The sequence below is a fragment of the Arachis ipaensis genome, chromosome B6, assembly GCF_059453495.1.
Source record: "Arachis ipaensis isolate K30076 ecotype BB chromosome B6, ASM5945349v1, whole genome shotgun sequence".
NCBI classification, from domain to species: domain Eukaryota; kingdom Viridiplantae; phylum Streptophyta; class Magnoliopsida; order Fabales; family Fabaceae; genus Arachis; species Arachis ipaensis.
The window spans coordinates 24,745,693-24,804,574 of NC_142441.1; the positions used below are offsets into that span (position 1 = coordinate 24,745,693).

The window sequence follows — 58,882 nt, forward strand, 5'->3', positions numbered from 1 at the left end:
GGCCACGGTGATGAGGACGGTGGCTTTGTTCCACTCATAGATTAACGATGATAGTTATTTTAATAACTGATAGAGTTATGATTAATTAAGATTATGATTAAGATTGAATCAATTTGATTAGAGGCTTATGATGAATTTGAGAATGATAGTAATTTGGGTTGATAGTGATTATTTATAATGAATTTGATGATGATAGTGAGTTCGGTTGAGAGTGATTATTGATCAACAAGGTCGTGAATTTTGTCTCTCTTGCATTATTGATGTTGTGGGCATGGTAGTTTGTCCCGCTCACGAGATGATGAGATTGACTCTTTTGATAAACGAATGGGGTTAATATATATTATAACTTAGGAAATTGATTAAGTTAGTGATATGACTAAGACTAAATGTGATATGAAAATTGAATTGGCAAGGTCGTGGGTTTTGTCCCACTTGCGTGGTTTATGAGATGCCTGCACCTAGTAGATGCAATGATTGTGATTTTGTTCCACTTGCTCAGTGTTGCAGTATAATTGTGGGGATGGTGGTGTTGTCCCAACTACAGTGAGGAAGGTGGTTTTATCCCACTCACGACTTAAGTATGATTATAGATATGTTTGATTGTAATTATGACTATGATAATGATAATGACTATTGACTGATAAGGACGGAAGTTTTGTCCCGCTTGCGTGGTTATTATTGAGAACCATCTCGTAAAGATGGCGATACGTAACGCTTACTCGAGATATTGTGCATAAGGCTCAGTGGGGATGTTGATACGTAACGCCCACTTGAGACCTAAAGAAGAGTTTCTGGTGAGGATTGTGATACATAACACTCATGGAGGGAACGAATTTCGAGGTGAGAATGGCGATACATAACGCTCACTTGAGACCAGAATGATGACTCCCGATGAGGACGACGATACGTAACGCTCATAGAGGGAGTGTTTTCTGAGATAGGGATGGCAATACATAACGCCTATCTCAGGAATGTTGCCAAGTGTGGGCAACCAACTGATACATGAGCTCATGGCCTGTTTAGGAATAGACATACATCATGTGCATTTATTTGCCATTGTTTGAGTATGCATATTTATTCTGGTTTGCCTAACTGATTATTCTGTTTAACTATTAGCTGTACTACTTGTTCTAATTGTGTTAAATTGTGATTGCCTTGCATATGCCTTGTGCTTGTGATTGATCTTGCTGAATTGAGTATATGATTGAGAAGAGATAATGATGTACTGAAAATGATTGAAACTAGAGATAGTTACAGAGCTGAGAATTTAGCAAATTTAATCCTGTGTGGATTAGTGAAAACTTTAGGCTTGAAATTCTATGAAGTTGGAGATTAGGATTGCCTAGTGAGTTTATGTTTCTTTATATAGTCTTTATTTGGAATTATTACCCTACTAAGAACCTTCGGGTTCTCACCTGTTGTGGATTTTTTGTTTTTCATATGCAGGGACTGATGCACCTCGCTAAGTGTGCTGGATTTCTATTTGGCAAAGCGAAGAAGACTCTTCTTTTGGGATTTATTTTGGCTCTAGAATTTTCTCCACTTTTGAAAGCTTTATTGTATAATTTCTCTTAGATATTTTTGTTTTGAGAAACAGAATTTCTATTTTGTATACTTTTCTGGTTTTGTAATATTCTAGCCGGCCTTTTCTTCGTGGGTTGAGACTAGTAACTACTATGTATCCTATTCCCGAACTTTTGTGTGTGTGTGTGTGTGTGTATATATATATATTGCTTATGTATACGATTTTTACTTGCGTTAGCATTTTATGTGTATGATTACGGCTATCAATGTTTACCTTTCTTCACATACTCCTAGTTATATCATTATTCTTCAAGTATTATGTATGAATCACCACCTCTGATTTATGACTATAGCGTAAGACTTTGTGCGATAGGGTGCTACAAGTCGACCCTGAAATCTCTACCCCTATTTTCAATACTCAAGAAAGGATGCCAATTCGAGTGGACTTAGGAATGTGAGCTAGTTTTTCAAGACTTCAAGAACTTCCTGAGTCAGCCTCCCATCCTCACCCGACCTAAAAAAGGAGACGAGTTCATACTGTACTTGCCAGTTGCAAGCAAGGCCATAGCCTCCACTCTCGTCCGAGAAGACAAGAATGGACAACAACCAGTTTACTTTACTAGCAAGGCCTTACAGGAGGCAGAACTAAACTATTAAAAAATAGAAAAAAATTGCGTATGCCTTTATCCTCACCTCAAGAAGGCTCTGATCTTATTTACAAGCTCACACCATAAAGGTCCAAACTAACCAACCCGTGAAGCACATCCTCCAGAAGACGAATATTACGGGTCGAACGCTACAATGGGCCATGGAGCTGTTCGAGTTCGACTTGAAATACAAAACTCGGACAACAATCAAATTTCAATACCTGGCCGACTTCTTAGCCGAGTATACAGGGGCCCAAGGAGATCCTACAGCTTGGCATCTATACGTAGATGGATCATCAAACAAAGTCAGAAGCGGGGTAGGAATCATTCTTGAGAATGAAGAAGGAACTGGATAGAACTTTCAATGAAATTCAAGTTTCTAGCCTCATATAATCAAGTAGAGTATGAGGTCATGCTTGTTGCCTTAAGGCTAGCCAAAGAAGTCGAGGCAGGAAAATTAATAGTATTTAGAAGAAGTAACCGACTTTGTCAAAATATGCCAGCCTTGCCAAAAACATGCTATATTCCATGTAGCACCACCAGAAGAGCTCATCAGTATCATCTCACCTTGGCCATTCGCAAAATGGGACTTGGACCTTCTCGGACCATTTTCTCAAGCACTAGAAAGGTAAAATACCTCATAGTCGGGATTGACTACTTCACTAAGTGGATCGAGGCAAAACTCCTAGCAACCATCACAGCCCAAAGAAGTCAGAAATTCCTTTACAAGAGCATTGTTACCCGATTTGGAGTCCCATACTCCATTACTATAGATAATAGAACTTAGTTTACCAACTCAATATTCAGAAGTCTGGTGGCAAGCCTCAAGATCAAGCATCAGTTTACATCAGTAGAGCACCCTCAAGCCAGTGGACAAGTGAAAGCCACGAATAAAGTCATACTGGCTGGGCTCAAACACTGATTATAAGATGCAGTGTTATTAAAACCGGACCAGACCAGCCAGTTCAACTGGAAAATCATGAACTGGACCCTCTACCGGTTCGGTCCGATGTTTGGACCGAATGAGGTATAAAACCACTGCGAACCGGTTAAACCCGGTACAAACCGGTAAAAACTGATCGAACTCGGTAAAGTTCAGTCCAACCGAACCGGTTAGGAGTTAAATTTTAACAAAATGTTACATATGGGGTTCGAACCCCTCCCCTCTGGAGAAGTGACGCTATTCACGACTGTGATGATTTTTATTAAAATTCATGCAAATTATAATATATATATATATACATATCTTTTATCAAATAATTTGCTTTTATCTAATTTATTTTAAATTTAGTTATAAATTCACTTATTCTTAAATTAATTATATTTTTATTTAACAATAATTATAAACTCATTTATTTTTTTATAATTATATAATATTTATTAATATTATTTTTTAATAAATATTTGTAGTATATAATAATATAATAGATATAAACTAATTAATAGATTATTGAAATTTAAAAATAATAGTTATTTTAATATAAAAATAAAATAAAAATATTTATGATAGAGTAAAAATAACAAAATACTTATTATTTTTTGTCCATATTATTTTAAAATAGCTTAATATTCTTAAAATATTAGTAAAAATATGTATTTTAAATTATAATTTTAAATTTTTGACTATTTTTATTTTTTATTTACATAGTACCGAGTCGGTGTTCAACTAGTGACCCAGTGACCCAGTAACCTGATTAGTTCGATCACCGGTTCGGTTTTGACAACTATGACAAGATGCAAAGAGTGTATGAGGCGAAGAGCTCTCCCAAGTCTTGTGGACATATCAGACAACTTCCCATTCAAACACTGAAAATTTCTCATTCTGACTTGCTTATGGCATAGAAGCCATGATTCCAATAGAGGTCAATGGAGAAAGCCTAAGGGTAAGATTCTACAACAAAGTGGGAAACATCCGAGCTCAAATGAAAGAACTTGATCTCCTTCCAGAAGTCCGAGAATAAGCTTGGATAATGGAGGAAGCAGTGAAGCAAAGAATGACCAAGATGTACAACAAGAAAGTCATTAGCAGAAACTTCGCCACGAATAACCTCATATTGATCCGAAATGACATCGGCGTACAGAGGTCGGGCGAAGAAAAGTTGGCTGTAAATTGAAAAAGACCTTACAAGATCATTGAAGTCTTGGGACAATGTTATTTTAAAGTCTTGGAAATGAACTCCCAAGGTCATGGCATACATATAATATAAAGGGATACTACAGCTAAGAAGCAAACCTTGTTCCCTGATATACTCTTTTTCTCGACTTCATAGCTTTTTTCCGACAAGGGTTTTCCTAGAGGCGAGGCATCACAACAAGGGCTAGGAGTTACAATAAAAAAAACTCTTAGTAGTCAAATAGCATTTGTAAATTATTCTTTCGGTAATGATAATTCATTATTTATCCCATTGATTATCCTACTAATACGCACTAATTTAAGCTAAAAAAAGCACAAAAATCATTGTTCGACCTAAGATGGTCGGCAAGATAAATCAACGAGGTCCAAATTAGTGTAAGAAATTATATATGTAGATCGTGGCGAAAACTCGAGAAACCACTCGTACAAAACAAGTCGGTAAAAGAAGTGGCCCAAAACAAATCGCAAAAATAACTTAATAAATGCGACTGACCTCGAAAGGTCGGCACTAAGTCTTCCTATAGGGAATAAAGAATTATCATAACCTCCTAAAGGAGGAATTCCAGGAGTTATTTGATCTTACAAAAACTCACTTAGCATGAGTTAAGGCAAAGGTCAATAACTTAGAAAATCATTCACAAACTCAAAGGTGAATGTTATTTTGCAAAATAATTTGTCAACATGCAAGTCAGAACTATGAAGACACTTATAAGTAATAAAAAACATAGCCAAATCTATAAAGTTTCAAAAAGCCCTCAAAGGGGTAGAAACTATCAATAAAGAGTGTTTAAAAAAGTATCTAGACTAAACTATTACAAAATAAGTGTTCACAAGACCCACAGACCGGGCCATCAAAATCATGAAATTAAAAACTAAAGGGAGGATCCTGTTCACCAAAGGTCATGTTGGAAGCATCTTTAGGCTAGGCCGAGGAGGTAGGAAAGTCTCTTCAGGTTGGGTCGGAGAGAAGGAGGTTTCTTCGTCTATCTGAGTTGGAAAGCTTTGGGAAGCTCCCTCAACTTGGGCACCCAATGTCTTGAGATTCTCATAAAGAGTGTCATCATCAGGGGGAAGAAAGATTTTTCCATCAACTACAATCATTTCGGGATCAATGAGAGAGAGATCCGCCTCGAGAGCAACAACCCAAAATTAAGCCTTTAAGTTCTCAGTCATTTCGTCCATCCCTTGGAAAATTGATTCCTCCATATTTGCGTACCCCTCCTTCAATTTGGAGACCTTATCCATAAAATCCACTTTCTTCCCAAATACTCGAGTATAACTCTCTTCGACCTTCTTCTTTAGACCTTCCATCATGACACGGGCAGTTTCAGCATGCTTCACCCTCTCCCAAAACTTTAAAAGGTTGGTAATGAAAGTTTCCTTCTCCTTCTCCAACTCCTGTTTAGACTCTCGCAAATATGCCACCTCAGCCTAAAGGTCGGTCAAAGTTTGCTGAGTGGCACCTAGGGGAGTCTCCTCAAGCTATCTTAATAAAGCTGAACAAACACCTGCCATCCTTATCCCACCTCGAGCCAATACTTAAAGATGGTTTTTTATAGAAATATTATCCATACTTATGAATCTATTGGGAAGGATGTGTTTCTCACAAAAGGCCATGGCATCAAAATCTTGTTCGTACACACTGCTGGATTAAGAAATTTTGCACATTTTTGGATTCGGCTTAGAGAATGGAGGAACAGGGGGAACAGTTTTAACATTGGATCCAGCAAGATGAGTAAAAAGAGGAGGAGAAGGATCAGGAAGAACCTTAACTGATGAGGAAGGACTCGAGTCTGACTTGGAAGGGGAGGAGAGGTCACCCGACTTACCAGCCTCTTTTAATTCAATAGCCCGGGCAACAGCATTCTTCTTGGATTTGCGGAGACTTTTCAAAGCGTTGATCCGCTGATCATCTTTGCTGCAAAATCAAACATCAAAATTAGGTTATAAAAGCATAACAAATACCAACAAAAGGTATCTACAAAATACAAAGAAAGCACTACCTAGCTCGGTACGCACGTAACTTGACTTCCCTACCAGAAATTTCTTGGTATCAAGGTTAGGAGCTTGGCCCCAACACTCTTGGAACAAGACAACTACACACTCCTTTACCTTATCTAAATCCTCAAGATTGTATTTTACAATTGTGAGAAACTCCTTCCAGTACAAGCTAAAAAAGGCTCTATCCCTCTCATTCAGGAAGAAAGGTTGGACACTCTCAACAGATCAAATTTTAAAAAATAATTTTTGAAATAATGAAAAGAATCGCTAAAAATAACAAAGAATTTCCTTCCTTGAATAGCTCGGAAGAAAATTCAGCCCTGTTTCTTGGATCTGAATGGTTTGGTGAGTTGAAAGAGATAAAAGAAAAGTTTAGAGGATAAGAGAATATCGAGCTCTAGACATACTAGCTGATAAATTTTCAAAAACCCCAAGAGTTAGGATGGAGTTAAGAAGGGAAAACTTTGCAAAGACGGAGAATTTTAGATATAAACTCAGAAAAAGGGAGACTGACCCAGAGCCTAGTGAAAAAGCACTCATACATGTAAATAAAATAACGTTCCGGCTTATCATGTCGGGAAAAATAGATTCTCTCATCGGGATCAGCAACTACAATCTGATACTTATCCCCATCTCCTTGATCTCTACACAACTTATGTTGTCTACGAAAAGTCTCAGCATATTCATTATCGATTACAGGAACAGCAGAAAGCACGGTAATATCTACCTAGTCTAGGTCAGACAGAACCTTAGAAAACATGTTGAGTATTACTGAATGAGACATAAAACTATACCTACAACACACCAAAAGTAAATCATCATAACAAGTCAGAAAATTGGGTACAACAATGCAAACATTCAGACAAACCCGCAAGAGGTCGGGCCTTCTTTAACAAAGGAGCTTCTTAGTTCTTAAAACCTCTTATCCAGCAAGCAAACCACATTACAAAAGCTTGAAATAGTGCTATCTTCAAGAAACAAAATGATATCATTTGGGGGCAACACAGAGCAAAATTCCACATTAACATACTAATTTACAGCAAAGGAATAAATTTCTCAAAGAAAGAAAAAGAACGCAGAATTACCAAACAACTATGAAGGAATATCAACAAAAAACCATTACCATTTCTTTACACAAACATAAAAAAATAATAGTACCAGAAGCACATTACCCAGCAAAATACAAGGGTGCAAAAAATAAAATGAAAGAGGGAAGACCAACCTTAATTGAAAGTAAAATAAAGGAGTGTACGTAACAGCAAACACATAAACGTTCCAAAACTTCCCAAGAAAAAGCGAGCGAAGATTCAAAGCAAAATGAAAAAATGAAAAAATCTTGAAAGTAAAAGGGATTACAACGAAGAAAATAAAAAGCTTTAAAAGAGAATGAAGCAAAACATTTTAGAAGAAGCAAAAAGAAGAAAGGAAAAAGGAGTTGACTATTTATAAGATCCAAGGGGTAAAATGGTCAATTCACTCCCTTATTTTATGACGTGCACGGTTACTAAAGTAACCAAAAAGAAACGTGCAAATAATTACGAAAAGATGCAACGTTTCAGATTCTTTAAATCACGTCGAGTTCCCGACCTGATCCTTTGAAAGGTGGGTTACCTTATGTGATAAGCCGACACTAGGAAAATATCACCAAGACTTACAATGCTTAAGACCAACCTAATAAAAGCTCGATCTCAAGCAGGGGCACTGTTCATATCCTGACCCACTATTTAGCCAAGCCCAAAATAAGTAAAGCCCAATAAACAGATAGTGGCTGGATCAATACCTACTCGACCTCACAGAGGTCAGACGCGACGGCATTATCCTAGCCCTCCTTGTCTGAATCAGTAACTAACTCCTACAATCTCTCCTATTCATCTAGAAAGGATATCTCAATAACTTCCCTAACAAAAGAAAACGGTTATCCACCACTAAAGATAGAACTACTCTAAAAAGTAGTTATCGACTCTACTATAAGTACACTGACATCCTCAAGTATATTTCGAACCTAATCTACTAAAAACCTATGTAAACCTTTGCTAACTTAAGTGTCGGAGTCCCTTGCAGGTACCACGCTCCATTCTTCACAAGGAACTCGGACGGCGGCACCTCATCATTAGAAGACGTCGGATGCTACCCCAAAAGGAGTCTGGACCTCACGTTCAAACCCAAAGCCACCCAGTTTCAGGTAACCTTTGGAACAGGTATTTTGGATGCTATTTATGTTTTTAGGTCATGTTAAATATTTCGTTTACAGTATAAACCAGACATGATTTTACTTGGCTGTATCTCATTTGCAAACGAGATATATGGAGTTTAAAAAAAATACACATATCTCCTTTATAGTATAAATGAGATACATTTATAATTATCTCGTTTACACTGTAAGTGAGATATGTGTATTTTTTCAAAAAATTATCTCTTCCTATTTTTTTATTTTATTTAAAAACGAAATATGAATATTTATAAGTATAAAAATATAAGTTAAAAAAATAAATTAATAATTTAATTTGGACTAGTTTAAAAATATAAATTAATATATTTTATTATTATTTAGATTGAACAGAATATTAATAAATATTTTAATTAGATGATTAAATTAAAAAATTTAAATACAGAAAGCGGTTACAAAAATCATGTTTGGTTTGTTTAAGTCAAAATTCTCTCCCATGTCACTCTCTTTGCTTTCAAAGTTATAAAATAAAAATAATAAAAAATAAAAATAAGCATAAACATGTATGCTTTTTCATATTGAGGCCTGCTACATATACAAGTCTTTTTGGCTTATAAGTCTTACAAGTTGGCACAAGCCCAACAAAATACACGCGCATTACACTCCCACATTCAAGAGTAAATACACGCACGTTATTCAACCACTTTCTGTTTCCAAAGCGCGCTACTCACCATGCATTATGAATGACTCTTCTTCTTCTTCCTCCATGAAAACGAGTTTCTTGCCAAATTTGTTCGATCTCCTTCGTACGTTCTCTCTTCGTCTTTTCATTAATTGTTTCACCTGCGTTTATCACCAGTATTCTTGCTTCGTTTTTTTTTTTTTTTCGATTTTCATGGTTTCTGAAATCAAGTTTTGAAATCATTTTGAAGATAATGGAACTTCAAAAATACATCCAAACGATTACAGAAATACACCCAAACAGTTACAGAAATTCACCCAAACGATTACAAAAATACACCCAAAGGATTAGAAATACACCCAAGGGGTTTAAGAAATACACCCAAAGGATTTAAGAAATACACCAAAAATTCGTTGAAGTATACCTTATGCATAATTCAGAACTCTTCCTCTTTCTCCTCCTCATCTTCTGCTGCTTCTTCTTCTTCATTTTCTTATTTCATATTCTCATAATTTTTTTTGGGAGAAAAAAATCAAACAAAGAAGAAAAAAATACATAATGTTGCAAAATCAAAAGAAGAACGAGAAGAAACACGACGATGAAGATGAAACACTTCAAAAACGATTTCAGAGCTTGATGTCAAAAAAACAATAGAAATCGAGAATAATGAAGAAAGAGAACAGAGAAAAAAGCACGTAAATAAAGAAGGAGAAAGAGAAGGCAAGAAATTCGAAAAAGGAAACAGAATCCTTTCAAAAATTAAAAATCTGTTAGAGGTGTGTTTGAGCGTAATATCAATTAAAGGACTTGTAAGACTTGTATAACATAATCACTTGTACGTAGATAGGGGTGGCAACATGTACCCTACCCGCAAGTACCCAACCCGATCCCACTCGGTCGGGTAGGTTGCCAACCCGATCCGCAGCGGGTAGGGTAGGGTGCGGGTAGGGTTCTCGTGCGGGTCGGGTAGGGTAGGGTTCTCGTGCGGGTCGGGTAGGGTGCGGGTTGAGCCTCAACCCTACCCGACCAACCCGCACTCTATATATGCATATGTTATATACTTATATAAAAATATGTTTTAAGTGGATGTTGAACCAAAGACTTCTCATTAAATGCAAAAAATCCTTAGTCATTAAAAGAAGATCATTAATTGATAATTTAATAAACTTTTTTTTACATAAAAGTCAGTTCTATTTTAAATTATCATCAAGTTATATAATAATGTTGTTTCTTTTTTTGTAACCCGCGAGTAAAGTCGGATACTCGCGGATTAAGAGCAGGTAGGGTTAGGATTGAGATATTCTCAACCCACGGATAGAATAAGATTGAGTTTATATAAAAATCTCAACCTACAAATAGAATTAGGGTTGGCTCCAAACCCTACCCTACCCTACCCATTGCCACCCCTATACGTAGAGATTAATCCTTCCACATTTGAAGGTTCTCACTACTTGCGTCAATTAACTCTTAGCACTATATTTAAGCAACCAACTTTTTTTTCTTACAATCCATTCAAATTTTTACACACTATCTTCCTATTTTTATTTATTTTTATTATTTAATTTTCAAATTTCAAAAGATTACTCTCGCTATATTCTTCTTCGTTATTATCGCACATTATGTTCATAGACTATATTTACGTTCTCGATTTTTATTGTTTAAATCGATCCAAATTAAGTTATTAATATTTTTATTATTTTAAAAAATTATATTTTTATATTTATACATATCTATATTTTATTTATAATGTATACAAATTGTCACAAAAAAAAAATAATGTATACAAATTAATTATAAATATATTTCATTTATATTATAAATGAGATATGTGAAATAGGTCAATTTTTATGTATCAATATGTATTTAAAAATTTGTGGCTTATCTTATTTATACTTTACTGTATATATAAAATATATTTTTAATTAACTCGTTTAAATTATAAATAAGATAAATAATAGAATATAAAAACATAAATTATTGTCTAAATTATCTATATTAATAAATAAAATATTTAAAATGTTTATTTAAAAAAAAAAAATCCCTCCTATAAAATGACATTTAATTTCCTTGGTCCCTCCTCTCAAGTTGTTTATGGTTTGGTCTTCCCCCTCTCAAATAATTAACTTTAAAGGAGTCTTAACTCTTAAATGCCTAGGGATAGAACTGGTCCAGTGAATAACGCTTCTTACAGGTAACTTATTATAGGAATTGGCAACTGCTCTAAGCCTCTAACAAAAGCACACGTTAAGGGAATGAAAAAAAATTTCCAAGATTAATTATAAATTTATTATTTTCTTATTATTTATATTAGAATTTAGCTAATATGTCTTAAAATTTGTAATAGAAAGTTTGTATTAAAAAATTAGAAAAAAATTTTTAATTTAGAATTAATTTAATTTAATTTTATAAATTTATTATGTTAACACTCAATTAAAACTATCAAGTATGTGTTGTGTATCATTTAATGTGTTATATATATTAACAAACGAAAAAATTATAATATGACCAATTTAAAATTTTTAAAAAATAAGCAATCTACAAATTTGACCATTTACTAAAAAATCTGTTAGAAAACCCGTTTATATTAATTAATATTGATATTGATATCAATATCTTTTTTCTTCCAAAACCTCAACTCTCAAACGCATCTTAGACCTTAGCCATAGAGTATCTGAAAATATGAACAAGAAACCATGACTATTAATGTATTATTTTAGTTGTTATAAATTATGCGGATCACATGTTTGAGAAATTGTTTGAAACATTATTATGTGGTGGATGAGGATGGACTTTGGACCTTGCATCAACATAGAATACATAGATATTAATTAGAATAATTCTTCGCGTGCAAGCGTTTTTTTATACAAGTCTTTACAAGTCATTTATATTAATGCGCTTTGAATCGTACTGCACGTTTTCACTGCACATTCTTCTTCTTCTTGCTGCACTGTTCTTCTTCCTCTTTCTCTTCTTCTTCTTTTCTTTCGTTTCTTGCCTTCTCTTTCTCCTTATTCATTTTCGTGCTTTTTTTCTTTGTTTTCTTTCTTCGTTATTTTTTATTTTCATTGTTTTTTGACATCAAGCTTTAAAATCATTTTTGAAGAAGAAGAACCAGCAGAAGATGAAGAGGAGAAAGAAAAAGAATTCTAAATTATGCATAAGGTGTACTTCAACGAATTTTGGGTGTATTTCTTAAATCCTTTGGGTGTAGTTTTGTAATCCTTTAGGTGTATTTCTGTAATCCTTTGGGTGTATTTCTATAATCGTTTGGGTGAATTCCTATAACCGTTTGGGTGTATTTTTGTAATCGTTTGGGTGTATTTCTGAAGTTCCATTATCTTTAAATTTGGCAAGAAACTCGTTTTCATGAAGGAAGAAGAAGAAGAATTTTCATAATACATGGTGAGTAGTGCGCTTTAGAAACAGAAAGTGGTTGAATAAACGTGCGTTTATTTACTATTAAATGTGAAAGTATAATACGTGTGTTTTGTTAGACTTATGCCAACTTATAAGACTTGTAAATCAAAAAGACGTGTAGCAGCCTCTATTAATTATATGTATGATTCAATCTCTATATCTAAATATTAAAAAAAGACAATACTTGTAGAAATTTATTGCAATCCTGATTGGCGTACTCCATAATTGAACGATTGTCTTGTTCCATAATCACTGCCAGTAAAAAGCAGTACTTTGTAACCGTTTAAGTCAGAGAGAGATAATGGAAGATGGAAAGAATTGTCACCCTCTTCTGAGAGGAGGTAACAGAAGAGAGAAAGGTTACAGCCATGGCCTATCTTCCTCTCAGATGCAAGTTATGGCTTCCTTCTGTGAGGCCCTATTGCCTTCTCTCCCATTAAACAAGGAACAAAATCATGCACTTTCAGCTTTTTACAGTGTTTCTGGTTCTCAGGCTCCATTTCCTGATGAGGTGAATTTTGTTTTATTCATGTGAATCTTGCATGTGCTGTTTTTCTTCATGATCATCACAAGCTTAGCCAATTTGATTAAATTATTGTACTTGAATCTTCAGTGTTAGTGTGTTACAATTGAACAGTAGAGAGGAATTTGTGAATTGAATACAATTTGTTTTATGTTTATTTCTGAACCAATTCAAATTGAAAATTCAGACTGCAGAGATCATGTTCAAGAGGGTAATGCCACAAGCATGGTCCTTGGTTAGCTGGGTTCTGTGGATTCTTTCATTCAGGTTTGGGACACTGTTGCTTTGTGGAAAGGATTGCTTGGAATGGAAGTGGCCTTTCTTCCACAAATTCTCTGAGATTCCATTGAACAAGACAGAAGAAATTCTCAGGAAATGGTCAAGGGAGAACCATTGGAGACCTCTGAGGATAGTGTTTGTGCTCATCAAACTTGTCTCCTTCTACAATTTCTTCACAAGGGTAATTATTTGAAATGTATACCACATATTTGATTATTTGACTAAGAGAAATACCATGTCACATAGTTGTCTTGTTAATCCCTTTTCTTGCTAACTAAGTAACTAACTAATTGTTGTTTGTAACTACTAAGGTTTTTGTTCCCTTTTGTTTAAGTTTTGCTACTTTTCTCCAATTGCTGTAGACTGATGGAAATGGGCATAATCCAGCATGGGAAGCAATGGGGTACAAAGTGGACACCAGACAGAAGTTAACACATAAGGAGAGGCCTCTACAGAAGGGGATAGTAGAGACTATGTATGAAAATGATTCTACTTTAATCCAGTCTCTCACCGAAAAGGGCCTTGAAGTCACTGAAGATCCAGAGCACAATTCATACAATATCAAATGTGATGTTGTCATTGTTGGCTCCGGCTGTGGTGGAGGAGTTGCAGCTGCAATTCTCGCAAACTCGGGTCTGAAAGTGGTTGTCCTAGAGAAAGGAGAGTATTTTGTTTCCGAAGATTATTCTTCCCTTGAAGGTCCATCCATGAATGAGCTTTATGAATCAGGTGGAATCATGTCAAGTGTCGATGGGAAGATGATGATCTTGGCTGGTTCAACAGTTGGTGGAGGCTCGGCTATAAACTGGTCTGCATGCATCAGAACACCTGATCCTGTTCTGAAGGAATGGTCTGAAAGATATAAAATCCCACTTTTTGGGAGCTCTAATTATCAATCTGCAATGGATACGGTATGCAAAAGGATTGGTGTGACACCACTATGTGCAAAAGAAAGCTTTCAAAATCAAATTTTCAGAGAAGGATGCAAGAAAGTTGGCTTAGAAGTTGAGTCAGTTGCAATAAACGCTTCAGCAGATCACTATTGTGGCTCATGCTGTTATGGTTGTAGAACTGGAGATAAGAAGGGCACTCACTCTACTTGGTTAGTTGATGCTGTGGCGAATGGTGCAGTGATCGTCGCCGGATGTAAAGCCGAGAAGTTCATATTGGAAGATGGAAAGAATGGACTGAAGAAAAAGAAATGCATAGGAGTAATTGCTGCAGCCACTTGGAGGAGTAAGGTCACAAAGAAACTCCGAATCGTATCCAAGGTATCTATTTCATCATGTGGCTCTCTCTCCACACCTCCTCTATTGATTTCAAGTGGCCTGCAAAATCCATACATTGGGAAGAACCTCCGTCTGCACCCGGTCCAGTTAGCTTGGGGCTACTTCCCGGAAGACATGACAAACTTCGGTGGTACTAACTATGAGGGAGGAATCATAACTGCAATCCACAAAGAATTTGCAGAGGATTCCACCCCAAAATTCATTATAGAAGCACCTGCTCTAGGACCGGGATCATTTTCAACATTGGTTCCATGGGTCTCAGGGCTCGATGCGAAAGACAGGTTGGCGAAGTATGCAAGAACTGCTAACCTTTTTGCATTGGTAAGAGACAAAGGGTCAGGAGAAGTAAAGGCTGAAGGCAGAGTTTCTTACAGACTTGACCAAGTGGACAAGGAAAGCCTTAGAATTGGATTGAGGAAGGCCTTGAGGATCTTGGTTGCGGCCGGAGCTGTAGAAGTCGGCACTTACAGGAGTGATGGCCAAAGAATCAAATGCAAAGGGATCAAGGAGGAAGATTTTGAGGAGTTTCTGGACACAGTCACAGTGCCCGGTGGTCCCAGCTCAAGGAATGAACTTTGGACTATTTTCACTACTGCACATCAGATGGCAAGTTGTAGGATGGGCGCCACCGAAGATGACGGCGCACTCGATGAAAATGGCGAGAGTTGGGAAGCAGAAGGGTTGTATGTGTGTGATGCAAGTGTGTTTCCCAATGCTGTTGGTGTCAACCCCATGATAACAATTCAGTCCACAGCATATTGTATTGCCACTAAGATTGCAGAATCACTGATGAAAGAAATGTAGAACATGAACAGCTAAGTTTGTACCATTCTAGTTTAAGAGTTTCATTTTTAATTTATCTTTTGCCTTCCATGTTGAAATCCAATAATTTATCCATGATTTATATATATTGTTAGCAATGACATAATGAACTTTATTTGCTTGAAGACTAATAGTATCAAAGAACATAATGTTACCATGTCTGATGTTCATATACCATGTAAAAGTAAAACAAGAAGCGAAATAGCAATTATGTGCATTAATCGAAATGAACTAAAACGTGAGAAAGAAGCAAATTCGTTACTGAAAGTTTTCTTAACCTCTAGCTTCTTTGGTAAGAATTTCTCTTGATTCAATTCCTTCGTTATCAATCTGAATTCAGCAGATGAAAAGAACAATTTCTGTAACTAAATTGACTTGTAAAAATTTGAAGACAAGCGATTCTATTATACGATACCACATATATTCACCAAAATAGCCTTTCAATCTGTCGTCAGAAGACAATATTTTTAATGTTTCAACCACCTATTTACATTGAGTAGGTCTTTGATGATGGATTTGTGATATTTTACCATTTCAAAAGTGTCTAACTACTTTAATTAATTGTGTATAATAAAATATAAATTTTAGATTATTTGCACTTTTTGCGGAATAATAAAAGTTGTCCTGCCAATTTTCGGTGACAGTAACCAAAAGCTAAAGCGAAAGTTGTAGCAGATGTTTATTTAGATTTTCAAGGCAAAGGATTTCAGAGTAACGTTTGGACAACTTTCGACAATAAAATATATTTTTAAAATTTTTTAATAATTATTAAATAATTTTTATTTAATTTTAATTATAAATTTTATCTTTTATTTTATAAATTATTATTTTATTATTCATCTATCATATTTATTAAAAGAAACAAAAACAATAACAAAATAGATTTTTTATTAATCGTGACCTCCATAAATATTTTGGATTAATTGTGACCTCCATAAATATTTTGGGAGTGCGAATCAACGAATTTTTTATCTATTGATCCCTTGCATCCGTAAAAGCTAGAGAAATAATATTTGTTGGTAATTCAATCGATTGGAAATACAACCAATTGATTGAATTTCGACAATATGGGTTTTTCCAAACTTCAATCAATTGGAAGTGTAACACAATCGATTGAATTTCGCACGACAATATGGATTTTTTCAAAATTCAATTGATTGAAAATATTATACAATCGATTGAATTATGCTATTCAATGAGTTTTTTCTTATCAATCGATTAGTAGTGTAACATAGATTAAATTTGCAACAGCAATATGAGTTTTTTCAAAATTCAATCGATTAGAAGTATTACACAATCGATTGAATTGCATAAATTTTAGGTAAAATAATTCTAAAAATGTAAAAAATAAAAAATATTTTTAATGTTGTTGAGAAATGTCCCAAGGAAAAAAAGAGTGATAGTCTTTCCAATGAGATTGTAAATAAAAAAGGCAAAGATTTTCTTTACAACAACTAATAGCGTAAAAATGATAGGAATTAAACATAAAAGCATGAAAACAACTCTATTGATGTTGTATAATATGAATGGAACGAGGAGAGCCTCTAAGAGTTTTAATCATATTGCCAAAAAAAGAAAGACTATGGTATAGCGCAATTCAATTGATTGTGTAACACCTTCAATTGATTGAATTTTGAAAAAATTTATATTGGCGTGCGAAATTCAGTCGATTGTGTTGCATTTCTAATCTATTGAATTTTGGAAAAATCCATATTGTCATGCGAAATTCTATCGATTAGTAACAAACATGATTTTCCTAACTTCTACGGATGTAACGGATCAAGGGATAAAAAACTCATTGATTCCGATTGTCAAAATATTTATGGAGGTCACAATGAATGTGAGATGTATAATTATTTAGGCATATATTAAAGTCAGTCATTATGTATTTGTCTATAAATATATATATATTATTTTATTTATTTTCAATGTGTATTTATATTTTGATATATATTTTATACTAATTGCAGATAGTATTTTAAGTCTAATCGAAAAACAAAAACGAAAAAAAAAGGGGATTCTTTTTATAAATAAATAATTTAATTATTTTATTTACTGAAATATGTAATTTGTAGCGTATTTACTCATTTATATCACATTGATTTATCTCGTATTCTGGTTTACAGTGTAAACGAGATAATTATGAATGTATCTTGTTTAATGTATCTCGAGATATATAGAATTTGAAACAGGGCTGCTACACGTCCATATAATCATATAACCAAGTTGGCCCAAGCCCAGATAGAATCAGGCGCATTAAATGGCGAGTGAAAACACGCGCCAGACGAAAGAAACCCCTCTTTTTTCATTCGCGCTTCATTAGGGGTGGCAACGGGGCGGGTAGGGGCGGGTTTTTGCTCTACCCGACCCCGCCCCGCCCTACAGAAAATCCGCATCAAACCCGCCCCGCCCTACCCGCGGGTTGTAAAATGTTAAACCCTAACCCGCCCCTGCGGGTACCCGCCCCGCCCCTACCCACCCCTATAATTATTAAATCCAACAAATAAAATTAAATTTTAAAAATTATATAACCACTATTTACATACATAATATAAATTAAAGTAAAAATTTATATATGATATAATATTATTAATCATTTTACTAATTATTTTATATATGTTATGTATATTATATATTAAAAATATATATATTTACATATATATTATATATACCGGGGCGGGTAGGGGCGGGTTCAACCTAAACCCGACCCCGCCCCGCCCCGCACAAGAACCCGCCCCGTTAAAACCCGCCCCGGTGCGGGGCGGGTAATTACCCGCCCCGAGCGGGTAGGGGCAGGGTGGGTACCCGCGGGGTTCGGGTAGTGTTGCCACCCCTACGCTTCATTATGAAAAAACGTTACATCTTCTTCAACACGAAACCAATACACGAAACCACTCATTCTCTTCGAATCTCTCTCAACATCACTCAAACTTCAATCACATTCTCTGCGGAAACCACTACTGGAAAGAAATCGGAAGAAGATTTCGCAAGCAACAACCAGAAATGAACAAAAACAACAACAAAGACTACCAAAGGTATGAGAAAACTACTGTTCATTTGAAATCTTGCAATGTCGCGTTTCTCCTAGTTGCATTTTAGTTTTACTGGATTGATTTGCTTTGTTTAGTAGATGGAACTATTGTGAATGATTTTTACAGTATAACTAGGGCTTGGAATGAAATTTGTTGTTATTTTCATTTAATTCAGTGGATAGTGTAACTAGGGTTTTAAGATATACATGTTGTTCTTACTGGTGTGGATAGTTTAGCTAGAGCTTTGAAATTGGTTATTACTATCTTCAGTACTTTTGCATGGAAGAATACTATTCTTTTTTTATTGAAAGTCGATCATCATTTATTAACCACATGAACGTTTTTCGGTTCGGTGGCCTTTGTGATTTTGGTTCTGTGCATGAATGAGTTTTGGTTTGGTGGCTTGTGGCATTTTAATTGACTTGATTAAGATATACATGCTTGTATTTGTTTGTGTATTGAATGAAGTATTGACTAAAATTTTTTATTACAGCAAAACAGAACAAGACAATATCTCCCTTTCTACAAATTTTTTAAGCATGAGTTACACTTGTCACCAATTTCAGCAGAAAAATTGACAATATCTCGAGACTTGATGTAAATGAGTTTTGTTTAGGACAATTGACATTAGAGACAACTCTTTCACTTTGATAAGCCATACTACTGTAAAATTGTCTCATTATATTAGATAGATTTCAGCATGAATGGTAGTTAACCTTGATACTTAAAGAAAGATATCAAGTTTCAGTAAGAGTGTTTAAAGAAGCCAATTTGCAAATGTCATTTTGAAAGAACACCTAATTCATGAAATTTGAAAAACTTTTCTTTTGGAAGATGTTGATTTGATTAAGATATACGTGCTTGTTCTTATTTGTGTGGATAGTTTAACTAGAGCTTTGAAATTGATTGTTACTATCTTCAGTACTTCTTTTGCATGGAGGAATACTATTCTTGTTGACTGAAAGTTGATCATCATTTATTAACCACATGAATGTTTTTCGGCTCGGTGGCCTTTGTAATTTTGGTTCTGTGCATGAATGAGTTTTGGTTCGGTGGCCTTTGTGATTTTGGTTCTATGCATGAATGAGTTTCGGTTCGGTGGCTTGTGACATTTCAATTGACTTGATTAAGATATACATGCTTGTGCTTGTTGATGTATTAAATGAAGTATTGACTAAAATTTTTCATTACAGCAAGACAGAACAAGACAATGGCATCAATGAAGGAGAAGCCGCACTATAACGTAAGCAGATTAAATATATTTATCTGCTTTCATTAGAATAATATCTATTTTGTATTATAAATATATCCTCACATTCTGTTTCAAAACTTGCAGAAAACTCATTATTGCAAATGCCAAACAAAGGCAATAGCAACAGTGTACAGGGATATGAGTCAAGAAAAGAAAGATATAGTGGAAGAAATGAGATTTGGTATCCTGGCAAATGTCCCAGAAATGAATGTCTCTAATACCCTGTTGAAAGAATTGCTTGATCGCTTTGATGAAGAGAAAGGATGCCTGAAAACTCTCTAGGGTAAAATATACATAACTCCTCGGAAAGTAGCAACTGCATTGGGCATAACCAACGGAGGTAATACACTTTGCACTTACTGCTTATTTTCAGTTCATTGGTGTCCAGAAAATTAAACTGACCGTTTTTGACTGATTTTTTCTATTAAAATATTGTAGGGAATCGTTTTCCTAATAAGGTTGATTACAACAACCTGAATCCAGCAGACAAGGAATGTGCTGGATATGAGTGTGGAAGGGGAGGAGAACCGGAAAAAATTCAAGAGAACTTTTGTTGTCTTCATACAAAAGTGCTTCTTGCTTCCCACAACGGTAACTGTGGCCTTCCCAATCCATAAGCCACCGATCTTTCATGTGGACAACAATCGGGGATGGGATTCGGCAAAATATGTGCTCAACTTCTTGATGAAAGGAGTTGAAAACAAGAGAAAGGAGAAAGAAACAGTCTGTTGATGGCTATATTTTTGTGTTAATGTTGATATACTTCCACGAAACCAAGTTCCCCCGCCCGTTTGCACCTAATGCTCCCCCTGCACAGTGGGTGGCTGGTACGCGGAATCGTGATTACACTTTAATTTTGTAAAATTCATTGCTCTTTCTTTCCCTGGAAATGGCGCCAAAAACATGATGCCAAGGCCATGGTTCACAACTCCGTGTAACTAACCAGCAAGTGCACTGGGTCGTCCAAGTAATACCTTACGTAAGTAAGGGTCGAATCCCACGGAGATTGTTGGTATGAAGCAAGCTATGGTCACCTTGCAAACCTCAGTCAGGTGGATATCAAACAGTAATGGGTTTTCGAAAATAAATAATAGAATAGGGATAGAGATACTTATGTAATTCATTGGTGAGAATTTCAGATAAGCGAATGGAGATGCTTTCGTTCCTCTGAACCTCTGCTTTCCTGCTATCTTCATCCAATCAGTCTTACTCCTTTCCATGGTTGGCTTTATGTGATACATCACCACTGTCAATGGCTACTTTCGGTCATCTCTCGGGAAAATGATCCAATGCCCTGTCACGGCACGGCTAATCGTCTGGAGGCATCACCCTTGTCAATGGCTTCATCTTATCCTCTCAGTGAAAATGGTCAACGCACCCTGTCACGGCACGGCTATTCATCTGTCGGTTCTCGATCATGCTGGAATAGGATTTACTATCCTTTTGCGTCTGTCACTAACGCCCCGCAATCGCGAGTTTGGAGCTCGTCACAGTCATTCATTCATTGAATCCTACTCGGAATACCACAGACAAGGTTTAGACCTTCCGGATTCTCTTGAATGCCGCCATCATTCTAGCTTACACCACGAAGATTCTGGTTAGGAGATCTAAGAGATACTCATTCAGTTGAAGATAGAACGGAAGTGGTTGTCAGGCACGCGTTCATAGGGAATGATGATGATTGTCACGTTCATCACATTCAGGTTGAAGAGCGAATGAATATCTTAGAAGCGAAATAAGATGAATTGAATAGAAAACAATAGTACTTTGCATTAATCTTTGAGGAACAGCAGAGCTCCACACCTTAATCTATGGAGTGTAGAAACTCTACCGTTAAAAATACATAAGTGAAAGGTTCAGGCATGGCCGAATGGCCAGCCCCTCTGATCTAAGAACTAGGCGTCCAAAGATGTCAAATATAATAGTGAAATGTCCTATTTATAATAAACTAGCTACTAGGGTTTACAGAAGTAAGTAATTGATGCATAAATCCACTTCCGGGGCCCACTTGGTGTGTGCTTGGGCTGAGCTTGAGTGTTGCACGTGTAGAGGTCCTTTTTGGAGTTGAACGCCAGCTTTTGTGCCAGTTTGGGCGTTCAACTCTAGTTTTGGCTCCTTTTCTGGCGCTGGACGCCAGATTTGGGCAGAAAGCTGGCGTTGAACGCCAGTTTACGTCATCTATTCTTGGCCAAAGTATGGACTATTATATATTTCTGGAAAGCCCTGGATGTCTACTTTCCAACGCAATTGGAAGCGTGCCATTTTGAATTTTGTAGCTCCAGAAAATCCACTTTGAGTGCAGGGAGGTCAGAATCCAACAGCATCAGCAGTCCTTCTTCAACCTCTGAATCTGATTTCTGCTCAAGTCCCTCAATTTCAGCCAGAAAATACCTGAAATCACAGAAAAACACACAAACTCATAGTAAAGTCCAGAAATGTGAATTTAACATAAAATCTATTAAAAACATCCCTAAAAGTAACTAGATTCTACTAAAAATATACTAAAAACAATGCCAAAAAGCGTATAAATTATCCGCTCATCACAACACTAAACTTATATTGTTGCTTGTCCCCAAGCAACTGAAAATCAAAATAGGATAAAAAGAATAGAATATACTATAAATTCTAAACTATCAATGAAACATAGCTCCAATCAGATGAGCGGGACTTGTAGCTTTTTGCCTCTTGAATAGTTTTGGCATCTCACTTTATCCATTGAGGTTCAGAATGATTGGCATCTATAGGAACTCAGAGTTCAGATAGTGTTATTGATTCTCCTAGTTCATTATGATGATTCTTGAATACAGCTGTTTTATGAGTCTTGGCCGTGGCCCTAAGCACTTTATTTTCCAGTATTACCACCGGATACATAAATACCACAGACACATAATTGGGTGAACCTTTTCAGATTGTGACTCAGCTTTGCTAAAGTCCCCAATTAGAGGTGTCCAGGGTTCTTAAGCACACTCTTCTTTTGCTTTGGACCTTGACTTTAACCGCTCAGTCTCAAGTTTTCACTTGACACCTACACGCCACAAGCACATGGTTAGGGACAGCTTGGTTTAGCCGCTTAGGCCAGGATTTTATTCCTGTAGGCCCTCCTATCCACTGATGCTCAAAGCCTTGGGATCCTTTTTATTTCCCTTGCCTTTTGGTTTTAAGGGTTATTGGCTTTTTGCTCTTGCCTCTTGGTTTTAAGAGCTTTGGCTTTTTCTGCTTGCTTTTTCTTTTTCTTTTTTTTTTCTTTCTATTTTTTTTTTGCCTATTTTTTTTCTGCAAGCTTTGTTCTTTGCTGCTTTTTCTTGCTTCAAGAATCATTTTTATGATTTTTCAGATTATCAAATAACATGTCTCCTTGTCATCATTCTTTCAAGAGCCAACATATTTAACATTCTTAAACAACAACTTCAAAAGACATATGCACTGTTCAAGCATACATTCAGAAAATAAGAAGCATTGTCACCACATCAATATAATTAAACTAAGTTCAAGGATAAGTTCAAAACTCATGTACTTCTTGTTCTTTTGAATTAAAACATTTTTTCATTTAAGAGAGGTGATGGATTCATAGGACATTCATAACTTTAAGACATAGTTACCAACTACTAATGATCATGTAATGAAGACATAAACATAGATAAGCACATAACATAGAAAATGAAAAACAGAAGAAATAAGAACAAGGAATGAATCCACCTTAGTGATGGTGGCGTTTCCTTCTTGAGGAACCAATGATGTCCTTGAGCTCTTCTATGTCTCTTCCTTGTCTTTGTCGCTCCTCCTTTCCTTGCTTTTTGATCTTCTCTTATTTCATGAAGGATGATGGAGTGCTCTTGATGTTCCACCCTTAGTTGCTTCCAATAATTGTGTGGAAGAAAATGTATCCCCTGAGGTATCTCAGGGATCTCTTGATTTGCAGTCAAATGTTCTACCACTGAGCTATAGACCCTTGATGGAAGCTTTTGTCTTCCCTTTTTTCTTTCTAGAGGTTTCTCTAGCCTTAGGTGCCATCAATGGTTATGGAAAAAACAAAAAAGCTATGCTTTTACCACACCAAACTTAGAATGTTGCTCGCCCTCGAGCAAAAGAAGAAAGAATAGAAGAAGAAGAAGAAGATATGGAGGAGATGGATGGATGTGTGTATTCGGCCATATGGGTGGGATTGGGTGGGAGAGAGATGTTGAATTTTGAAGGTAGTGGGTGTATGGATGTGAGTGGTAAATGGAAAACAGAAGGAATGATCATGAATGGAAAGAGAGATGATGAGGTAGGTGGGGATCCTGTGGGGTCCACAGATCCTGAGATGATCCTGTGGGGTCCACAGATCCTGAGGTGTCAAGGCATTTACATCCCTGCACCAAATTAGGCATGTAAAATGCCCTTGCACACAACTCTGGGCGTTCAGCGCCAGGTTGGTGCCCATTTTGGGCGTTCAACGCCCATTTATTGCCATTTCTGGCGTTGAACGCCAGAACCATGCCTGTTCTGGCGTTCAGCGCCCAGAAGCTGCCCATTTTGGGCGTTCAGCACCAGAACCATGCTCTGTTCTGGTGCTGAATGCCAGACAGATGCTCCTCCAGGGTGTGATTTTTCTTCTGCTATTTTTGATTCTGTTTTCAATTTTTCTATTTATTCTGTGACTCCACATGATCATGAACCTAAGAAAACATGAAAAACAATAATAGAATTAGATAAATAAACATTGGGTTGCCTCCCAACAAGCACTTCTTTAATGTCAATAGCTTGACAGTGGGCTCTCATGGAGCCTCACAGATGTGCAGAGCTTTGTTGAGACCTCCCAACACCAAACTTAGAGTTTGGATATGGGAGTTCAACACCAAACTTAGAGTTTAGTTGTGGCCTCCCAACACCAAACTTAGAGTTTGACTGTGGGGGCTTTGTTTGACTCTGCTTTGAGAGAAGCTTTTCATGCTTCCTCTCCATGGTTGCAGAGGGAGATCCTTGAGTTTTAAACACAAGGGAGTCCTCATTCCATTAAAGGACTAGTTCACCTCTGTCAACATCAATCACAGCTCTTGCTGTGGCCAGGAAAGGTCTTCCTAGGATGATGGATTCATCCTCTTCCTTTCCAGTATCCAGGACTATGAAATCAGCAGGGATTGGCCTTCAACCTTTACTAACACGTCCTCTACTTGTCCATATGCCTGTTTTCTTGAATTGTCTGCCATCTCTAATGAGATTTTAGCAGCTTGCACCCCATAGATTCCCAGTTTCTCTATTACAGAGAGGGGCATGAGGTTTATTCCTGAACCAAGGTCACACAGAGCCTTAAAGATCATGGTGCCTATGGTACAAGGTATTATGAACTTTTCAGGATCCTGTCTCTTCTGAGGCAATGTCAGTTGATCCAGATCACTTAGTTCATTGATGAACAAGGGAGGTTCAACTTCCCAAGTATCAATACCAAATAATTTGGCATTCAGCTTCATGATTGCACCAAGGAACTTGGCAGCTTGCTTTTCAGTAACATCCTCATTTTCTTCAGAAGAGGAATACTCATCAGAGCTCATGAAGGGCATAAGGAGGTTCAACGGAATCTCTATGGTCTCTAGATGAGCCTCAGAGTCCTTTGGTTCCTCAGAGGGAAGCTCCTTATTGGTCACTGGACGTCCCAGGAGGTCTTCCTCCTTGGGATTTACGTCCTCCTCTCCCTCCTTGGGTTCGGCCATTTTGGTTATGTCAATGGCCTTGCACTCTCCTTTTGGATTCTCTTTTGTATTGCTTGGGAGAGTACTAGGAGGGATTTCAGTGATTCTTTTACTCAGCTGGCCCACTTGTGCTTCCAAATTTCTAATGGAAGACCTTGTTTCATTCATGAAACTCACAGTGGCCTTAGATAGATCAGAGATTAAGTTTGCTAAGCTAGATGGATTCTGCTCAGAATTCTCTGTCTGTTGCTGAGTGGATGATGGAAAAGGCCTGCTATTGCTAAACCTGTTTCTTCCACCATTATTAAAGCCTTGTTGAGGCTTTTGATCCTTCCATGAGAAATTTGGATGATTTCTCCATGATGAATTATAGGTGTTTCCATAAGGTTCACCCATGTAATTTACCTCTGCTATTGCAGGGTTTTCAGGATCATAAGCTTCTTCTTCAAAAGATGCCTCTTGAGTACTGTTGGATGCAGCTTGCATTCCATTCAGACTCTGGGAAATCATATTGACTTGCTGAGTCAATATTTTGTTCTGAGCCAATATGGCATTCAGAGTATCAACTTCAAGAACTCCCTTCTTCATAGGCGTCCCATTACTCACAGGATTCCTTTCAGAAGTGTACATGAACTGGTTATTAGCAACCATGTCAATGAGTTCTTGAGCTTCTGCAGGCATTTTCTTTAGGTGAATGGATCCACCTGCAGAAGTGTCCAGTGACATCTTTGATAGCTCAGATAAACCATCATAGAATATATCCAGGATGGTCCATTCTGAAAGCATGTCAGAAGGACACTTTTTGGTCAACTGTTTGTATCTTTCCCAAGCTTCATAGAGGGATTCACCTTCTTTCTGTCTGAAGGTTTGAACATCAGCTCTAAGCTTGCTTAGCTTTTGAGGAGGAAAGTACTTGGCTAAGAAAGCCGTGACCAGCTTATCCCAAGAGTTCAGGCTGTCTTTGGGTTGAGAATCCAACCATAATCTAGCTCTGTCTCTTACAGCAAAAGGGAAAAGCATGAGCCTGTAGACTTCAGGATCTACTCCATTAGTCTTAACAGTATCACATATCTGCAAGAATTCAGTTAAGAACTGAAAAGGATCTTCAGATGGAAGTCCATGAAACTTGCAGTTCTGCTGCATCAGAGAAACTAATTGAGGTTTCAGCTCAAAGTTGTTTGCTCCAATGGCAGGAATGGAGATGCTTCTTCCATGTAAATTGGAATTAGGTGCAGTAAAGTCACCAAGCATCCTCCTTGCATTATTATTATTTTCGGCTGCCATCTCCTCTTCCTGTTCGAAAATTTCTGAAAGGTTATCTCTGGATTGTTGTAATTTAGCTTCTCTTAATTTTCTCTTCAGAGTCCTTTCAGGTTCTGGATCTGCTTCAACAAGAATGTTCTTGTCCTTGCTCCTGCTCATATGACAAAGAAGAAGGCACAGAGAATATAATAATAATAATATGGATCCTTTATACCACAGTATAGGGATCCCTGTGTGAGTAGAAGAAGAGGGGGAGACAAAGAATGTAATATAATGAAAGAAACACAACTGTGAGGAGGGTTGAGATGTGAGATGAGATGTTAGTAAATGAATGAATAAATAGAATAAGATGGGAGAGAGAGAATTTTCGAAAAATATTTTTGAAAAACAGTTAGTGATTTTCGAAAATGGTTTTTGAAAAATGTTAGTATTTTTCGAAAAAAAAAAAATTTTTTTAAATCAAAAATAAAAATAAGAATAATTAGTTAATTAAAAAGAAATTTTTGAAAAAAGGGGAAGATATTTTCGAAAATGAGAGAGAGAGAGTTAGTTAGGTAGTTTTGAAAAAGATGAGAAACAAACAAAAAGTTAGTTAGTTAGTTGAAACAAATTTGAAAAGATAAGAAGTTAGGAAGTTAGAAAAGATATTTTTGAAATCAAATTTTTGAAAAAGATAAGATAAGAAGATATTTTGAAAAGATATGATTGAAATTAGTTTTTGAAAAAGATTTGATTTTTGAAAATCACAATTAATGACTTGATTCACAAGAAATCACAAGATATGATTCTAGAACTTAAAGTTTGAACCTTTCTTAACAAGCAAGTAACAAACTTGAAATTTTTGAATCAAAACATTAATTGTTATTGTTATTTTTGAAAATTTGATATAAAAAATAAGAAAAATATTTTTGAAAAATATTTTTAAAATTTTCGAAAATAACTAAGAAAAATGAAAAAGATTTGATTTTTGAAAAAGATGAGATTTTTAAATTGAAAATTTGATTTGACTCATAAGAACAACTAGATTTTAAAAATTTTTGAAAAAGTCAAATCTAATTTTCGAAATTTTAAGAGAGAAAAAGGGAAAGATATTTTTTTGATTTTTGAATTTTTATGATGAGAGAGAAAAACAAGAAAAATGATGCAATGCATGAAAGTTATGGATCAAAACTATGAATGTATGCAAGAATGCTATGAATGTTAAGATGAACACCAAGAACACCGTGAATATCATGATGAACATCAAGAATATATTTTTGAAAAATTTTTAATGCAAAGAAAACATGCAAGACACCAAACTTAGAATTCTTTAATGCTTAGACACTAAGAATTCAAGAATGCATATGAAAAACAAGAAAAGACACAAAACATGCAAATGCAAAGATCAAACAAGAAGACTTACCAAGAACAACTTGAAGATCATGAAGAACACTATGAATGCATGAATTTTCGAAAAAATGCAAGATGCACATGCAATTGACACCAAACTTATAACATGACTCAAGACTCAACCAAGAAACACAAAAATATTTTTGATTTTTTTTTTTTATGATTTTCTAATTTTTTTGGATTTTTATTTTATATTTTTCGAAAATTATTTAGAAAAGAGAAAAATAAGGATTCAGAATTTTTAATATGAATTCCAGGAATCTTATGCTCTAAAGCTCCAATCAAAGGGTCAGGCATGGCTTAATAGCCAGCCAAGCTTTAGTATGTAACTCAGACATGACACGTCTAACATGCCCTACAGTCGTATTAGACATGGCTTTACAGCCAGCCATGCTTCATGAAACACTAGAATTCATTCTTTAAAAATTCTGAAGAAAATTACATTTTTGAAAACATTTTTATTTTAAACTTTTTTTTTTTTGAAAACAAAGGAGAAATTTTTTTGAAATATTTTTGAAAAATTTTTGAAAACAAAACAAAAAGAAAATTACCTAATCTGAGCAACAAGATGAACCGTCAGTTGTCCAAAGTCGAACAATCCCCGGCAACGGCGCCAAAAACTTGGTACGCAGAATCGTGATTACACTTTAATTTTGTAAAATTCATTGCTCTTTCTTTCCCTGGAAATGGCGCCAAAAACATGATGCCAAGACCATGGTTCACAACTCCGTGTAACTAACCAGCAAGTGCACTGGGTCGTCCAAGTAATACCTTACGTAAGTAAGGGTCGAATCCCACGGAGATTGTTGGTATGAAGCAAGCTATGGTCACCTTGCAAATCTCAGTCAGGCGGATATCAAACAGTAATGGGTTTTCGAAAATAAATAATAGAATAGGGATAGAGATACTTATGTAATTCATTGGTGAGAATTTCAGATAAGCGAATGGAGATGCTTTCGTTCCTCTGAACCTCTGCTTTCCTGCTATCTTCATCCAATCAGTCTTACTCCTTTCCATGGCTGGCTTTATGTGATACATCACCACTGTCAATGGCTACTTTCGGTCATCTCTCGGGAAAATGATCCAATGCCCTGTCACGGCACGGCTAATCGTCTGGAGGCATCACCCTTGTCAATGGCTTCATCTTATCCTCTCAGTGAAAATGGTCAACGCACCCTGTCACAGCACGGCTATTCATCTGTCGGTTCTCGATCATGCTGGAATAGGATTTACTATCCTTTTGCATCTGTCACTAACGCCCCGCAATCACGAGTTTGGAGCTCGTCACAGTCATTCATTCATTGAATCCTACTCGGAATACCACAGACAAGGTTTAGACCTTCCGGATTCTCTTGAATGCCGCCATCATTCTAGCTTACACCACGAAGATTCTGGTTAGGAGATCTAAGAGATACTCATTCAGTTGAAGGTAGAACGGAAGTGGTTGTCAGGCATGCGTTCATAGGGAATGATGATGATTGTCACGTTCATCACATTCAGGTTGAAGAGCGAATGAATATCTTAGAAGCGAAATAAGATGAATTGAATAGAAAACAGTAGTACTTTGCATTAATCTTTGAGGAACAGCAGAGCTCCACACCTTAATCTATGGAGTGTAGAAACTCTACCGTTAAAAATACATAAGTGAAAGGTCCAGGCATGGCCGAATGGCCAGCCCCTCTGATCTAAGAACCAGGCGTCCAAAGATGTCAAATACAATAGTGAAATGTCCTATTTATAATAAACTAGCTACTAGGGTTTACAGAAGTAAGTAATTGATGCATAAATCCACTTCCGGGGCCCACTTGGTGTGTGCTTGGGCTGAGCTTGAGTGTTGCACGTGTAGAGGTCCTTTCTGGAGTTGAACGCCAGCTTTTGTGCCAGTTTGGGCGTTCAACTCTGGTTTTGGCTCCTTTTCTGGCGCTGGACGCCAGATTTGGGCAGAAAGCTGGTGTTGAACGCCAGTTTACGTCGTCTATTCTTGGCCAAAGTATGGACTATTATATATTGCTGGAAAGCCCTGAAAGTCTACTTTCCAACGCAATTGGAAGCGTGCCATTTCGAGTTCTGTAGCTCCAGAAAATCCACTTTGAGTGCAGGGAGGTCAGAATCCAACAGCATCAGCAGTCCTTCTTCAACCTCTGAATCTGATTTCTGCTCAAGTCCCTCAATTTCAGCCAGAAAATACCTGAAATTACAGAAAAACACACAAACTCATAGTAAAGTCCAGATATGTGAATTTAACATAAAATCTATTAAAAACATCCCTAAAAGTAACTAGATTCTATTAAAAATATACTAAAAACAATGCCAAAAAGCATATAAATTATCCGCTCATCAGTGGCCTATTGAAACAAGGCAAATGATGCTTGAACGGATTTCATCCAAAGCAACAGAACCATTGGTAAATACTCTACTAAAATTCCCCCAAAAATTTGCTTTCAAATGCTTTTAAAATACTCTACTAACTAAATAAACTTCTGTTTTAGGTTATAATTAATTTATTTGTCCTACTTGCAAATGTTAGTTTGTTCACTTGAATGTTTCTCCATTAAGAAATATTTTTCTTGATGATTAAATAGTTGTCATGTACTATTCACCATATGACTATTTTTCGATTTGGTGGGATTGCTTCATTTGTTTCACCGGATTGTTAATGTGTTTTCTTGATGATTAAATAATTGAGTCCTTGTTTCTATTTTAGGAACTTCTGTACAGAAAGGAAAAAAAAGAAAGAAAAAACAAAAACAAGTAACTTGGACAAGAAAGAAAAAGGAAAGAAAATAAAAAAGAAAATTGTCGAGACGTATTCTTCTTCGAAAGAGGAAAGACTTTTCGAATCTGAATCCGAAAGCCAATAAGTTTAGTTTTCATATTGATTTCATTTAACTTGTATTTAGTTAAATTTATTCTTATGCGCTTGTTCTTGTGTATTGCAGAGAAGAAGAAATAAAAAAAAAAACTGGAACAAAGAAAAGAAAACAACCACCGAAGGTGGTTAAAAAACAAACCAAAAAACAAAGCCTGTGCCGATAGATTCACAAAGCACAAGCGAATCTGAAAGCCAATAAGTATTGCGTAATTTCTGTGAGTTGTTTTGTTGATTGCATATGTATGACCTTTTGTTCAGCAAATGAATTAATTTCGGTTCGGTGAGCTTCTAATTTTTGTTTTAGCACTTTAATTTAGTTGGGTTTGGTGGTGTCTGTCAGTTTGGTTGACTTCATTATTACTGTCTTGTCTCCAGTATGAATTCGATGTGTTTGTCTGTATTTCAGAGAAAATGAAATCGATAAAACACCCATAATAAAAAGAAAACAACCGCAAAGGGTGGCAAAAACACATGCCCAATCTGACAAGGAGTAAGTTTCTCGAATCATATTTTCTTTTATTGATACTTACGTTTTAGGTTCCTTGATACTTATTTTATGAACTTTCAGAACTGAACAAGCAAAAGAGAATGCTGCAGAAAGAAGAAAACGAGCATTGGAGACGATAAGGGAAAAGAGATCAAAGAAAAGAAATGATGGAGCTCAGTCAACAAACATTGCTCCGGATCAGTTTGACTCTCCAAAGGCACAAAATGAATTCTCTCAGACATAAGATTCAGCTTATTATTCCCGAGTTCTTTTTCTTTCTTTGCTTACTTTTCCTACAACCTTTTCTAATTCCTCTAGATTCAATTACTAATATTTATTTATCTTGCTTAGAGTGCTGATTGTAAATCTGGATAGCGAGCAACTCTTACAGACTCAAGGAAGCTCTACACCTTCTGTAAATACCGTGAGCAATACCAGGTAAATTGGTTCACTGCATATTGTACTTTCGCTTCAGTGGTTGCCCAAAAATGAATTTAATGTGTTTTTAGACCTCTGCTTTTAATCTTGGTTTCTAATTTTAATTTGTTATCATTTTTTTAAGAAAAATATCCCGGAAAGCCCGGTCAAATATTTTAGAAAAAAAAATCTTCCCAAGAAAGACTTTTAAAACTCCACCAGTGTAAGTTAAAAATATTTATGTTACTCTTTTAGATTTAGTTAATAATTTTTGTTTAATTAATCACAAGAAAAATGTGTTTAAATGTCACTAGAGCTACACCTGATTCTGAGCTACAAATCATTGAGTTTCAACAAGAAACTCGTTCTCAACCTTTGGAAGTGTGAGTTTTTTAATGTGAAAATTCCTATTTTTCAAAACAAATTCTAATTATTTAACATTAACTTTATCCTTGTTTACATTCCTTAGACCTCCTCTTGCATTGTCTCTTCCAAGTTCTATTCAGGAAGAGTTGATCAGAGATGACTTCATATATGTCCCTCCACAAAACGAAACACAACAAACTTCTAATAATGAGTAAGTTAATAAATATTTATTCACCACATGAATCTTGTTCAATGTTTACTGCTTATACATGGTTTAATTATGGTTCAGTTGAAACCAAAAATGAATTCAATGTGTTCTTGTCTTTGGACTCTCTTCTATTTATTACAGCTGCCCTCCAGAACCCAAAAAGCAGGGTGTTACAGTGTCTCTTACGAGTTCTATAATTGAAGACTTATTCAAAGATGACTATGTCTATAAAGTTTCTAATAAAGAGTAAGTTTCACATAAAAATTATTTTTATTAATTTTAATGGTATAGGATAATAATTCTGGGTTGTTATTGAACTGTTTTCTATTTAATGCAATAGCCCTGCCAAAGAACAACAGCAACAATCCCAAGAATCTCCGGTGGCACAGCAATCAGAACAAGAAGCACCTGTTAATGTGTAAGCATAAAATTCTTTAATATCACTTTTGTTTAATATAATTTCGGTTCACTATAAGTTTGGATTTAGGTTCACTATTAGTTTGGATTTTAGTTCACTATAATGATTAATGTCATTTCTGTTAAATATCATTGTTAAATATGATAATAGTTTGGGATAATTATAGAAATGTTTACTGTTTAATGCAGCAGACCTCTGGAACAGTAACAACAGCCCTGCGAAGAACCAACAGCGCAGTAATATGAATAAGAAGCACCTGTTGATGTGTAAGTTTTACTGCTTATATAAATACCGATAATGTTTACTGCTTATACATGGTTTAAATATGGTTCAGTTGAAACCAGAAATGAATTCAATGTGTTGTTGTCTTTAGACTCTCTTCTGTTTCTTATAGCTGTCCTTCAGAACCCATAAAGCAGGGTGTTACAAGGTCTCCTACAAGTTTTGTTATTGAAGAGTTTTTCAAACATGACAATGTCTATGAAGTTTCGGATGAAGAACAATCCCAAGAACCTCCGGTGACACGGCAATCAGAACAAGAAACTCTAATCTTGTCATCATTTGATAGGTATGTTACTTGCTTTTCTTTAATATCATTTTTGTTTAATATCATTTCGGTTCACTGTAAGCTTGGATTTAGGTTCACTATAATGATTAATATCATTTTTGTTTAATATCTTTGTTAAATATCTATCATCTTGCAGTGCTACTCAACCTAGGGAAAGGAAAGATGAAAGGCATTCATTTAACCTTGGGATAAGTCCACCAGCATCTCAACCAACTCAGCCCTCTTAAACGAGTGTTTCACAGCTCGAAATCCTGGAAGAGGCGGTGGTAGATGCTGGAGTGACAGCAGCATTAAAGTTTGTTGAAGCAACACAACTTCAGAGCCATCCTTACCAGCTGCTGAAGTTTACAAAATCCTGGAGAAAAAGATAAAAATCACGAACGAGTTGATTGAAAAGTGTTATCATTGGATGACACATGTAAAACAGACAAGAGATGGTAGCAATGAATATGATACAATATTTGTCTTGAAACATGAGGCACTTTACGAGGGGTTAAGAGAATATTTTATGTCTCTAATGCCCAAAGAACACGTGCATGCCTCGGTAAATTCTTTGCCAGTTGCAATAACGTTAATGATTTTTCTAAACACTCTTATATAATATATCTCATAAATTTTTATCCTGTAGGTGGTTAGCATACAAAGCATGATTCTCAACCAAATAAAAGTTCGGCGGTATCAGGAACAAATGTACATTGTGCCACTGGATATTGAGGTAAGCTAAATTTCTTATTCACTGTTGATTACTTTTCAGTTCGGTGGGAATGTTAATAATGATTCACCTGATTGTTATGTGTTTTGTTGAGTTCTTTTACATGAAGAAAACTTTTCTCTTGATGATTGAATATTTTTCAATTTTATTCAGTATATGAATTGTGTTGGGTTCGGTGGAAATGTGATTTAATTGATATTCATTTTGCAGAATTTTATGTTGGGAACATATGGCGAGTCCTACAGTAATAAGAGGACAAACAAGGCCTACAGGTTTGATATTGAGCAGTATGCCCACCACCGCCAGTTTCTTGACAAAAAGAAACTTGCATCGCATCCATTTGTAAGTTGTAATTTCTAAAAAATTTTTGATAATTCTCTTGTTTGCTATTGTTTCGACTGAAATATTCTATAATTTTCCCAAACTTCAGCTATTTGTGCCAATTTGCAATGGAGCCCATTGGTGGTTGTGGATTGTCGATGTCAACAAAAAGAAATTCTATGTCATTGACCCTATCAATAAGCTGCCAAAAGATATACCTGATTCGAGGAAGAAACTGAATAAATTTGTTGTAAGTTATTTTCTTGTAAATTATTCAAATTATTCAGTACATGAAATGAGTTCGGTTGAGTGTTGTTGATTTATTTTTTTCAATTTTTGCATACCTTTCAGGGATTAATAATTTCTCAGATGAGGGTTTATACTGGGGTGGAACCCTTAATGGAGGATGGAGTGGGAGTAGAAGCAGAGTATATCCAATTGAATGGTCAACATACAAAATAAGAATCTTTCTCTTCTATAGTGCTATTTTTAATATGTTTTATTTTGTATACTATTAATCGTATTATACTCAATTCTTGCTTAGCTATGATTGTGGAATATACGTCATGAAATGGCTTGAAACAATTGATCCACAAAAGATCAAAAGCGCGAAGAGATATAAATATAGAGCTTGGACACAAGTAAGTACTTTATAAATTTATAAACTTCTTTCTTTTCTGATTTCAATTGGGTTCATTTCTTATATAACTAATTCCTTTCAATTGAAATGTAGGGAGAGATTGATAGCTTCAGGTACCAATATGGTCCACACATTCTGTTGCATGAAATGAACAAAATCAGAGATCAAGTGATTTGGGAATCTGAAGTAATAAGATTCCCGAAGCCATCTGCTGCCCTCTCTAGCCCTTATTGTAAATTCACATCTAGAGATTTAGATAGTAAATAGCATATACTATGATTGGCTATTGTAATTAACAATATTTTATTTAACTTGTTTAAAAAGCAAAAAATGCTTACTTCAAATGTATATATGTCAATATTAATCTAAATGTTAATGTTAATATTTATATTTGATTCAAGATGGAATACTCATCTGAGATGTTAATTCGGTTGGAATTGTTTGGCTACTGTTTTATTCCAGATTCTCAGTGATTGCAATCACTATATTTACCAATACGTTACGAACTCCAAAAGAACACAGTTAACCGAAATTAATACAATGGGCAAACCGAAAGTTGGAAACACACTGAACCCCTAAACCCTGAACCCTAAATCCTAAACTCTAAACTCTGAACCCTCAACCACTAAATCCTAAACCCTAAATACTAAAACCAGAATGTTGAACAATGAACCCTGAACCCATAAACCCTAAACCCCTAAAACACTAAACCCTAAAACCCTAAACCCTAAACCCTAAAGTCCTAAACCCCCAAAACCTTAAACCCTAAACCTTGAACCCTAAACCCCTAAAACCCTAAACCCTGAAACCCTAAACCCTGAACCCTGAACCCCTAAACCCTAAACCCCTAACCCTGAACCCTGAACCCTGAACCATGAACCCTGAACACAGTGAACCGAAATTAATACACTGGGCGAACCGAAATTTGCTCATGGGTGAACAAAAATTTACATTAATAAAAACTAAAACTTGTACAATCCTCTCTTGGATAATTAATATCTGGTGCATTGTAAAGAGTGGAGCTTGACTGAATTGATGATCCAGAGTCTAAAAGGTTCAACTACAAAAGACATAATTAATTGTATATTAGCAAAATAAACAATTGAATTTTTAACTAATCAAAAGCAAGTCAATTTTACCTCGCTTGGAGCTGTCTTTTTCTTTTTGTTTATGGAATTTGAGATCTTTTTTTCAGGTTTGATCCAAGTCTGTTCTTGGGCTGACCTCTTGTTTTGACACGTGGTGGGCTTTGAAGGTCATTCACATTGCTTAATGTCGCTTCTTCGTGGGTTAACAAACTTTTTCCTTTGCTTCTCTCTTGATATTCTTCCATCTCTGCCATGACCTTGTCAAATGCTTGGTGCAAAATTATGGTCAACTCTTCAGACTCTGATGCAAATTCACATATATTGTGCGACCAAAATACCAATTCGTCAAATCTCTTACTTCTTGGCTCCAGTAGAGGTTCATCTTGGCTGCTATTGATGTGTGTATGCCTCCTCTTTATGTTCTTACTCCAGCATTCCAATATGTATTTCGGTGCCACGTTATCTACTCACTCAAAGCTTAGGACACTTGGGGAATGGCGGCACAATATGTCCCTAGACTCAAACAGCAAGCAATGGCACTTTACATCTCGTGATACTGCGTCGTATGTGACGACAAACTTGTTAAATGTGGAGTTGAAAACCTGCTCTATGACTTCATATGTTGTGAAACCTAGGGTGAAATGCATTGATCTTGTGATACAGTTCACTTTGCCTCTGAATTGAGCTTGAACTTCCCTGAACTTCTCATGGGTATATACATGCTGAAACTGTGCCTCTATTGCTGATTTTGTTACGCACGGTATCACGGCATGAAAATCTGTAGCATCGAATTCTCTCTCTGCTTGCTCTCTACTTGCTAGGCAATTGTCGTATTGCTTCACGAATTGTCTCAAAGAGCTATTCCGTGTGATGAACTTGTTGAAAAATGAATGCATGCTCTCGCTTCTTTGTGTGCTTTTCATCCCGGCCTAGAAGTGGTGATCCAAGTAAACTGGAATTCATATATGCCGATCCTCGTACAGCTCTGTAAACCAAACCGAACCCATAAGGTGTGGTGAACCGAAAACAGTGCATGCTTTGGGAAAAAAAGATATGAGCATGAAAATAATTCAAATTGAAATCTCAATTACCTGAAAGCCACTTGTTGCCTCCGAGGCCGTACTTTCTGAGGAAATCGATCCAGTTTCTGTCAAATGCTTCTTTTGTGTACGAGTTCCAAACAACATGGCTCATCTCTTATTCAATTTCGTTGTGTCCCTTGTAGCCATTTAATTTTCTTGGTATCTTCTTCATAATGTGCCAGATGCACCAGCGGTGAATTGTTGTTGGCATGCACAACTCAATTGCTCTTTGAATCGATGCGCATTGATTGGTAAGAATACCTTTTGGTGCCTTCCCTCCCATGCAACATAGCCAACACTCAAATAGCCATTTGAATGATTAGATGTCCTCATTTTTCATCAGCGTCCATCCAAGAAGTGTCGACTAGCCGTGGTGATTCACGCCCACAAAAGAACCTAAAACCAAATTGTACCTGCATAAAAAACAAGCAGACGATGGTGAACCGAAATATATATACGCACTGAACATAAAAAATATATATGAATGAACCGAATACCTGTTTGTGTTATAGGTGGTGTCAAATGAAACCACGTCTCCGAAATAATCAAATGCAGCCCTGCTTCTTACATCAGCCTAGAATGCATGTTTAATGCAGTGATCGCCTTCAAGGTTGAGCTCAAAGAAAAAATTTTGGTTTTTCTCTTTCATTCTCACTAGGTACTTCCCAAATTCTTTGGCATCGTCTTCTTCGAAAATATTCCGTACTTCCCTTATGATGTAATTCCTCACATCTTTTTCAATAAAATCTAGTTCACGGTGGCTGCCAGCTGCTGCCACAAATGATTGGTAAGTTTTGCTCGGTCTTATTCCGGCTTAGCTTCCTCGTGGGTTTCGATGGTGTGACGCACAAACATGCTAAGCTCCCTGTGTTGTTTGAGCATCTCAGCTTGGTCTGAACAACAAGGATGTGAGTGATTTAAAACAACTTTGAAAATTGTCCAAAGACCAACATCCTTCATTATGTGTACGTAAATTCTGGCCGGACAATTTAACCCAGCTGAAGGGTTTGTCTTCAAAGTTGGAGATATCTTTGATTTCCACCTCCCCTCTCTGATGCATACAATTAGTTAATTCTTAATCTTGTCTCCGTCCCGAGTCGTGTTCCTTATTTTCGTAGAAAAACTGGCAAGTTTGGAATAATATTTGTAGAACTTTCCAACTTCTTCTAGTGTCTTGAAAATCATTCCCACCTTTGGGACAAATTTTTCATCCACAACACAGCTGGTCTGCACGGTGAATCGAAATCGTAATTATGGTGAACCAAAATTTTAATTATGGTGAAAGAATTATATAGTGCTTAGGGAACAAAACAGAATATATTCGTCTAATTTTTTTTACTCCTTTCTGCATACCGAACCGAACACATGAACATGGTGAATCAACTCTTTAGTACTTACCGAACCAAAAAGTTACTCATAGTTACTCACACTCACAGTTACTCACAGTTACATATTATCAATTCAATTCAATTCAATTCAGATATAGATCACCTCAGTCCATTCAATTCACTTCAAATAAAATTAGCAATTTCATTCCATTGAATTATATTCAAAATTCAATAATCCAAACCTCATCAAATTGATACGTTTTGGAAGAATTATCCAAATCGAACTCATTCAACTGATTTGAAGTTGATTCATTCATTGTTTCAATTCATAAGTGCAGATCGAAGAAGAAAACGAAGAAGAAGATGAACGACGAAGCTAATTACGTTGAAGTCAATCCAGATCCATAATGCAGAGAAGAAAAACGCGAATAGAGGAGAACAACGAATTTAATTAGGTTGAAGAAGAAGGAGAGCAGGAAGAAGAAGAAGAAGAAGAAGAAGAAGAAGAAGAAGAAGAAGAAGAAGAAGAAGAAGAAGAAGAAGAAGAAGAAGAAGGTACTTGGATTACGTTATATGGAAAAGTTTACGTTGAGAAAGGTTTACGTTGAGAAAGGTTGATCACGCAAAAGAAGGATTACGTTATATACGTTATATGAGGCGCGTGTAAAACAAATGAGTGTGTGGGTGGGAGAAAACGCGTGGAGTGGAAGGTACTTGGATACCATCCATGTAATTTTTACATGGATGTAGAGCTTTTTCCAATTTAAAAAAATACACCTATCTCGTTTACAATGTAATCGAAATAAGTGTATTATTATAAAAAAAAATTACGATTAAAATAATATCAATTTTTTTAAAAATTAACTCATTTAAATTAATACTCAAAAAAGATACATTAATAATTATTTCATTTATCCTGTAAACGAAATAAATAATATAATATAAATTATTAAATACGCTACAAATAATTATTTTATTTACTAAAAAAAATCCAAAAATGAAGGGGTTTAAAACAACCCCCTCCAGATATCAAGAAATTAAATTCATATTTAAGATCCCAAATTCATAACTTTTTTTTTATCAATGTGGTAAGATTTACTAATTACCGTAATTTTATTTCTTTTTTGCAGATCATTCCGATTATTCTATTGTTGCAAATAATGCAACTGACCTCATGCCTAAAGGGGACGTCAAAAACAATCAGCCTTATACTGATTAAGGTGATGCCTCGTTCTCCTTAGTATATTTTTCTTGTTCTTTCCAGACACACGAAAAAAAAATAATAATAAAAGAAAGATGTTTGTAAATTGTAGTGCTATTGAGGATGGTACATTGGTACTGACTACTGAGCATTGAATAGCAACGGATGATGGTCGAGAGTAACTACCGTCATCAATCACGCGCGTTTCTCCCTCTATTCAAGGATAAGGCTGGAAAAAACCTACTATAAAAATTAATTGTTCTTGACATTTGAATTGTAGTCTGGAGAAGTATTCTCCATAGTAAACCAGACTCAAATATTTTAAAAGATGCACTAGAGAGGATAAAAATTCTGTTGTGCACTGACTCATAGTTGTAAAAACCGGACCGGACCGACCGGTTCGATCGGAAAATCGGTGAACCGGACCTTATACCGGTCCGGTTTAGTATTCTGATCGCTTAAGGAAATGAACCGGTCAAAACCGGTACAAACCGATCAAAACCGAATCGAACCGGTCCGGTCAACAAGTGGTCAATGGTCAACCTGCGTGCCGATGACGTCATGCTGACGTCAGCATGCGGGTTGTGAAATCAGAAAAAAGGCATTGCAAGCAATGAGGGTCGAACTTGGCTCTTCTGGAATGAAGACCAAGTTAACAACCACTAGACTAACCCATTTCTTTGGCGTTTTAAATGCTTTTTAAAATATATATATCAATTCTTTCTAACTAATACATATATATATATATATATATATATATATATATAAACATGGAAATACTTAACTCATTTTATAATTGAAGTATAAATTAATTAATTTTAAAATAAAAATGATAATGAATAAAAAAATAAAATAAAAATTACTTATTCTGAAAAAAAAAATTATATAATTATTTAATTATATAAAAATATTTAGACCTTGAAATTATTTTTTGGATATAATTCATAGATTGTTATTCTTATTGTATCTAATTAAGATACTATATAGTAGTATGAACTAATTATATGTTTATATTTGTATTAGTTATTTATAGAATTTGACTTAACTGTTCTTAAAATGTTAGTAAAAATATGTATTTCAAATTTTAATTTTAAGTTTTTGACTATTTTATATTTTTTATTCATGTGAAACCGGTTTTATCGGTTCAACTAGCGGTTTATCGGTTGAACCAATAAACCAGTGAACCAGTAACCTGATCGGTTTGATCACCGGTCCGGTTCTTACAACTATGCACTGACTTGTTGCATCACAGACCGTTGTCTAAAAGTCGGATATAAAATTTATTTTTATTCATTCTTAAATATATTTTAAAAAAGTGATTCTTAATCATTTTAAAATAATTATCTATTATTGTTAATAAAAAATAAAAAAAATTAGAAAAATGGCATTACAACTCAAGGAAGAAGCTGTAATGAAATGTAGGATAAAAGGCTAAGAGTAGTAGTGTTGATTTCTTAACTATGATGAAATTAAAAATATAAAGTATATTTCTTGCCAGATTTGCTTGCCACAACAACGCACCCTAATTCAAACTAACAATTATTCATGATAATATGACATATCTAACAAATTAAAAGTAATACTTCTACAATAGTGTCCGAATCGATTCCTTTCTCCACTTGAACATGTTATCACACGTTAGCTTTATTTTCTCAAAATTTTAATAGTGTTTTAACTAAATTCCTTCATTGCATTAAAACAAAAATTTCGTCACAAAATCAGTAAGCAAAAATAACAATATTAATTGTATCGCCATCAAATTATTGAATAATCACAAAAGTAACAAGCCAAATCCGAAATCAGAGAAGTAATCAATCAAACTAAATTAATGTGGAGGAAATCACAAAATTAACGAAAAAAGAAAAAAGCTTCCATAGAAATGCACAAAAAAACGCAGAAAGAGATTCTCAAAAAGTATCGTGTCGCGATCTCAAGAGACGCACCGACAGAAGAGGCAACTGGAAAGGAAATTGTCGAAGTACGTGGTAGCATTGGCACTAGTGACAAGGAGATGAATTGCTGTATGTGGTGGTAGTGACAGTGACGGTAGCGGCGACGGCGATAATGATAATGGCTACAATTTAGGATTTCGATCAGTTGGTCTTGTTTACTCTCTCTCTCACTTAAAGTTGCCTTATTTTGCATCTTTGATATGAACTAAGTATTTGGGTGGATGGCTGTTTTAATTATATGCAAATTTATTTAAAAAATTTTAAAAATTACTACAAATAGATGATATTAAAAAAATTTTCAAAAACTTTTACTATAAAACTTCCACCAATTAGTAAGAATTTTGTAGTAAGGCCTCATAGGCATAAACTTGGCCACAAGTGTTATATATATCCTATATCATATATTACATAATAATGCAAGATGACTAACAAATAATATCAATTTTTTTTATTTCTTAACTATGATGAAATTGAAAATACAAAGTATAGAATTGATTACGATTTATCCTTAAATGTCAGGTACGATCACTATATATAGACATGTTTTGAACTTTGATTACACACCAAGAATTACTAAGAAAGACAAGCTCTAACTAACTATTCATAACCAAATTTACTAACTAAAACTAACTAAACTAAAAACTGTTAGGTGCTGAACTATACAAACTGACTTAACTAACTCTAGTCTCTACTCCCTTATAATAGTTAATGGTCCTTCCTAGTAATGACAGCAATTAATAGATCTTATTACATAGACTTGCACTGCCATTAAATATTCAAAGGACCTCTGTGCAATTGGTAATCGCCGGTTAGCAGCGTTTGTTTTAAAAAAATTATAACTTATTTCTAGGATTTGTCCATGAAAATATATTATTTTTATATTTGTTTAAATTTTAAAATCTGGATATATAATATTACTAACGAATGAACAACTCTGAACTAAAAAAAATTGGTAAAATAATATTTATCACTTTATAGATTAATAACAACTTAATTATAATTTAGTAATAATTTTAAAATAAAATTAAGATCAATAAATATTATAGAACAAGGGAAAAAAGACATAAATGAAAAATTGAGGGAGTATTATTTTTTCAACCATAATATTAACTATCAAAGTATACATTTGCATAGAACGAATATATATATATATAACATTTTTTTTCTTTTACGGTTTATTAGTAACAATAAGATATGAACTTAGCCATGTATACCATATTAAATGTAGATAAGACTGGGAATTTATTCTTTGATAATACAACATTAAATAAAAAATATTATTTATACGTTAAAATTAATTATTATGTATTTGTGTATAAATATATATTTTATTTTATTTATTTTTAATATATATTTTATATTTAAATAAATATTTTATATTCGTAATGAATTTTGATAATTAATTTTAATGTATATCTAACATATTTATATTTTTTGATGGGGAAAGGGGCATAAGGCTCAAGAAGAACAAAAAAAAACTAAAAATTCATTACTCTAGCAAATTCAATATCCTTTCTATCTGCATCCAGCATATGAGCAATAAAAGGGATGGAGCAACGAATTGATGAAGACCCACTGGTAGGTTATAGACGTGTTTAACAAGCTCATCTACACTAAAATTAGCCTCTCTCAGAATATGATCAATTTTAAACTCTCCTGACTTGGCTTGAAGCTCTTTGTTGGCACGAATAAGGGTCGTGCTTCTATGAAGGGAGGTTGAGCTACTCTGAATCAACCTAACCGCGCAGGTAAAGTCAGATTCTATCTTAATCTTGTTAATTCCATATCAATTGCAATCTTAAGGCCCAAATAAATTCCCACAATTCTGCTTTCATAATGGTTACCTTATCAATGTTCATCATGAAACCAGTTAACACCAGACCATTAGAATCCCTGATAATTCCACCGCAAGCCCCTGAACAAGAAGTTTGGAGGACTGATCCATCAATATTAATTTTATTCCAATAATTTTTCGGAGGTTTCCACCCAACCAAAATCGACGCCATTGTTCTCAGAGTCATTCTACTTATCTCAGTAAGTTCTAGAACTTCATCATAATTCCTAGCTACTCCTTTGATTTCAGGAATGACTTGCTACTGGAATGGGATGTTTTCCTGTTGAAAAATTAAATCGTTTCTCTTTCTCCAGATGACATTACATGTGATGAGGAAGAAGGTAGGCCATGAAGTCTCACTGTCAGTGCGAGAGGCCTTATTCAGATTGTCCGTAAGCCATTCTTGAAGAGACTGGCTAAAAAACGGGTCGTGTGGATCTCTGTTTGAGTTGCTAATCCAAATACTTCGGAAAAAAGGACAGTCCCTCATAACATAGAGCAAACTCTCATCTTGATCTGGGCATCTGGGGCAGCACCCATTATCAATAAGTCCTCGGTTCCTTCTCTTGGCATTAGTTAATAGAACGTTGTGATTTAATAACCAAGAAAAAGTCTTTAGTCTCTGAGGCACTCTGGCTTTCCAACATAATCTATAAATCTTATCAGGATTTATGACTTCCACATAATAAGCCTTATAAGATCAATTAATAGAAAAGCTTCCATGTGGTTCCGAGCGCCAATTGATAAAGTCTCGACCTAGGGAGTGGTTTGGAGCTTTTAAAGTACGTATCATGTCAACAGCCTCATTTGGGAGGGCTTGAGATAATTTTTCCAAATTCCAGTAGCCATCATCCGTAGCATAGGCCTCCAGAGTTTCGTTATCCCTATCATCGCTAATTTGACTGAGCGATAACTCACTAAGATTTTCAATACCAGGGATCCAGTGACTTTTCTAGATCTTGATGCTCTTACTGTCGCCAATTCGCTAAACAAGATTGCGTTGAAAGTCGTCCCAGACTTTAACAATCCCTCTCCACACGTTCGAGCAGTTTAATCTCTTAGCCACCTTGAGGATAGGGCTATCACCACAGCCATACTTAGCCTTCATAACCTTTACCCAAAGTACTTGGTCATTATGGACTGAACTCCACGCCAATTTCATGAGATAAAGGTTGTTTGTTTCTTGAGCCTTACGCAAACCTAGGCCTCCCAACTCTTTAGGCTTGCAAATAGAATCCCAATTGATGAGATGGATCTTTTTATCTCCTGTGTCTGACCCCAAAAAAAATTTCTGCAAATCTTATCAATTTGATTACAAACTTCTTTAGTCATCTTCATAGTTTGCATAGTATAACTTGGTATCGTTGAGAGGATGGATTGAACAAGAGTGCTCCTTCCTGCTAACGAGAGGGTCTTCATATTCAAACTGGACAGCTTGGCGTGCATCTTGTCAATGATCGGCTGAAAGTGTTGCTTTCTGCACTTTTCATGAATAAGGGGTACTCCGAGATACTTTCCTAGGTTATTGGTTAGGGGAATGCCAAGGTCTCTTATGAGCTCTGCTCTAATATTGTGGTTGGCATTCTTAGAAAAAAACACATAAGACTTGCTGAGACTGACTTTCTGACCGGAAACTTTACAGAAAATACTCAAAGCCTCCTTAATGATTTGGACTTGAGCTTTATTTACATGAGCAAAGAGAACGAGATCATATAAAAAACAGAGATGAGATAATTGAGACCCATTTCTAGATAAAGTAATAGGTTTTCAACTTTTTTTTTCGACCAAGGAGTTAATTAAATGGGAAAGCCTTTTAATACAGAGGACAAAAAGGTAAGTGGATAAGGGATCTCCCTGTCTTATGCCTTTGGTCGGGATGAAAGTTTCTGAATGAGACCCATTCCAAAGCAAGTTCATAGTTGGAGAGGAAATTCAATGATAAATAACGTTTAGTATATTATCCGGGATGACAATGTCTTTAAGAGTGCCAATGATGAATAAGATATTGTCTGCACTAACCCTTCCTTGGATGAAGCTTGCTTGAGTATTAGACACGATAGCCCCTAGGGTCGGCTTAATCCTTTTAGCTATCACCTTGGTAACGATCTTATAGCAAATGTTACATAGGCTGATCGGTCTAAACTGGGCAAAGTTCTCCGGGGAAGGGACTTTAGGAATAATAGAGATAAGAGTCTGGTTCACTCTAGCAATATTTTCTGGGTTTCTAAAAATCATTTGAACCCAACTTACTAGGAAATCTGCTACAGTATCCCAAGAATGTTGAAAGAACTTTGCTGGGAGTCCATCACTCCCGGGAGCCTTCCAGCTACCCATATTGAAAACTGCGTGCTTGACTTCCTCGAAGGTGATGTTCTTGTTTAGGTGGACAAGGTCATCTTCTGCCACTCTAGGAAATTTACCTGCAATAGAAAAGTTAGGAAACACCAAAGAGTAATTATCAGTAGCATATAAAGATTTAAAAAAGGATACACCCAGGTGTTTGAGTTCATCCACATCGTCAATCCATTATCCTTCATTGTTCTTGAGCAACGTGACATAGTTCCTTCTTCTTCTCCCATTTGCTTTTTAATGAAAGTATTTAGAGTTCTTGTCCTCAAAATTGATGATATTACACCTAGACATCTGCATCCAATAGCTCTCTTCTTGAACAACAATCTTTTCGTATTCCCTCCAATGGTTGTTATGGAGTTTCTCTAGAAATAGGTTATTGTTAAAAGAGAGACTTTGGTTAATTCCATCAAGTCTGAGGAGGATTCTTTACTTCTTTCAAAATATGTGACCAAAAACCTCTTTCTTCCAAATCTTAGCTTTATCCGTAAAATTATTAATATTAGAGACAAGATCTCCCTACTTGATCCAACTGTTTTTGACTAATCTTTGGTAGGCTTCATGAAGGAACCAAGCTGCAAGAAGCCTGAAAGGTTTATCTTTTCTTCTCGTCTCTAAGTTATTGAAGTCTAAAAGGATGGGAATATGGCCAAACTTCAACTTAAGGAATGTTTAACACCGGCTGATGGGAAGAGATCATTGAAACCCAAGTTGCAAAGAAACCGATCCAGTCTTCGTTTGACTCTATTCCTCTTCCAGGTGAAGGGGGGTCCCTGGAAAACCTAAGTCCTTTAGGCCACAATTCTGAATACACTCTTGGAATCTTCTTGAGTCTTGAGAAAGATTGAAACTGCCCCCTGTTTCTTCAAGGAAAATGATAGAATTAAAATCCCCGCCAACGCACCAAGATTCTTAGATAGTCATTTCAAAATTTTCTAACTCCTCCCAAAGGCTACTCTGGGTCCCAGGTTGTGGGCTGCCGTAGACACAAGTGCAGTACTAGTTTTGATTTTTGTTATCTTTGATATTCAGATGGATAAATTGCTTATGGACTTCTACAGGTTTGATATTCCACTCTTTATTATTCCAAAGGCACCAAATGCTCCCTGCAAAACCTTCAGCTTCGCTTCTACACCAAGATTCAAAACCTAGCTTGTGGATAATCACCTCAACTTTAGATCCTAAAACATGAGTTTCAAGAAGGACACACAAATTCAGATTATACCGATAGGTTAAATCTTTAATAATAATGGGGAATCCTTTAGCAGACACACTTCTACAGTTCCAAATTAAAATATTCATGAGAAAAACTATGATGAAAACAATTTCAAAAAACTCCCTTAAAGAAAAGGATTCACTGAGCCTCATTGGCTTGCTGTTGATGCCTTGAACGTCCATCTCTACATTTTGATAAGCGACTTCTCCCTTTTGGAGATCAAGTTCTTTTATGTTTTTTTCCTTCCTTTTGGAGCTGGACTCGCTTGGGTTGGAGATTTGTTCCCTTCTTCCTTACTGACCTCATTATTATACCCACTTCCCATGATACTAGTGATGAGCACTTTAGTTGTATGATCTAAAGAGCCCCCTAGGAGAGTTGGTTGCACATACTCAGCTTTAGCAATCTCCTTGTTTAGGTAAGAAAATTGTCTCCAATATTCATCATGAATTTTATCCTTGCCTTTCTAATTCTTTTGGGAAGCTTCATGACTGCTTTGGTGTGCTTCTATAATTTTCTCTTTATCCTGATTTCTGGGGATGCTTTGGATGATCTTGGTCTTTTTCCTAAACTGCTTGATTTGCTTAGCGGCGGGTGTTATTTTCTTACTTATTGCTGTATATTTTCCTTTAATGATAGGAATGGAATTTTTTTTTTCTGTTGATTTTTTTGTATATGGTGAGTATTTCTGTTTCTGAGATTCTGATTTGCTGTTATTTTTTTTGCTAGGTTCTGCTGGACATGCGTCCTTGTCATCTCCTGAATTAATAGCTTGGGTCCCATTTGAGGGTAGCTCTTCATTGGAATGATTATCTTCTTGATTTGCCTCTGCAAGGATGTGAAACCTTGAATTTTGGAAACCTTCCTTTCTTTTTTTCTTCGAAGAATCAGCTTTAGTTTTATTCCTTCTTTGATATCTTTTCACAATCATCCATGGCCCAAAGGAGTTACCATTTTTCTCCTCATTAATGCTTTTCTGATTGGTGGCCATATTTTGGGAAACTTGCTTGTTTTGGTGCCTAGCCTCAGGTGTGATTGGTGGGTCATTCGTAATAATTGCTGCGAGATTTTCTTTCCTTTCTAGATTCGATTGTTGATTCTGTGTGTCCTGATTTGTCTCTTGACCGTTAAGAGATTCTCGATGGCCAGACCGAGTGCCCTCCGTCATCCCGGCAGCAGCTTCAGTGGCTGTTTCGATCCTCCTCGTTACAATACTCTATTCTGTGCCCATACTTACTGCAGTTGAAACATATTTGGTGTAATCCTTCATAGACAATGTTGAACTCTTTCCCAAAGGCTGTGATAGTCAGAACCATCTTCTTTCGCAAATCAATTTCCACGCATATCCTTGCAAATTTCCTTTGAAAGTGTATGGAGGTGAGTTCATCCACTTTGAGCATTGTTCTGAGAGCTTTCCCAACTTTCTCTAGAAAGAATTAATTGTATAATTCCGCAGGAAGGTGGGGATCCTAACCCTTACTGCTACTTTCTGAATATCTGTCTCCTGTGGTAAGAAGAGTGGTCTCCACCTTTGCACCAAGAGATAATGATCAGCTATCGTCCAAGGACCTTCAAAGAGTGCATGTGCATAGTCGTCTTGATCCGTGAACCTAACCAAGAAAAGTTACCAGCTAGATCCATGACTCGTATCGCTCCTTTTTTCATCCATCTTCTCTGTACCCATCTATCAAGAGCTTGAAGGTTAACGGTTTTTCCAAGCGGCTTAACAATCAACGATAGTTTTCAAGGTCTACACCACTCGTTATACTCTTCCAGAGAGACATCAATGTTGGGCTTAGGATCGAAGGGAGCTTCATCGTCTATAGAAGATTCCATGACTAAGTCTTCTGAGTTATAATCTTCTGAAACCATTTCTACAATCTCTTGTGGATTTAGTTTTCCGAAGCCATTCTCCACTACCATGTCATGGTAGGATATCTTGGGCTTCATGAATTTCTCTGAATCACCTTTGTTCTCGGTTTAATTTTTATCTTCAGTCTCCTTTTTCTATTCTGAGGCGTGGTGTGGAATTTAAAATCCACAAACTAACCGACAAGTGCACCGGGTTGTACCAAGTAATACCTCAGGTGAGTGAGGGTCGATCCTACGGGACACAAGGATTGATGGATTAAGCAACAATGGTTGAGTGATTTATTTAGTCAGACAAACAGAAAATGATGTTGAGAGTTCAATGGCATTAAACAATAAATTCAGAGAATTAAAGACAAACACTAAAATTGATATGAAGAATATAGGAGAAAACAGTTAAGGTTTCGGAGTTGTTTATCTTCTGGATTTCTATTTCTTACCAACTATTTTTATCATGGAAGATTCAATTCATGGCAAACTATATTTGACTAAACCCTAATTCCTTAGTAATTTAGTCTCCTCTAACCTAGTTAACCGCCAATTCCTTGGTCACTCAATGTCAATTAGAGGTTTAAGTCCAATTCTAGTTTATTAGCCACAAAAACCCTAATTACCCAAAGCTAACAAGATTATATGTCATGTATTCCAATTAGTTCATGTAATTAGCAATTTAGGAGGAATTTATTTTTAAGCTGTGTTTAGGTGAGAAACGCATCTAGAATAAGGGTCATACTTCCATTCTACCCAGATTCATAAAATTAAGTACGAAAGTAATCCTTAAAACTAAATCAATACATTAATTAAAATAGAAAAGAAATAATTTCAATCCATAGAAATAAACAGAGCTCCTAACCTTAACAGTGGAGGTTTCGTTGCTCATGGCTCAAAGAGAAAACTAAGATTCAGAAAAACTATAAAGTGTGGAATGAGGTGCGTAAAAGAGAAGAGCCCGAAGAGCTAAATATTTTTCTTTTATATCTAATTCTAATTAATGTAGAATATATTTTCTAAAACTAAATAATATCTTTTCCTATTTGTAATTAAAATAAAAATTTTAATCAAAATAAAAATATAATCTTCAAATGCTTCTTAGTTAATGGATGCGGGACCAGTATTTCCCTTTGAATTGGTGCCTAACTTCAAGAAATTGAAGTTAGGCATGGCCTTGGCAGCATGCTTTGGAGCGCAAGTTCTTCTTCCGGCGCCTAACTTGGGATTTTCCAAGTTAGGTGCCAATATGACCGTACAGGTTAGAGAAGAAGTGTATACTATTATATATCATTGGAAAGCTCTGGAAGTTAGCTTTCCAATGCAACTAAAACCGCGTCAATTGGACTTCTGTAGCTCAAGTTATTTCTGTTAGAGTGCAAGGAGGTCAGGATTGACAACATCATTCACTTTCTTCCTTTTTTGTACACAAACTTGTCAAATCCATCCGAATGCTACCTGAAATAAACATAATTGCAAACAACTCAAAGTATCATTCATAGTGGCTAAAAAAATATTTAAATCTTGATTAAACTTGACAATTCAAATGCAAATTCACTAGGAAAAGATAGAAATGATGCTCACGCATCAAGGCACTTCCTCCTTTTTCCATGTCATCCGTTACCTGTTCTTCTATGTTACCTTCATTCATATTTAATTTTTTGTACTCCTTAAGACCAAATCTTCCTCTTTCCGGCGAACGTTTATCAAGGTCAGAGGGAGAGAGTCAAAGCTCATTGAGAGAGAATGCTAGTAGGCTTTTAGTAAGGCTAGCATATTTATATTAAATAACAGTATAAATAAAAATTACGAATGTTTTGAAAACTGGACCAAACTGGTCGGTCTGACCAGTTCAACTGTGAACCATTAGCTAAAACGGTTCGGTTTGCCATACAAAATCATTAATTTAAAAATTAGATTTAAACCGCTAAACTGGCTGAGAATCGATTGGTTGGACCGGATTGGGACCCAGCCGATTCTCATGAAACGATGCCGTTTTGCGCTAAACAAAACCAAAAAGAAGCACGCGTGAAGCCACAACCAACCCTTTCTCCAATTCTTCGATCTGCTTCCTCCTCTCCAAAGAAACAAAAACCCTAGCCTCACCACCGCAAGGAGTGAGCCACCTACGCCGTCCGTCACAATCAGGGGCTCCTATCTTCGTTTCGTCGGTGTCCTGCAAAGAAGAACCCTTGTTGGCTCTCAGTCTTCGTTTTCTACTATCGACGTCGTCCAGTCGTCCTTCGAAGGTTAGTACTCACTGCTCGCAGTCTTCGTTCTCTTCTACATCGTCCTTTGTCCTGCTCGTCACCTGGTCTCCGTCGCGCTTCTGTACCTCGGCTTAGACCACTCAGAACGAAGACAAAGGCTTCATTTTCTTAAATTTTGTTCTCTATTCTTCATTCTTTACTCAAAACATTGTTTATTTTTGGATTCTGCTAATGCTACTCAGATTGGAATTTGAATCTAGCTGTATTATACTCGATTTTCTTATTTTGGATTGAGTCATTGAATGATTAGTTGATTTATTTTGCTGGTTAATCTTTGTTAAAATTGTGTTGATTCAGTTGATTTAGTTCATTGGTTAATCTTGTTAATCTTCATTAAAATTGTGCTACTGGTTTTTGTTTTGTATTGTGCCTCAATTGTGCTTAGATTGTGACTGTCTTAATGACTTAAAATTGTGCTTAGATTGAATGATTAATTGATTATTGATTAGCTATGGCTGTTTTGCTGTGTTGTTGTTTTGTGTTTTATGATTTTTATATATAGTGATGTGTTGTTGTTTTTTGTTTTGTGATTTAATTGTACTTAAATTTAATGATTAATTGATTGATTAGGATGATTCTTCTGCTATGCTGCTATTTTTTGTTGTGATTTTTATATAGGATGGTTGTTCTGTCATGTTACTATGCTAGTACTAGGAAATATAAATTATGTTCTATAAGCATACTTTTATTTGGGTCTTAAGAGTGTGTAGCTTCACAAATTATTTTGGATCTTAAAAGTGTGTAGCTTCACAAATTTATGTTGCATTATGACTGTCTTAAGTGTAACCCCACTCTCATGACTCCTTCGAACAACGGTTTTCATTTCCAAGGGCCCAAAAAGTCCAGCAGAAGAAGCCCACATAGGCCCAAAAGGAACGACACGCGTCAAGAAGAAGGAGAGGGATGAGAAAGAGTCGTCGAGGCTAGATGAAAAGAAGAAAAAGAAAGAGGAGGAAGTGCTGACAGCCGGGTACCTTGCCCACAAGTACCTTATGAAAGGAACACTTTTGAGAAGAATGTGGGACCCACAGCGCCATGAGAACTGCTACAATTACGTGAAGCTGGCCCAATTATTGAAGATCGGTAGGGCCCACTTTTCCGGCGTCGTTAACCCTGCCCAATTGATTTGCTATCTCCGCCCCTCACCACCACCATCATCCTCAAAATTGGAATTGTAAAGTTTAAAGGGAAATATCTCTTATATTTAACTCACTATTATTAATTATTATTTATATACGTAAACTGTAAAGTGAAGTGATTACGTTGGAAAATAATAATAATAATAATAATAATAATAATAATAATAATAATAATAATAATAATAATAATAATAATAATAATGTGTGATTATATATATTATTAAATACTGATAAAGCAACATCATTTTACATATATCATTAATTAAAATAAAAGATTCTAATTAGTTATTTACATAGTAAGTGGGTATTCATCTGAAATAATAGATTTGGTTCACAAGATTCAAGAGTTTTTATTTTGTTCTTGGCTTGTTCACGTTGAGTGGGTGTCCCGAGAGGCAAATAGAGCTGCGGATTGGATGGCTAGATATGGTGCTAAGAGTAACTCTAATCATGTTATTTGGTTTGAGTCTTATGTTGTTCTCCAGCAAATCATCCGCTCATCCGCTCGAATATAGGATAGTGTTTGTTTTGTTTATTTTCATGTTTAGACACCAAAAAAAATTTTCATATATCCAAAAAATAATTAGAAATTATTACAAATATCAATAAAAGAAAAAGAGTTACTCAACAATGTCAATTTTTTTATAGACCTGTAATATATGTTAATAATAACTAAAATAGTAATATTTATATAACGATACTTTTTTAGAAGATATAATATATATTTTGATATTATTTATGAGAATTACTGAGACCAAATTTTTATAATTTAAACAAATTTTAAATGCATTATTTCTTAAATTTCTTTTGAAAAGAATAAAAGATGACCTAAGAAGTATATGTGAAAAAAATATATAACTATTATTATACTTGTACATATTTAAAAGATACAAATAGAAATATTTTTTTTAAAAAAATTTTATTACTCATAAAAATTAATATAATGGATAGTTATGCATCAAAAAGTAGTAGATAAGATTAAGAGTTGCAATAATAATATAGAGTAATAATTAATGATAAGATGGAAGGAGAAGAAAAAAACGAGAAAAGAAAAGAGAACAAAGACAATATAATAATAGTAGTGTGACCTTGATAAATATATGTATAAAGAATGATAATAAAAAAATACAATGTGTAATATGAGATATAATAAAAATAAATATTAATAAATTTAAAAGAATAATAAAAAGATTACTTAATATGTTAAATATAAAATTTTCCAAAAAAAAAATATTTTTTTATTTATGAGAATTACTTATAGAGATAAAAAAATTTGGTTTAATTTTTTTTATATTTACTTCAAATTTGAAATAGGATTGAAAAAATAAATAAAATTAATAACATTTATAAATAATAATTTTATAAATAATATTTGTAAATTTTTATTTTGATTTTATTACACATAATAATGTATTAATTTTTAATTATATTTAATTTAATTATTTATTTTATATATTTTAAATGTTAAATAATTTAAATAATCTTTTATTTTATATTTATTTTTAAATAATTTACTATTTTTAATTTTTTTATTATTAATGTCAAATTAATATTTTTAAAAATAAAAATATAAAAAAACTAAAGTTGGAATATGTTTAGTTTTTACCGTCCACTCCTGAAACTATCGCTTTCTAATTTCAGTAAGGATCTTCATGTAGGTCAGACATAGGTAGTCATACATCAGTTTAATGACATTAGTACACTACTGTATACATGCATTGATATTTGGTGCAAACCTATCAATGAAAAACTTAAGATTAGTAGTTTACTAAAAAATTATTTGAAGTAACCTATAAACTTCAATTATATTTAGATTTTTTAGACATTTTGGCAGAATTTCATCTATAACTAGAAGGTGCTAAAAATTCTATTAGTCAACAATTCACTTAAACAACTCACAAATAAACCAATATCAAATTATAAAACTTAAGCAGCAACATCTATCAACAACCAAGAATTCTCAAACACTTTTTTAGCAGTTCAAACCTACTATAACCTAATCAAATCAAACCTATCTTAACAACCTAAATCTACTAAAACCAGAAAAATGAGTGTAACTAAATTAAACTAACTAACTAAAATAAAAAATTTAAGATTAGCAACCACATATGTTGAATAACAATGTCAAAATAGTTTGCGTATAAAAGACTTAAAATAGTATTCACACCGTCAAACTATAAGACTAAATCGTCATCCGTACGATGGGAGGAGGAGGAGGGGTATCTGGCTGAGATCCGTGAGAGGATTCTGGCACCGTGGTGTCTGTCACTGGAGGCGTCGTCGTCGAAATAGTGAGTTGCTGAGCAGATGGATGTGGTGGAGGATTCCACTTTGGTGAAGCCGCCGGACAACTTCCTGGTGGCAGGGGTGGCACAGCAGAAAGAGCCACGTAGTTGGGATCAGGGACCATGATGAACGATTGATTTTGTGCACCCATTGACTATGACGTCCCAAGGATAGAAGGCAATGACTGAAAAGTCCTAGAGGTACCAATAGACATGCTCCCTTTACCACGACACGAGGTCGGTTCATGCTACCTCTACCTAGGGCTGGAAGTGAGTCAAGCCAGCTCATAAGTCAGCTCGAGCTCGACTCGTTAACAGCTCGATAAGCTAAGCTCATGAGCTGGTGAGCCAAGCTTGGGCCTGAAATTGAGCTCATAAATTAAATGAGCCGAGCTTGAGCTTAGATAAGCTCAGCTCATTAGCTCGTGAACTGGCTCGATTATATATATATATATATATAACAATCTTAATTATTTAATATTTATATTTATTTTTTACATATAATTTTAATATAGGACATAAATAAAAAATTTATAATTTATTGATAGATAAACAATATATAAAATTGATCTTTTCAAATATTTTTAAAAATATATAAGTTATAATTTATTGATATAAAATTATAGATTATGTATCTATGTTTCTCTTATTTGAGCCAACTCGTGAGCTCGAGCCAGCTCATAAGATTTTGGTGAGCCGAGCTTGAGCTTAAGAAATAAGCTCGATTGTTAATGAGCCGAGCCGTGAGCCAAGCTCAATTTTCGTGACCCGAGCTTGAGCTTGGTCTAGCTCGACTCAGCTCGGCTCACTTCCAGCCCTAGGCTCTACCTGTCGTCATATTTGCAAAGAGCAAACTAGCAAACACATATTTCACAAAAATAACATAATAGCAAAAAGATGTCACGACCTACAACCCAGAGAAACACATGGATGCAATGTAACTGATGAGCGGATAATTTATACGCTTTTTGGCATGGTTTTTAGGTAGTTTTTAATATGTTTTAGTCACTTTTTATTATATTTTTATTAGTTTTTAAATAAAAATTACATTTCTGAACTTTACTATGAGTTTGTGTGTTTTTCTATGATTTCAGATATTTTCTCGCTGAAATTGAGGGACCTGAGAAAATTCTGATTCAGAGGCTAAAAAAGGACTGCAGATGCTGTTGGATTCTGACCTCCCTGCACTCAAAGTGGATTTTCTGGAGCTACAAGAGTCCAAATGGCGCGCTCTCAATTGCGTTGGAAACTAGACATTCAGAGCTTTCCAGCAATATATAATAGTCTGTACTTTGCTCAAGGATAAACGGCATAAACTGGCGTTCAACGCCAGTTCCATGTTGCATTCTGGCGTAAAACGCCAGAAACAGGTTACAAGTTGGAGTTAAACGCCCAAAACAGGTTACAACCTGGCGTTTAACTCCAGAAACAGCCTAGGCACGTGTAAAGCTCAAGTCTCAGCCCCAGCACACACCAAGTGGGCCCCAGAAGTAGATTTCTGCACTATCTATCATAGTTTATTCATTTTCTGTAAACCTAGGTTACTAGTTTAGTATTTAAACAACTTTTAGAGATTTATTTTATACCTCATGATATTTTCGATATGAACTTTGTACTCTTTGACGGCATGAGTCTCTAAACTCCATTGTTGGGGGTGAGGAGCTCTGCTGTGTCTCGATGAATTAATGCAATTATTTCTGTTTGCTATTCAAACACGCTTGTTTCTATCTAAGATGTTCATTCGCACTTCAATATGATGGATGTGATGATTTGTGACACTCATCATCATCCTCAACCTATGAACGTGTGCCTGACAACCACCTCCGTTCTACCTTCGATTGAATGAATATCTCTTGGATTCCTTAATCAGAATCTTCGTGGTATAAGCTAGAATCTATTGGCAGCATTCTTGAGAATCCGAAAAGTCTAAACCTTGTCTGTGGTATTCCAAGTAGGATTTAGGGATTGAATGACTGTGACGAGTTTCAAACTCACAAGGGTTGGGCGTAGTGACAGACGCAAAAGGATCAATGGATCCTATTCCAGCATGAGTGAAAACCGACAGATGATTAGCCGTGCGGTAACAGCTCACCTAGACCATTTTCACTGAGAGGACGGATGGTAGCCATTGACAACGGTGATCCACCAACACACAGCTTGCCATAGGAGGAACCTTGCGTGCATGAAGAAGAAGACAGTTGGAAAGCAGAGATTCAGAAGACTAAGCATCTCCAAAACTCCAACATATTCTCCATTACTGCATAACAAGTATTTATTTCATGCTCTTTTATTTTTCGCAATTCAAACTGATAATCATAATTAATCTCCTGACTAAGATTTACAAGGTAACCATAGATTGCTTCAAGCCAACAATCTCCGTGGGATTCGACCCTTACTCACGTAAGGTATTACTTGGACGACCCAGTGCACTTGCTGATTAGTTGTGCGGAGTTGTGAAAAGTGTGAATCACAATTTCGTGCACCAAGTTTTTGGCGCCGTTGCCGGAAATTGTTCGAGTTTGGACAACTGACGGTTTATTTTGTTACTTAGATTAGGAAAAATTTTTCTTTTTGGTTTAGAGTCTTCTATTATTGTTTTTGGTTAAAATTTTAAAATCCTTATTTTATTTTTCTAAATTATTTTTGAAAATTTTCAAAACCAATAACTTCATGATTTAGTCCTCTGTTTGAGTTTGGTTTCATATTTTAAGTTTGGTGTCAATTGCATGATTTTCTTTTTCTTTCAATTTTTCGAATTATATGTTCTTAGTTCTTTCTTAATTCTCAAGTTGTTCTTATTTATTTTCCTTGTTTGATCTTTAGTTTTTCTTGTTCTGTGTCTTTTCTTGTTTTTCTTGTGCTTTTTCAAAATATCAGTTTCCAAAGAAAATTTTATTTATTAAATACAATATTAAAACACATTAAATTTTTAGCTCAATTGGCTAGAGAGTTGTGCCTATGTTCTTGGTAATTGGCTATCTTCTTTTTAAAACTTTTCTAAAAATAAATTTTCTTTGATTAAATCTTGTGCCAAACTTTAAGTTTGGTGTTTTCTTGTTAGCTTTTCTTTAGTTTTCGAAAATTTTATTGTGATTTTCTAAAAATTTTAAGTTTGGTGTTCTTTCTTTATGTTCTTGTTGTTCTTGTGAGTCTTCAAGGTGTTCTTGAGTTTTCCTTGTGTCTTGATCTTAAAATTTTTAAGTTTAGTGTTCCTTGGTGTTTTTTCTCCAAAATTTTCAAAAATAAGGAGCATTAGATCTAAAAATTTTAAGTCTTGTGTCTTTTTATTGTTTTTCTCTTTCCTCATTGAATTCAAAAATATCTTTCTCCTTTATTTTAATTGATTTTTCGAATTTTCCTTTTTAAAAATTCAGATTTTATTTCAAATTTTTTATTTTATCTTATCTTAGTTTTAAAATTTCAAAATTCAAATCTTTTTCAAAAAAAATTCATATCCTTTTCAAAATCTTATCTTATCTCATTTCAAATTTCAAATTTCAATTTCCAAAATTCAAATTTCAAATTTCAAAATTTAAATTTCAAAATTCAAATTTCAAAACTTTTTAATTTAAATTCCTTATCTTCTCTTACCTAGCTTATCTTATCTTTTCTAATCTCAAATCTTAAAATCAAATCTTTTTCATATCTTTTCTTTTTTTTTATTTATTTTATTTTTATTTTTATTTTCTTACAAGTATCTTTTATTTTAAGACATATCTTTTTCAAAATTTCCTAACCAATTTCTTTCTCTTCATTTTTTTTCGAAAATCCTCACCCACATCCTTTTCAAATCTTTTTAATTAATTAATTTAGTTTTTAATTTTCTTTTATTTCTTTTTCTTCAAATTTTCGAAATTATAGTCCATTTTTTATTTATTTTATTTTATTTTATTTTATTTTATTTTTAATTTTAATTTTCAAAAAAATAAAAATAAAATAAAAATATATTCTATTTGCTATTCATATCAATTTCCTTTTCTCCATCATGGACCTAAGTGGAAATGAACAGTCCAGAAGAACTCTGGGGTCATATGCTAACCCCACTACTGCTTCATATGGGAGTAGTATCTGTATACCCTCCATCGGAGTCAGTAGCTTAGAGTTGAATCCTCAGCTCATTATCATCGTGCAGCAAAGTTGCCAGTATTCCGGTCTTCCACAGGAAGAACCTACAGAGTTTCT

General features: G+C 35.1%; 3 protein-coding genes and 1 non-coding gene across 4 annotated transcripts; 3 read left to right on the top strand and 1 right to left on the bottom strand.

Annotated features, from left to right (window-relative positions):
* Positions 1-12,708: 12,708 nt before the first annotated feature.
* Positions 12,709-15,642, top strand: LOC107646267 (Long-chain fatty alcohol dehydrogenase family protein). Its single transcript, XM_016350462.3, has 3 exons — positions 12,709-13,083; positions 13,283-13,555; positions 13,737-15,642. The coding sequence occupies exons 1-3, from the start codon at positions 12,874-12,876 to the stop codon at positions 15,465-15,467; spliced, it is 2,214 nt and encodes a 737-aa protein (XP_016205948.1). The 5' UTR covers positions 12,709-12,873; the 3' UTR covers positions 15,468-15,642.
* A 10,576-nt stretch (positions 15,643-26,218) lies between these two features.
* LOC148554914 (small nucleolar RNA R71) lies at positions 26,219-26,326 on the top strand. The gene has a single exon (XR_015887261.1). It is a non-coding gene; the product is annotated as a small nucleolar RNA R71 (small nucleolar RNA).
* Positions 26,327-33,835: 7,509 nt separating this feature from the next.
* LOC148554915 (uncharacterized) lies at positions 33,836-34,921 on the top strand. The gene is made up of 5 exons (XM_088489881.1): positions 33,836-33,970; positions 34,055-34,141; positions 34,349-34,480; positions 34,569-34,709; positions 34,811-34,921. Exons 1-5 carry the CDS (start codon positions 33,836-33,838, stop codon positions 34,919-34,921), a joined length of 606 nt encoding a protein of 201 aa, XP_088346007.1.
* Positions 34,922-36,654: 1,733 nt separating this feature from the next.
* LOC148554916 (protein FAR-RED ELONGATED HYPOCOTYL 3-like) lies at positions 36,655-37,083 on the bottom strand. Its single transcript, XM_088490546.1, has one exon. It carries the CDS (start codon positions 37,081-37,083, stop codon positions 36,655-36,657), a length of 429 nt encoding a protein of 142 aa, XP_088346672.1.
* Positions 37,084-58,882: the final 21,799 nt, after the last annotated feature.

Bases quoted from the DNA above. Each gene is read 5' to 3' on its own strand.
- LOC107646267 (XM_016350462.3), top strand. From the start codon at position 12,874: ATGGAAGATGGAAAGAATTGTCACCCTCTTCTGAGAGGAGGTAACAGA. The intron at 13,084-13,282 runs GTGAATTTTGTT...TTGAAAATTCAG, and splicing joins AGGCTCCATTTCCTGATGAG to ACTGCAGAGATCATGTTCAA. The intron at 13,556-13,736 runs GTAATTATTTGA...CAATTGCTGTAG, and splicing joins TCTACAATTTCTTCACAAGG to ACTGATGGAAATGGGCATAA.
- LOC148554915 (XM_088489881.1), top strand. From the start codon at position 33,836: ATGACACATGTAAAACAGACAAGAGATGGTAGCAATGAATATGATACA. The intron at 33,971-34,054 runs GTAAATTCTTTG...TTTATCCTGTAG, and splicing joins AAGAACACGTGCATGCCTCG to GTGGTTAGCATACAAAGCAT. The intron at 34,142-34,348 runs GTAAGCTAAATT...TTCATTTTGCAG, and splicing joins TTGTGCCACTGGATATTGAG to AATTTTATGTTGGGAACATA.
- LOC148554916 (XM_088490546.1), bottom strand. From the start codon at position 37,083: ATGCATTCATTTTTCAACAAGTTCATCACACGGAATAGCTCTTTGAGA.